Below are 72,089 nucleotides of genomic sequence, written 5' to 3' on the forward strand. Positions count from 1 at the left end.
AGACTTGATGAAGGAAAAAAAGAACAATTATTGCACTGCATACAGTTAGAGGAATTGTCTTGTAGAAGCGGCTCCATATGGAGGAAACATGGGGCTGTACATGGAGAACCTATGGCACTGTAATACAGACATATAGGTGAACCATCTCCTGTACTGGCTTCACATAGATTACCATGTGCATGAGGTCTTGGGCTGGGAACACACAACAATCTTCCCCAACGTACTTTCTTTTGCACACAAACCTAGTGGTCAGATGTTAAAGGGGTACTCCGGTGGAAAACATTTATTTATTTTAAATCAACTGGTGGCAGAAAGTTAGGCTGGGTTCACACTACGATTTTCTATACAGTTTTTGGCTACGTTTTTATTTTTATTTTTAAAAACCGTATGCAACCGTACAGAAAACAGTATGCACCATATTGCATACAGTTGTCTGTTTTTCACACCACACGGTTTTTAACTTTTTTTTTTTTCTGGCCAGAAAACCGTGGCCTACCACGGTTTTTGTTCCAGGTGAAAAACCGTATTGACCCGTAGACGTTTTTTATTTTTTTTTAACATGGGAGGCTATGGGAACCGTACAGACCTGTATGTGAGTACGGTCCCATCCAGTTTTTACCATACATTTTTTGACTTTGCACAGTTTTTTTTTCTTGGAATTTCAATCAAACAAGTGAAACTTTATTCATAATGGAGTGAAAAGTTCAAAACGTATACGGTTTTTTTCTTAAAAAAATGGATGCAACCGGACATCATTTTTCAACCGTATACAGATAAAACTTTGTACACACGTTTTGATACAGTATAGTCAGGTTTTGAGGAATCCGTTTTTTTTTTAAATCAAAAACCTGATAAAAAATTAAAATATAAAAAAAACTGTATAGAAACTCTTAGTGTGAACCCAGCTTTAAACAGATTTGTAAATTACTTCTTTAAAAAAAATCTTTATCCTTCCAGTATTTATTAGCAGCTATATACTACAGAGGAAATTCCTTTCTTTTTTAAATTATTTTTTGTCTTGTCCACAGTGCTCTCTGCTGACACCTGATGCTCGTATCAGGAACTGTCCAGAGCAGGAGAAAATCCCCATAGCAAACCTGATACGGACAGAGGTGTCAGCAGAGAGCACTGTGTACAAGACAAAAAAATAAAAAAGAAATTCAAAAAGAAAAGAATTTCCTCTGTAGCATATAGCTGCTAATTAGTACTGAAAGGATTAAGATTTTTAAATAGAAGTATTTTACAAATCTGTTCAACTTTCTGGCACTAGTTCATTTAAAAAAAATAAAATAAAATAAAAAGGTTTTCCACAGGAGTACCCTTTTAAGTATGAATAAGGAAAGATTTTTATGCAGTTTTGCCTTCGGCACCACTTTGTCCTTAGCGCTCACACTGGGCAGATATATTGCAATTAAATAAAATTAAATAGTGCCCTCTGTTAAGCCGCTTTTTTTTTTACAGATTGTTAATCTACAAGGCTATTTACAGGAGTATATTAAAATAAAAAAAAACTGCATATTTTCAAAAAGAACTAAATGCAGCGTGTGCTACTTTTACCCGTTTTATAGACGGAAAACGCCCAGCGAGGCCTATAAAGAGAAAAAAAATCCTATATGCAATGCATTTGTATTTCATCCGTATTGTCTAGAGCAGTGTTTCCCAACCAGGGTGCCTCCAGCTGTTGCAAAACTACAGCCCCCAGCGTGCCCGGACAGCCGAAGGCTGTCCGGGCACGCTGGGAGCTGTAGTTTTGAAACAGCTGGAGGCACCCTGGTTGGGAAACACTGCTCTATAGCAGTAATCCCCCAACCTGTGTTTCTCCAGCTGCTGCAAAATTACATTTCCCGTCATGCTGGGAGTTGTAGTTTAGGCACCCTGGCCTAGAGGACAATATTCACTGTGCAGAAATACGGATGTAATACTGAAGCAATACTGACTGTATTTCATCCAAAATACGTCCTTATTACGGACATTTACCAATACGCTTGTGTGAATGAGGCCCTAACCATTTTCGCAGCAGAATAAAGCACGCCATTGACCACACATTCCACCGTAAGCCCTAAGATCTGCACCCTAAGTGTGCATAGGATTTGGTGCTTTGAAATCTACAATTCACCTGACACTGTAGTTCAAGTGTTTCCCAACCAGGGTGCCTCCAGCTGTTGAGAAACTACAACTCCCAGCATGCCCGGACAGCCTTTGGCTGTCCGGGCATGCTGGGAGTTGTAGTTTTGCAACAGCTGGAGGCAACCTCGTTGGGAAACACTGCTGTAGTTTACTGAAGAACTTTGGTGCAGAATCCACGCTGCGTGAACATGGCCATAGGAGGCCTTGGTAAGACACAATTGTAAACCATGACAGTGCCAGATCCATTGTACAACAGATGTCATCCCATCACCTGACTTACGATCAATTCCGTCAGGTTTCCATTACGTTGGCTGGAAGAACAGCGTTGCAAAAAATAAAAATCTGAAAAATTCACTGTGTATGTTTGCCATGAAACGGCGGCCGAAACAATGTAAATAGACTGTCGCAACCTCAGTCTGGATTCTCCTGATCTGTTTTCAGTGAGATAACTGGAAACCGATGGGTCGAGAGATAATGTGTCCTGATTGTAAAAGGCGTAATTCCCCTTTAATCACAATGGAAGCTACGCTTTTCGATGTCATCGCTGAAAGGCACGTTGCAGAAAATTCCTTGAATGCCCCAAACTCCCACCTTTAGATTTGTATAAAAAGATAACAAATAGGAATCTCAATCCTCTATAAAAACACGTTATATGCACGCTATGGGGGGGGAAGAAGCAGAAGAAAGAGCAAAACGATTGTAAAGTTTTTCCCTGAAAGAACCAAAATGATTGTTATATCAAGGCACAAGTAGGTAAATATTCTCAGGCATAGAAGTATCACTGATACGGGGGATGGGGTTTACACAGTCCACTGAAAAGCAGGTTATATGCTCCCCAGTAAAAAGCAGCTAAACGTCATTTTCCTTCCTCTCCCAGTGAACAGTCCTGGTCTTAGTTCCCTCAGTCACTGCTGTCATCGTCCTCGTCGTCAGACATGTGACTCGCCATCCTGGGAGAACTGGAGAGAAAGTCTGAGCGGCCCGGCTGACAAGTGGGTAAATCCCCACTAGACAGACGTTCGTAGCAGAAATCACATACCCGTACAGCCTTAGATGACTGATTCGGCAAAAGGAACTTCTTCTCTGAACAGGGTCCGCAAACAACAAATCCACATTTCCGGCAGTGGTGCCTCCGGTTGACCGGAGTAAACTTCACTTTCTTACAGCGCATACAAGTGGTGGCTTCAGAATCGGGGATCCAGACGGCCGCGTGCTCACTATTGGGGGTCTTCCCGCCTTTGGATATTAGATCATACACGCACTTGTTGATGTGGTTCATCCATTCGGATTTTTCGGTGGCCGTGGCCGCGTACACGGCAAAGGACTTGGTGGGGGTTTTGATGAGCCATCCATTGCGCAGATCTCCCTCGTCCTGGATGGAGTCGATGGTAACGTTCTCTAGAGGGATTATGTGCTGTTTGTTGTACTTTTTCTTCTGAATGACAATATTTCCATAGACAAGAATGTCATTGAACAGGAAAAACTGCCTGGCTTTGGGTCTCTTTCTGCAGAGTTTTGTTAAGACGCCTTCTCCGATAAGAACCCTGCCCTCGATTGCCAGGGGCTGCCCGGCTGTCCCAAAGCAGCTCTCCACTACGTTTATACGCCTTGCGTTGGCTTCACTGTTTGCTAGACGATCCACCATCTTCTTCAGCAATCTAAAAAGATAAAAGACCAGCGAGTTATTATAAGCTATGATTTCAATCAAATGCATTATTATAATCCTACACGATTTACAGGGCTTTAGAAACAATTCCATATCCTTAAAGGGGTACTCCACTGGCCATAGGAACATTTAGTTCCGAACACTGTGCGTGTGCTGCGGGGGTGGGGAGATTTGGGGGTCTTCCACACCCCGCCGCCTCAATGCAAGTCTATGGGAGGGGGCGTGATGCCCCCTCCCATAGACTTGCATTGAGGGAGCGGGGCATGACATCACGAGGGGGCGTAGTCTACCCCTGCAGCGTGCGCACAGCGGTTGGCCAGTGGAATACCCCTTTAACCCCTTAAGGACTCAGCCCATTTTGGCCTTAAGGACAATTTAATTTTTACGTTTTCATTTTTTCCTCCTCGCCTTCTAAAAATCATAACTCTTTTATATTTTCATCGCCAGACTAGTATGAGGGCTTGTTTTTTGCGCGACCAGTTGTCCTTTGTAATGACATCACTCATTATATCATAAAATGTATGGCGCAACCAAAAAACACTATTTTTGTGGGGAAATTAAAACGAAAAACGCAATTTTGCTAATTTTGGAAGGTTTCGTTTTCACGCGGTACAATTTATGGTAAAAATGACGTGTGTTCTTTATTCTGAGGGTCAATACGATTAAAATGATACCCATTATTACATACTTTTATATTATTGTTGCGCTTAAAAAAAATCACAAACTTTTTAACCAAATTAGTACGTTTATAATCCCTTTATTTTGATGACCTATAACTTTTTTATTTTTCCGTATAAGCGGCGGTATGGGGGCTCATTTTTTGCGCCATGATCTGTACTTTTTTTTGATACCACATTTGCATATAAAAAACTTTTAATACATTTTTTATAATTTTTTTTTTAATAAAATGTATTAAAAAAGTAGGAATTTTGGACTTTTAAAAATTTTTTTCGTTCACGCCGTTCACCGTACGGGATCATTAACATTTTATTTTAATAGTTCAGACATTTACGCACGCGGCGATACCAAATATGTCTATAAAAAATGTTTTTTACGCTTTTTGGGGGTAAAATAGGAAAAAACGGACGTTTTACTTTTTTATTGGGGGAGGGGATTTTTCACTTTTTTTTTACTTTTACATTTTTTTTCATTTTTTTTTTTTACACTTGAATAGTCCCCATAGGGGACTATTCATAGCAATACCATGATTGCTAATACTGATCTGTTCTATATATAGGACATAGAACAGATCAGTATTATCGGTCATCTTCTGCTCTGGTCTGCTCGATCACAGACCAGAGCAGGAGACGCCGGGAGCCGCACGGAGGAAGGTGAGGGGACCTCCGTGCGGCGTTATGAATGATCGGATCCCCGCAGTAGCGCTGCGGGCGATCCGATCGTTCATTTTAATCGCGAACTGCCGCAGATGCCGGGATCTGTATTGATCCCGGCACCTGAGGGGTTAATGGCGGACGCCCGCGAGATCGCGGGCGTCGGCCATTGCCGGCGGGTCCCTGGCTGCGATCAGCAGCCGGGATCAGCCGCGCATGACACGGGCATCGCTCCGATGCCCGCGGTTATGCTTGGACGTAAATGTACGTCCTGGTGCGTTAAGTACCACCTCACCAGGACAAACATTTACGTCCGGCGTCCTTAAGGGGTTAAAGGGCTACTCCACTGGGGAAAAAAATATATATTTTTTTAAATCAACTGGTGCCAGAAAGTTAAACAGATTTGTAAATTACTACAAAAATCTTAATCCTTCCAGTACTTGGCTGCTTTTTGCTCCACGGGTAGTTCTTTTCTTTTTGAATATCTTTTCTCTCTGACCACAGTGCTCTCTACTGACACCTCTGTCCATTTTAGGAACTGTCCAGAGTAGGAGCAAACTTCCATAGCAAACCTATCCTGCTCTGGACAGTTCCTGACATGGACAGAGGTGTCAGCAGAGAGCACTGTGGTCAGACAAAGGAAATTCAAAAAGAAAAAAGAACTTCCTGTGGATTAGGGATCGTTTTTTTAGGGCCGATACTGATAATCGGTGGAGGTTAGGGCCAATAGGCGATAATTTAGACCGATATTCCGGTATAAGTTATCGGCTATTTATCCCCCCACGACACTGCTGTTGATCATTGATTTAAAGCGGCGCTTTAAATCAATGAACTGCAGTGGCTTTTGCGGTGCCATAGACCACCGCCGCCGCCACCCGCTTCTCTCCCGCCTGCCTGTCCGGGGGTCCTGAGTCCTATCACCGCCACCGCGCCGGCTCCTCACCGCTCCGCGCCACATCGCACCCCCCACATCCCTTGTTTTATAATTATCTGTTCCCGGGGTCCACTCTACATCTGGCTCCAGTGGCGTCCTCCTGAACTGTCACTGTGCGCACAGCGTAAGGCAGGAAGCAGCAGGAGCCAGAAGTAGCGTGGACCCGGGAACAGGTAATTATAAAACCGGGGATGGGGGAGGCAATGGGGCCGGGGCGGTGCGGGGGTCGGGGCATTATCGGCTTATCGGGAAGGTAATTGCCGATAACGCTGAAAATCGTGATTATCGGCCGATAATATCGGCCAAACCGATAATCGGTCGATCCCTACTGTGGATCATACAGCAGCTGATAAGTACTGAGTGGAAGGATTAAGATTTTTTTTATATACCGTATGTAACTTAGAAATCTGATTAACTTTCCGGCACCAGTTAAATAAAAAAAAATTATATATATTTATATTTATCAAGTCCAAAGCAAATCTAAGGTCACAGGCAGAAGACAAAGGTTACATCTCACAAATATGCAGGGGTTAAGACAATAGATGTGGAGAATTTACACTAACATGGGCCATAAATTGTCCCATTATGGGAACACAGACTGAATAGATAAGAATGAGAAAAAGGGGGAGGGAGCAGGGTATGTGTGTGTGTGTGTGTGTGTGTGTGTGTGTGTGTGTGTGTGTGTGTGTGTGTGTGTGTATATATATATATATATATATATAATTTTTTTTTTATTTTTTTTATTTTTTTTCCTTCCAGTGTAGTACCCCTTTAATGCTAATAGACTTCATTTAAAGGCTGTCTGGAAAAATATTTTCATATTTAACCTCTTCAGGACATAGGGCGTATGGATACGCCCTGCATCCCGAGTCCTTAAGGACCGAGGGCGTATCCATACGCCCGTGGGAATTCCGGCCCCCACCGCTAGCCGGTTGGGGACCGGAGCCGGATGCCTGCTGAAATCGTTCAGCAGGCATCCCGGCATATCGCCCAGGGGGGTCATTATGCCGGGTCAATCGGGTCTCCAGTGACCCGGAATTACAGGCTGTTCGGGGCCGTCTCCAACTGCCCCGAACAGCCAGAGCCTGCAGGGGTGAGGTGGCACTGGTGCCACCTCACGATCGCCCTGATTCGTCGGCCGGATTACCGGCCGACCAATCAGTGCGCCTGCTGCGGGTGTCACTCCCGCACCCGGTCCGCCCCTCTTCCGGAGGACGTGAGCGGGTGCGGGACGTGCACCCCGGGTGCTGGGGACCCCGATCCCCGGCGTCGATGTTGGGATCGGGGCCCCAGGAGCAGCGGCGGCGACGACGAGGGACTGACTCTCCGGCGTGGATCGTTGGAGGCGAGTGACAGCCTCCTGCTGTTGCTTAGCAACAGCTCCCAGCATGCAAAAAGGGCATGCTGGGAGCTATAGTTATGCAACAGCAGGAGGCAGACCACCACAACTCCCAGCATTCCCTATTGGGCATGCTGGGACTTATGGTTTTGCAACAGCTGGAGGCACATTTTTTCTATGGAAAAGTGTACCTTCAGCTGTTGTATAACTACAACTCCCAGCTTGCACAAACAGCTAAAGTGCATGCTGGGAGTTGTAGTGGTGCATCTGCTGGTTGCATAACTACAACTCCCAGCATGCCCGTTGGCTGTCGGTGACTGATGAGAGTTGTAGTTTTGCAACAGCTGAAGGCACACTGGTTGTGAAACACTGAGCAAGGTCACAAACTCAGTGATACATAACCAGTGTGCCTTCAGTTGTTGCAAAACTGCAACTCTCAGCAGTCACCGACAGCCAACGGGCATGCTGGGAGTTGTAGTTATGCAACAGCTGGATGCCCCCCCCCCAATGTGAACGTACAGGGTACACTCACATGGGCGGAGGATTACAGTAAGTATCCGGCTGCAAGTTTGAGCTGCGTCAAATTGTCTGCCGCAGCTCAAACTGCCAGCGAGAAACTACTGTGAACCCCCGCCCGTGCGACTGTACCCTAAAAACACTACACTACACTAACACAAAAAATAAAATAAAAGTAAAAAACACTACATATACACATACCTCTATACAACCCCCCTCCCCTCCCCAATAAAAATTAAAAACGTCTGGTACGCCACTGTTTCCAGAACGGAGCCTCCAGCTGTTGCAAAACAACTCCCAGTATTGTCGGACAGCCGTTGACTGTCCAGGCATGCTGGGAGTTTTGCAACAGCTGGAGGCACCCTGTTTGGGAATCAATGGCGTAGAATTCCCCTATGTCCACCCCTATGCAAGTCCCTAATTTAGGACTCAAATGCGCATGGCGCTCTCACTTTGGAGCCCCGTCGTATTTCAAGGCAACAGTTTAGGGTCACATATGGGGTATCGCCGTACTCGGGAGAAATTGTGTTACAAATTTTGGGGGGTATTTTCTGCTTTTACCCTTTTTAAAAATTTAAAATTTTGGGGGGAAAACAAGCATTTTACATATGCAAAAGTCGTGAAACACCTGTGGGGTATAAAGGTTCACTTAACCCCTTGTTACGTTCCCCGAGGGGTCTAGTTTCCAAAATGATATGCCATGTGGGTTTTTTTTTGCTGTCCTGGCACCATAGGGGCTTCCTAAATGCGGCATGCCCCCAGAGCAAAATTTGCTTTCAAAAAGCCAAATGTGACTCCTTCTCTTCCGAGACCTGTAGTGCGCCAGCAGAGCACTTCTCACCCCCATATGGGGTGTTTTCTGAATCGGGAGAAATTGGGCTTCAAATTTTTAGGGGTATTTTCTGCCATTACCCTTTTTAAAAATTAAACATTTTTTGGGAAAACAAGCATTTTAGGTAAACATTTATTTTATTTTTTTACATTTGCAAAAGTCGTGAAACACCTGTGGGGTATTAAGGTTCACTTTATGCCATGTTACATTCCCCGAGGGGTCTAGTTTCCAAAATGGTATCAATGTGGTTTTTTTTGCTGTTCTGGCACCATAAGGGCTTCCTAAAGGTGACATGCCCCCCAAAAACCATTTCAGAAAAACGTACTCTCCAAAATCCCCTTGTCGCTCCTTCCCTTCTGAGCCCTCTACTGCGCCCGCCGAACACTTTACATAGACATATGAGGTATGTGCTTACTCGAGAGAAATTGGGCTACAAATACAAGTAAAAATTTTGTCCTTTTACCCCTTGTAAAAATTAAAAATTGGGTCTACAAGAACATGTAAGTGTAAAAAATGAAGATTGTGAATTTTCTCCTTCACTTTGCTGCTATTCCTGTGAAACACCTAAAGGGTTAAAACACTTACTGAATGTCATTTTGAATACCTTGGGGGGTGCTTTTTTTTATAATGGGGTCTTTTGTGGGGTATTTCTAATATGAAGACCCTTCAAATCCACTTCAAACCTGAACTGGTCCCTGAAAAATACTGAGTTTGAAAATTTTGTGAAAAATCGGAAAATTGCTGCTGAACGTTGAAGCCCTCTGGTGTCTTCCAAAAGTAAAAACTCGTCAATTTTATGATGCAAACATAAAGTAGAAATATTGTATATGTGAACCAAAAAAACAAAAAAAAAAAAAAGGTATTCGTAATATCCATTTTCCTTACAAGCAGAGAGCTTCAAAGTTAGAAAAATGCAAAATTATCAAATTTACGGATTTTTCACCAAGAAAGGATGCAAGTATCGACAAAAATTTACCACTATGTTAAAGTAGAATATGTCACGAAAAAACAATCTTGGAATCAGAATGATAACTAAAAGCATTCCAGAGTTATTAATGTTTAAAGTGACAGCAGTCAGATGTGCAAAAAACACTCCGGTCCTTAAGGCCAAAATGGGCTCCGTCCTGAAGGGGTTAAAAGTGCTCAGGATGACAAAACAAAAACAAAAAAAACACATGTACTTCACCTGCTCTGCTGCAGGGCTTCTTGACACATAGGAAATACCCACTCAGCTAGAAGGTTCCCATCAAAGTATTTACCATTTCAGATTCATTTCAAGTTTATCCAGTTTAGAACTTGCAAAATATCAGAATCACATGAACGACATGTAGAAAAGAAAATAATAAAAAAGGAGCAGCAGGAAGCCGTCCGTCCCATATATCACATCCCATAAGAAAAAGAATTTGCACTAATATTGGGGCCAGCAGGCAAAAAGCTCCGTTCCCAGGAGACGGGTAGCTAAACCGCACACACACCTCTCAGCTGTTCCTGCACAGACATCACATTAGACAGAATGCCAGCAGTGACAGATGGAGATGTGGAGGAGCCAGGGCCGACAGGCCAAATGCTTAGGCCCAGTAATCATTTACCAGACGTGACCCTTATAAGCTCCTCTATAAAACAATACCAGGTTATCTACCAGGCAGAAAGAAACCTGCAGCAATAAAGTCTACAAAACTAGCGGACATGACACTGCAGCATGTATACAATGGCACGGGGTGAGTCAGGAGTTCCTTAACCCCTTAAGGACCCGGGCTTTTTCCGTTTTTTCATTTTCAATTTTTCCTCCTTAACTTTAAAAAATCATAACTTTTAAAAATTTTCACCTAAAATTATATATAATGGCTTAATTTTTGCGTCACTAATTCTACTTTGTAATGACATTAGTCATTTTACCCAAAAATCTACGGTGAAACGGGAAAAAAAAAATCAATGTGCGACAAAATTGATGAAAAAACACTATTTTGTAAGTTTTGGGGGCTTCTGTTTTTACACAGTACATTTTTTGTCAAAAATGATACCTTATCTTTATTCTGTAGGTCCATACGGTTAAAATGATCCCCTACTTATATAGGTTTGAATTTGTATCACTTCCGAAAAAAATCATGAATACATGCAGGAAAAATTTATACGTTTAAAATGGTCATCTTCTGACCCCTATAACTTTTTTATTTTTCTGTGTTCAGGGCGGTATGAGGGCTCATTTTTTGCGCCGTCATCTGAAGTTTTTAGCAGTACCATTTTTGTTCTGATCAGACTTTTTGATAACTTTTTATTCACTTTTTTGTGGTATAAAAAGTGATAAAAAAATGCGCTATTTTGGACTTTGGAATTTTTTTGCGCGTACGCCATTGAACGAGCGGTTTAAAAAGCGGTATATTTTTATAATTGGGACATTTCCGCATGCGGCGATACCACATATGTTTATTTTTATTATTATTTACATAATGTTTTTCTTATTTTTGGAAATGCCGGGTGAGTCAAACTTTTATTAGGGGAAGGGATAATTGAAAGGGTTAATGATTTTTTTTTACACTTTGTTAATGCAATATTATAGCTCCTATAGGGGGGGCTATAACATTGCATGTACTGATCTTTTACACTGATTGATCCATCTCCATAGGAATGCATCAATCAGTGTTTTCGGCGATTGGATGCTCAAGCCTGGATCTCAGGCTTGAAGCATTCATTCGGCGATCGGACTGCAGGAAGGAAGGTAAGAGACCTTCCTTCTGTGCTACAGCTGTTCGGGATGCTGCGATTATACCGCGGCGATCCCGAACAGCTCCCTGAGCTAGCCGGGCACTTTTACTTTCGTTTTTAGCCGTGATCAGTGCCGCGCGCTATTAGAGGCGGGTCCCGGCTTCACTATGACGCCGGGCCCGCCGCGATATAATGCGGGGTCACCGTGTGACCCCGCGTTATATCGCAGGACCGGGACTCATGACGTACGCATACGTCATGGGTCGTTAAGAGGTTAAAGGGGTACTCCCATGGGAAACTTATTTATTTATTTATTTTTTATCAACTGGTGCCAGAAAGTTAAACAGATTTGTAAATTACTTCTATTAAAAAATCTTAATCTTTCCAGTACTTATTAGCTGCTGAATACTACAGAGGAAATGGTTTTCTTTTTGGAACACAGAGCTCTCTGCTGACATCATGACTACAGTGCTCTCTGGACAGTTCCTAAAATGGACAGAGGTGTCAGCAGAGCAGCATATGTTATGGGGATTTTCTTCAGCTCTGGACAGTTCCTAAAATGGACAGAGATGTCAGCAGAGAGCACTGTTATGATGTCAGCAGAGAGCCCTGTGTTCCAAAAAGAAAACAATTTCCTCTGTAGTATTTAGCAGCTAATAAGTACTGGAAAGATTAAGATTTTTTAACAGAAGAAACTTACAAATCTGTTTAACCTTCTGGCACCAGTTGATTAATAAACACGTTTTTCCATGGTAGTACCCCTTTAAAGGGTACCTCTCATGATCTTGTTACATTATATAATCCTCCTAGTACACTGCCCCCATCCTGATAAACCACCCCCTGCCTTTATTTTTATTATTTGTCATTTTTGTACCTTGATATCGCTCTGTATTTTCTGCTCAGATTCACAGACTGGGAAGGGGCGTTCCCCAGAAGGCTGTGACATCATCTGAAGCCATACAGGGGAGAACTTCCTCCCTCACTCTGCTACACACAGCCAAGAGCAGTTCAGTGTGAGATGAGCTATGATTGGCTAAGACTGCACACCCCTCCCTCTATATTTCCTGATTTTGGACTTCTGCCAGGCCAGCAGGAGTCCAAAGTCCCAGCATGCTGAGAGTTGCAGTTATGCAACAGCTAGAGACACCCTGGGTGGGAAACACTGACATAAGGGATAAGTGTGCTGCAAAGGGTCACCACGCAATCCATGGTAGCATCGGAGATACCACAGGACAGCTAGTAAATGCTGGAGTACCCCTTTAAATGTTACAAAATTGATACATAAATCCCCAATGTTTTTTTTTTTTTTTTTTAATAAACATAACACAAGTGCAAAAAACATGGCTTTATTATGCTGGTGTGGATCTAACCTTAGACTATGTTTATGCTGCGTAAAATTTTGCCCACATTTTATTTTGTGGCGACATTTTTACCGATTACGGCCAAAAATGTGCATGTTAAGTTAAATTAAATATGCAGCCCAATTTTACACTGTATAAACATAGCCTAAGGCTGCATTCAAACCACGTTTTTGCAATACAGTTCCCGTATCAGTTTTTTGATGAAAAACGGATTCCTCAAAACCTGACTAAACTGTATCAAAACGTGTGTACAAATTTCAACCCGTATACAGTTTGAAAAAAAAATGGTGTCCGGTTGCATCTGTTTTTTTAAGAAAAAAATAAAAGGTATACGTTTTTAAACTTTTCACTCCATTTTGAATTCACTTGTTTGATTAAAATTCCAAGAAAAAAAAAAAAAAAAACTGTGCAAAGTAAAAACCGTATGGTGTAAATCGGATGGAACCGTACGCACACATGGTTCTCTACGGTTCCCATTGACCCCCATGTGTAAAACAAAAAAACACAGTTTAATACGGTTTTTCACCCGGACCAAGGTGAAAATAAAAATGGACAAAACCGTATAAGGCTGGGTTCACACCACGTTTTCTTAAATACGGTTCCCGTATACGGTTTGGAGGAGGGGGGCGGGGCTTAATTGCGGCGCCCGCACTCTGCTGTATTCGGGAATCGTATTTAATACAAGTCTATGAGCCGACCGCGTTTTTGCCTGCGGTCGGGAAACCGCATACGGCCGAAAACGAAGCCGACCGGAGGCTGCGGTTCACTCCGGTCGGCTCATAGACTTGCATTAAATACGGTTCTCGAATACGGCTGAGTGCGGGCGCTGCGATTAAGCCCCGCCCCCCTCCTCCAAACCGTAAACGGGCCCGGATTTAAGAAATCGTGGTGTGAACCCAGCCTAAGATGCAAAATGGAGTAAACCGGATGATGCGTTTGACATACGGTTTACAATGTTAAGTCAATGCATACGGTTTTCTATAAAGGTTCTGTACGGTTTTTAACTTGAAACCGTATACGGGAACTGTATAGCAAAAACGTGGTGTGCATGCACCCTTAGGCTGGTTTCACTATCATGTGATGGCCCAAACAGGCGCCTGTCAGTTTGGTATAATCCAGTGTTTCCCAACCAGAGTGCCTCCAGCTGTGGCCAAACTACAACTCCCAGCATGCCCGGACAGCCTTCGGCTGTCCAGGCATGCTGGGAGTTGTAGTTTGGCCACAGCTGGAGGCACCCTGGTTGGGAAACACTGGTATAATCAGACCCAGGGTCAGGGCTGGACTTACGGCCATAACAATGGGGAATAAAAACAAGAAAGGAAGGAAAGGTTTATGAGACTGACTGATCCTTCTGTGACGTAGGCTACGAGCGCCGAATGTGTGATTCCATGTACACGTGATGCAGCAGCTGTCACAGCAGACAATTCCATCTTCTCCGGGTTGCGACACACACACCTGTTGTGGAGGCCTTCAGGGGTTCACTGTGACAAACAGCTTAAAAAGGAGTAGTATACATAGTTCCACAGATAAAACATTATGCCCTGTTCGAAGGATAGGGGGATAAGTGTCAGATCGCAGGGGTCCGATGCAATGATAGGGGGATAAGTGTCAGATCGCAGGGGTCCGATGCAAGGATAGGGGGATAAGTGTCAGATCGCAGGGGTCCGATGCAAGGATAGGGGGATAAGTGTCAGATTGCAGGGGTCCGATGCAAGGATAGGGGGATAAGTGTCAGATCGCAGGGGTCCGATGCAAGGATAGGGGGATAAGTGTCAGATCGCAGGGGTCCGATGCAAGGATAGGGGGATAAGTGTCAGATCGCAGGGGTCCGATGCAAGGATAGGGGGATAAGTGTCAGATCGCAGGGGTCCGATGCAAGGATAGGGGGATAAGTGTCAGATCGCAGGGGTCCGATGCAAGGATAGGGGGATAAGTGTCAGATCGCAGGGGTCCGATGCAAGGATAGGGGGATAAGTGTCAGATCGCAGGGGTCCGATGCAAGGATAGGGGGATAAGTGTCAGATCGCAGGGGTCCGATGCAGGGACCCTCCACAATCTCCCACCTGGCTCTATGGATGAATGAAGTGTATGGCCAACTTAAGTTAAGAGGAGGGATCCGAAGTGGAGGAATGAATGCAAGAATAAGTTAGTTTGCCTTAGGAGTGAGAATGTAGTGCTAATCTTGCACAGGAATTGATTTAAACTGTTTTTTGTTACCATATGATTTTGTATTAAGGATTATGAAAATTGATAAAAGAAAATTTGCAAGAAGTGTATGGCCAACATGCACATCCCCCCCCATGCAAGAATGTTCGTGCATCTCTGGCTCTCCCATTATTAATTTTTTTTCCAGCGGAGTACCCCTTTAATTCAGACGGAGCTGGGGCACCAGGTGGGAGATCGCTGGGGACCGAGCAGATATAGATATATTTATTTATTTTAAAAGTGGTACTCCGCCTTAAGACCTCTTATCCCCTATCCCTTTGGATAGGGGAGAAGATGTCTTGAGGCGTAGTACCCTTTTAACTTTTTTATTTTTTTCGTCTTTACTTCTCATGGTTCCAGAACAGGCCTAAGGGCTCATCCACACTGCGGACAGTCCGCTTGGCTAGGTTTCCACTTGGTTCTTTGGTGCATTTTTTATTTTTATCTTTTTACCAGAAAAAAAATATATAATAATATAACAACACTACAAAAAACGGCCCTGTCACTTTGCACTCCCAAGATTTTGGTGCGATTTCTACCAAAAATAGCTATTTTTAAGTTTTCCCTATCGACTTTAAACCAGCATCTGGACACAGCGTTTTTGCCGTGAAGAAAACTTTTTTTTCTTCCCGATTTTGTCAAATTTAGTGGAAACTGTGGAAATTCTGATGCAGCATAGTCCTATTGATTTTAGTGGCACGGCAGAATTTCTGCGGCAGATGTTTTTGCTATGGAAATGCCAATTGCGGAGTGTTTCGGAATTGCATTGCCGTCTATGGAGACTGTGCATTTGTGAGAGGAATGTCTGCCCGACATTTCAGACATTTTCTGCCGTGTGAACATGGCCTTAGGGCAGCATTCTCCAAGCTATGGCTCTTAAAGGAGTAGTCCATTCCTAAGGATAGGGGATAAGTTTCAGATAGTGGTGGGTCCGACCGCTGGGACCCCCCCGCCATCTCTCTGTACGGGGCCCCGGCTCTCCAGCCGACATCCCCTCAATACATCGCTATGGCAGAGCCGGGGTTTGCCGAAGGAACGCTCGGGCTCTGCCATAGAGTTTTATTGAGGGGGCGTGTCAGCCGCCGCTTTGTGTGGTGGTGGACACGCCCCCTTCCCGCAGGCTGCCGGGGCCCTGTACGGGAGATCGCGGGGTTCCCTGCGGTCGGATCCCCCGCTATCTGAAACATATCCCCTTATCCTAAGTTTTTCAGGACTGGACTACTCCTGAAGCAAAACTACAACTCCCATAATGCGCGCCAGTTTTGCAACAGCTTAAGTAGCGTTTCCCAACCAGTGTGCCTCCAGCTGTTGCAGAACTACAACTCCCACAATTGTAGACATTCTCGTAGAACAATGTCTCCCAACCAAGGTGCCAGCAGCTGTTTCAAAACTACAACTCCGGGCATGCTGAGAGTTGTAGTTTTGCAACAGCTGTGGGCACCCTGGTCGGGCGACACTGTTCTTCGAGAAAGTCTACCAAGTGGCCTCTAAACTTTGTACCTCCAGCTGTTGCAAGACTATAACGCCCAGCATGCCCAGCCTGTGAGTTGTACTTTTGCCCACTCAGTAAAATTCAGCCAAAAAGATTAAATAAAAAAAGTGCTGAAACCCGTGTGGTAGTATTTGATGTAGATTTAACACCTGCAATTCCATGCAAAAAATTATGGACGCCATTTTTAAAAACTACACCTTTTTTTTTTGCGTTGTGTAGATATTTTCTACGTGAAAACGCACGGGATTGGATACACGGATTAGTGTAAACACCCTTATGTGCCGCAGATTTCAGACAGATTTCTGGAATTTTTTGGAATCACACTGTGGCCCCATTTACTCCGATCCAGAACGATTATTTTGGGGCCATATCACAACCAAAGTCAACGTGTAGCACTAGACATTTAACAAATGCTTGTAAATGAGTCATGTGATCATCGTTATGGGTGGACTACAACTCCCATACTCCCCACTATCCCTCGTAAACATGGCTGGACTACAACTCCCATACTCCCCACTATCCCTCGTAAGCATGGCTGGACTACAACTCCCATACTCCCCACTATCCCTCGTAAGCATGGCTGGACTACAACTCCCATACTCCCCACTATCCCTCGTAAGCATGGCTGGACTACAACTCCCATACTCCCCACTATCCCTCGTAAGCATGGCTGGACTACAACTCCCATACTCCCCACTATCCCTCGTAAGCATGGCTGGACTACAACTCCCATACTCCCCACTATCCCTCGTAAGCATGGCTGGACTACAACTCCCATACTCCCCACTATCCCTCGTAAGCATGGCTGGACTACAACTCCCATACTCCCCACTATCCCTCGTAAGCATGGCTGGACTACAACTCCCATACTCCCCACTATCCCTCGTAAGCATGGCTGGACTACAACTCCCATACTCCCCACTATCCCTCGTAAGCATGGCTGGACTACAACTCCCATACTCCCCACTATCCCTCGTAAGCATGGCTGGACTACAACTCCCATACTCCCCACTATCCCTCGTAAGCATGGCTGGACTACAACTCCCATACTCCCCACTATCCCTCGTAAGCATGGCTGGACTACAACTCCCATACTCCCCACTATCCCTCGCAAGCATGGCTGGACTACAACTCCCATAATCCCCACTATCCCTCGTAAACATGGCTGGACTACAACTCCCATACTCCCCACTATCCCTCGTAAACATGGCTGGACTACAACTCCCATACTCCCCACTATCCCTCGTAAGCATGGCTGGACTACAACTCCCATACTCCCCACTATCCCTCGTAAGCATGGCTGGACTACAACTCCCATACTCCCCACTATCCCTCGTAAGCATGGCTGGACTACAACTCCCATACTCCCCACTATCCCTCGTAAGCATGGCTGGACTACAACTCCCATACTCCCCACTATCCCTCGTAAGCATGGCTGGACTACAACTCCCATACTCCCCACTATCCCTCGTAAGCATGGCTGGACTACAACTCCCATACTCCCCACTATCCCTCGTAAGCATGGCTGGACTACAACTCCCATACTCCCCACTATCCCTCGTAAGCATGGCTGGACTACAACTCCCATACTCCCCACTATCCCTCGTAAGCATGGCTGGACTACAACTCCCATACTCCCCACTATCCCTCGTAAGCATGGCTGGACTACAACTCCCATACTCCCCACTATCCCTCGTAAGCATGGCTGGACTACAACTCCCATACTCCCCACTATCCCTCGTAAGCATGGCTGGACTACAACTCCCATACTCCCCACTATCCCTCGTAAGCATGGCTGGACTACAACTCCCATACTCCCCACTATCCCTCGCAAGCATGGCTGGACTACAACTCCCATAATCCCCACTATCACTCGTAAGCATGGCTGGACTACAACTCCCATAATCCCCAATATCCCTCGTAAACATGGCTGGACTACAACTCCCATAATACCCAATATCACTACCACAAAAGTTAAGGGACTCAATGCTGTCTACTAGGGGACCACCTGTCACCCCAGAGCCTGATGGGAAGCGAAGTTGTGTTTATCACGATAATCGCACGACAGACACGGAAGCCGCAGCTGACCTGTCACAGCACACGACATGACGACAACACGAACATGGCCGCTACTGAAGGAAACACAAGGAAAAGTTTCCCGGCTCTGGCAATGGCCGCCGGTCACCTCACAACTTACCGGGGGACGATGAGGAGGCGGATGAAGCAGACACCGGAGCCCGTCCCGTCCCGCCGGATCCGCCTGTGTACGGGCAGCGTCCCGACTAAACACACAGCAGCCGCCGAGCACTCCCGGGAGCCGCCCCGCCCTCGTCACGTGAGGCCCCGCCCCGCGCGGGGGGGGGATCGACTATAGCGGGTGGACTGGGCGCCGTCCACACTGAGAGACGTTACCGCACGGCCCGGGCCTGTACTGAAGCCTCGGCCAGTGTGCGGTGTCCTGGCGGGGACTGTGCGGCCAGGGAAAGGAGGAGGAGGCGCGGAGTGCGGTTAAATAACAGCGTCTGACGAGGCGGCGCCATATTGAGGGCGGGGAAGGGTGAAGGCGGCCGGGTGGTCCGGGCTGTGAGGCGGCGGGCGGGCTCTGTAGGTTTTGGGGTAACTAGATAACTGTAATAAAGTAATGTGTGGGACACGTGTTGTGTTTATGGGACAGACAAATGACTAATGGGGCGTCCCTATTGGCTATATGTATGTCCTATGTACAGGACACGCCCACAATTCATGGAATTTGAACCATAACAGTCAAATAATCAGACCCCCACATCAGAGGCCTAAAGAAATACAGACCCCCCCCCACATCAGAGGCCTAAAGAAATACAGACCCCCCCCCCCCCATCAGAGGCCTAAAGAAATACAGACCCCCCCACATCAGAGGCTTAAAGAAGGCTTAAAGAAATACAGACCCCCACATCAGAGGCCTAAAGAAATACAGATCCCCCCCCATCAGAGGCCTAAAGAAATACAGACCCCCACATCAGAGGTCTAAAGAAATACAGACCCCCACATCAGAGGCCTAAAGAAATACAGATCCCCCCCCATCAGAGGCCTAAAGAAATACAGACCCCCACATCAGAGGTCTAAAGAAATACAGACCCCCACATCAGAGGCCTAAAGAAATACAGACCCCCACATCAGAGGCCTAAAGAAATACAGACCCCCACATCAGAGGCCTAAAGAAATACAGACCCCCACATCAGAGGTCTAAAGAAATACAGACCCCCACATCAGAGGCCTAAAGAAATACAGACCCCCCACATCAGAGGCCTAAAGAAATACAGACCCCCACATCAGAGGTCTAAAGAAATACAGACCCCCACATCAGAGGTCTAAAGAAATACAGACCCCCACATCAGAGGCCTAAAGAAATACAGACCCCCCCCCCACATCAGAGGCCTAAAGAAATACAGACCCCCCCACATCAGAGGCCTAAAGAAATACAGACCCCCCCCCCCCACATCAGAGGCCTAAAGAAATACAGCCCCCCCCCCCACATCAGAAGCCTAAAGAAATACAGACCCCCCCACATCAGAGGCCTAAAGAAATACAGACCCCCCCCCCACATCAAAGGCCTAAAGAAATACAGACCCCCCCACATCAGAGGCCTAAAGAAATACAGACCCCCCCCCCACATCAGAGGCCTAAAGAAATACAGACCCCCCCCCCCCAACATCAGAGGCCTAAAGAAATACAGACCCCCTAAACTAGTACCGAATCGGACTGCCTAAAGAAACAGACCCCCACATCAGAGGCCTAAAGAAACAGACCCCCCACATCAGAGGCCTAAAGAAATACAGACCCCCACATCAGAGGCCTAAAGAAATACAGACCCCCTAAACTAGTACAGAACCGGACTGCATAAAGAAATACAGACCCCCCACATCAGAGGCCTAAAGAAATACAGACCCCCTAAACTAGTACAGAACCGGACTGCCTAAAGAAATACAGGCCACCCACATCAGAGGCCTAAAGAAATACAGACCCCCTAAACTAGTACAAAACCGGACTGCCTAAAGAAATACAGACCCCCCCACATCAGAGGCCTAAAGAAATACAGACCCCCTAAACTAGTACAGAACTGGACTGCCTAAAGAAATACAGACCCCCCCCCCCCCACATCAGAGGCCTAAAGAAATACAGACCCCCACATCAGAGGCCTAAAGAAATACAGACCCCCTAAACCAGTACAGAACCGGACTGCCTAAAGAAATACAGATCCCCCACATCAGAGGCCTAAAGAAATACAGACCCCCTAAACTAGTGCAAAACCGGACTGCCTAAAGAAATACAGACCCCCACATCAGAGGCCTAAAGAAATACAGACCCCCTAAACTAGTGCAAAACCGGACTGCCTAAAGAAAAACAGATCCCACATCAGAGGCCTAAAGAAGTACAGACCCCCTAAACTAGTACAATACCGGACTGCCTAAAGAAATACAGACCCCCCCCACCCCAAACTAGTACAGAACCGGACTGCCTAAAGAAATACAGACCCCCCCCACATCAGAAGCCTAAAGAAATACAGACCCCTTACATCAGAGGCCTAAAGAAATACAGACCCCCCACATCAGAGGCCTAAAGAAACAGACCCCCACATCAGAGGCCTAAAGAAACAGACCCCCACATCAGAGGCCTAAAGAAACAGACCCCCACATCAGAGGCCTAAAGAAATACAGACCCCCTAAACTAGTGCAAAACCGGACTGCCTAAAGAAATACAGACCCCCACATCAGAGGCCTAAAGAAATACAGACCCCCTAAACTAGTACAAAACCGGACTGCCTAAAGAAATACAGACCCCCCACATCAGAGGCCTAAAAAAATACAGACCCCCTAAACTAGTACAGAACCAGACTGCCTAAAGAAATACAGACCCCCCACATCAGAGGCCTAAAGAAATACAGACCCCCACATCAGAGGCCTAAAGAAATACAGACCCCCACATCAGAGGCCTAAAGAAATACAGACCCCCACATCAGAGGCCTAAAGAAATACAGACCCCCTAAACCAGTACAGAACCGGACTGCCTAAAGAAATACAGATCCCCCACATCAGAGGCCTAAAGAAATACAGACCCCCTAAACTAGTGCAAAACCGGACTGCCTAAAGAAATACAGACCCCCCACCTCAGAGGCCTAAAGAAATACAGACCCCCTAAACTAGTGCAAAACCGGACTGCCTAAAGAAAAACAGATCCCACATCAGAGGCCTAAAGAAGTACAGACCCCCTAAACTAGTACAATACCGGACTGCCTAAAGAAATACAGACCCCCCCCCCCCAAACTAGTACAGAACCGGACTGCCTAAAGAAATACAGACCCCCCCACATCAGAAGCCTAAAGAAATACAGACCCCCTCACATCAGAGGCCTAAAGAAATACAGACCCCCCACATCAGAGGCCTAAAGAAACAGACCCCCACATCAGAGGCCTAAAGAAACAGACCCCCACATCAGAGGCCTAAAGAAACAGACCCCCACATCAGAGGCCTAAAGAAATACAGACCCCCTAAACTAGTGCAAAACCGGACTTCCTAAAGAAATACAGACCCCCACATCAGAGGCCTAAAGAAATACAGACCCCCTAAACTAGTACAAAACCGGACTGCCTAAAGAAATACAGACCCCCCACATCAGAGGCCTAAAAAAATACAGACCCCCTAAACTAGTACAGAACCAGACTGCCTAAAGAAATACAGACCCCCCACATCAGAGGCCTAAAGAAATACAGACCCCCACATCAGAGGCCTAAAGAAATACAGACCCCCACATCAGAGGCCTAAAGAAATACAGACCCCCTAAACTAGTACAAAACCGGACTGCCTAAAGAAATACAGACCCCCCACATCAGAGGCCTAAAGAAATACAGACCCCCTAAACTAGTACAGAACCGGACTGCCTAAAGAAATACAGACCCCCCACATCAGAGGCCTAAAGAAATACAGACCCCCTAAACTAGTGCAAAACCGGACTGCCTAAAGAAATACAGACCCCCACATCAGAGGCCTAAAGAAATACAGACCCCCTAAACTAGTGCAAAACCGGACTGCCTAAAGAAATACAGACCCCCACATCAGAGGCCTAAAGAAGTACAGACCCCCTAAACTAGTACAATACCGGACTGCCTAAAGAAATACAGACCCCCCCCCCCTAAACTAGTACAGAACCGGACTGCCTAAAGAAATACAGACCCCCCCCTATACTAGTACAGAACCGGACTGCCTAAAGAAATACAGACCCCCCACATCAGAAGCCTAAAGAAATACAGACCCCTCACATCAGAGGCCTAAAGAAATACAGACCCCCCACATCAGAGGCCTAAAGAAATGCAGACGCCTTAAACTAGTACAGAACCAGACTGCCTAAAGAGATACAGACCCCCTAAACTAGTACAGAACCGGACTGCCTAAAGAAATACAGACCCCCCCCCCCCTAAACTAGTACTGAATCGGACTGCCTGAAGAAATACTGACCCCCCCACATCAGAGGCCTAAAGAAATACAGACCCCTAAACTAGTACAAAACCGGACTGCCTAAAGAAATACAGACCCCCCGAAACGAGTAGAAAACCAGACTGCCTAAAGAAATACAGACCCCCCTAAACTAGTACAAAACTGGACTGCCTAAAGAAATACAGACCCCCCGAAACGAGTAGAAAACCAGACTGCCTAAAGAAATACAGACCCCCCTAAACTACTACAAAACCGGACTGCCTAAAGAAATACAGACCCCCCCGAAACGAGTAGAAAACCAGACTGCCTAAAGAAATACAGACCCCCCTAAACTAGTACAAAACTGGACTGCCTAAAGAAATACAGACCCCCTAAACTAGTACAAAACCAGACTGCCTAAAGAAATACAGACCCCTAAACCAACACAGAACCAAACAGTTTATGCTAGGTGCGGAGTACCCCTTTAAGGTGTTATTTACATACAATTATTGGACTGCAAACACTTTTCAATGCTACTGCTCTAGCCTGCAGGCTGGAGGTATCATCTGGCCGTCTTGTAAGCTGATCGGGATCCTGCCATTACCTTGCGGTGGTCCCGATCAGCAACACCCACCAACCATTCACAAACAGTCACCAGCGTTAGGTTCTGGGATCAGCTTTGATTTAAAAGAGTAACATCTGCTGCAGGCTATTAGCTGAGGCCTCTGGCTGACGATTTCAGCCAGGGGACACACGGTACGGAGTGGGATGATGTCACAATCCAATCTTGTATGGCAGTGTTTCCAAAACGGAGCCTCCAGCTGTTGACAAACAGCAACTCCAAGTATTGCCGGAGAGCCACTGACTGTCAAAGCATGCTGGGAGTTTTGCAACAGCTGGAGACACCCTGTTTGGGAAACACTGCTGTAAGGTATTTCTCTATCGGCTCCATTGGGGGACACAGACCGTGGGTGTCTATGCTGCTTTCTCTAGGAGGTGACACTATGGCAACAAGAAAGTCAGCTCCTCCCAGCAGGATATACCCGCCTCCAGGCCCTGAGCTAATCAGTTTAAGCTTAGTGTCTTGCAGGAGGTGGACATGGTCTGGATTTCTCCAGACCAGGTCTTCTGATTCTTTATTTTCCTAGTAAAGGGACGTGTTAGTTTTTTATTCCTTATTCTTTTCTGTTTTCAGGTGGGGACTCAGGGACTCTCGTTCCCTGTTTCCCCATTGCGAGTAAGGGGGCACAGTCATTGCGTATATGTGCTGTTCACCCCCCCTCGCCAACGGTCAGCACCTGGGTTGGTACCTCATGGGTCCAGGTCCCCCTATTTCCCTGCTCGCCTCGTTCGCACATAGCAGCCAGGCGTGATGCAGGTAACTAAAGCTGACTGAAGACTTCACTGAAGACTCCATTAAGTTCTTCTGACTGAGGTAAGTACTACCTCCCTTTTCTCCATAGGTACGGACTTGCAAACTTTGGAGACCCCCTGTTTTTGGCCCACCTTTTAGGTTATGGGGCTGGCTTATACAGGGGCTGGACTTTTATTCGGGGGGAGCAGTGGCATCTTTGGGGGCATGGACTTGCAACATCTGGAGACCCTCATTTTGTGGCCCACTTTTCAGGGACCAAAGGGCTGGCCTGTGTTAGGGGCTCTATTTTTTATTCTAAAAAAGGGGGAGCAATGGCAGAATGTATGGGTTACTTTATTATGCACATGTGTGTGTTCTACTATGCGGCTTACAGCCGCGGCGCTTATTATGCGGCTGACAGCCGCGGCGCTCGTACTTTCGGGCGCATGTAGCGCCGACTTGCTTTCACTTTCGGCAGCAGACGGCTGCCGGCGGATATGTGTATCGCCCGCTCACTTCCCCGCGGGCGCATATACGGCTAACATATGCGCTCGGGGCAAGGGGCGGGCGCAATTACTGTGTTTCTTCCCGGCGGCCGGGGAGCATACTGGAGGCGCGAACCGCCCTCCAATCAGCGCTGCGCGATTCAGGTGGCAGGGACCAATCAAAGACAGTGCCCCTGCTCCAGGAACGCCCCTCTCAGGCTATTGGCTAGCTCCTCTCTGTCTGCATAGAGTGGTGTCTCCTCTCAGCAGGGACAGAGTGTTACAGTGTTGAGGTTAAAATCTTTCAGCTCTCACGCTGAATTACTGTCACAGGGGACACAAATCTGTTCCTCCCTCTAAACTGACAACTAGACTACTAGTCTTCTGTTTTGTCTGTATGACATATTATTCCAAAAATGCGTGGTTCTGCTGAGCCCACTGGCTCTGCCTGCTCCACTGCTCCCCCAGACCCCCTAGCTTCCACGGATGTTACAGTTTCCGGTGGATTCTCTCCAGCCTGGGTTCCTTCCTATCCCAGTGTATGGCTGACTTGACTCAAGTCTCCCTTTCGGTGGCTGAGGCCTCCTGTGACATGGTGTCTACCTTGAAGGGGTCTATCCTGCGCCGGCCCTCTAGTGGGTCCCGCTCCTCTTTTCCACAAGCCTCACGCTCTCGCAAGCGTACTAAGGGTGCTTTTTCTGACTCTTACATTGAGTCTTCTGGTAGACGTGGGTGTCCCCCCGTGGGTCCCGCCCCCCCCCGTGTCATCTGATCACAGACGTCGCTCCTCCAGAGGACGTTCCTAGAATTGCCGCTCTGCCTCGCCAGAGCCGCGTACCCGGTCAGGGTGGCCCCCCTCCAGGGCTGCCTCCACTCGTTCACATTCTCCTGGTGAACTAGCGGATGGGGCTTCCGAATCGCCATCTGACTCAGAGGACCACTCGGATACAGTTGAAACGGTGAACTCATTGGTTGCGGCCATAAGAGACACCTTTCACTTAGAGGACCCAGGATCTTCGGACGTGACTCCTGAAGTATCATTTCATCGTGTTCAACCAGCACCTCAAGGGTTCAGCTCTCACGCTGAATTTCTCATCCTTCTGGAATCTGCATGGAAACATCCGGACAAGAGGTTCTCGGGAATGAAGAGGGTTCAAATGCATTACTCATTCGCCAAGTACCTTGCCTCTAAGGTGGTTTCCCCTCTCTCGGTGGATCCACCAATTTCCCGCCTCTCTAGGCTGCTACACTGCCGCTAGCAGCGGCTGCCTTCAAGGACTCGACAGACAAGTTGGTGGAGTCCTTAGCGAAGTTTGCCTCTAAAGCAGCAGGCTCTTCTCTGCTTCCCACCTTCGCCTCTGCATGGGGGTCCAAGGCCCTTTTGGTGTGGTGCTCAAATCTTTTTTGCTTTGGTTCTCCAATGCTCTAAAGCTGGGGGCTTTCTGTGCTCAGCTACCATGCAGTCAGTCCGTTGTGCTGCCTTTGCTGTGGGTCTCCTAGCGGCCCTCCGCCTCTCCATGTGACTTAGGGCGCGGGATGCGGATGCCACCTCCAAAAGGTCTCTTTCCGAGTTTACTTTTACCCGTCTTTTTGACGGGCGCCTTGACGAGATTATCTTTGAGGCGACGGGGGGTAAGAGTTACTTGTTGCCTCAAAATAAGGCTCGCTTTTCTTCCCAGGGGAGGTCCTCTTCCTTTCGGTCCTTTCGGACCTTTGGCCCCAATAAGGGGTCTGGGCAGGCGCCTTCGTGGGACAAGAGGTCTCCCTCATTCCGGAAGCGTCCGTCTTGGAAGTCGGACACCAACCGTTCCGGACGTTTTGCGGCCAAATCAGGTAACCGCAATCCCACTTCCGCATGGAGTGAAGCCACCACCCGCAGGTTTTTCTCGGGTGGGAGGTCGTCTCTTACTTTTTCGAGACAGCTGGACCACACACATTCAGGAAGTCCCGAGCTCCCCGCTCTCCTTCTTTGGCGAAGCAGTTTCGGGAGGCCCTCCAGTCCCTGCCCAGGGAGTCATTGTCCCCGTTTCTCTGGGGGAATGTTTTCGGGGGTTTTTATTCCAATTCTTTTTGTGGTCCCCAAGGAAGGCATTTCTGTGCGACCGATTCTGGACCTCAAGCGTCTCACCGTCATCTTCTCCGCCACTTCTGAATGGAATCTCTCCGTTCGGTTGTGGCATCCATGGAACAAGGGGAGTTTCTTTCTTCATTGGTCATCAAGGATGCCTACCTCCATGTTCCAATATTTCCCGGCCATCAGCAGTACCTCCGCTTTGCGGTTCCGGAGGGGCATTTTCAATTCATAGCCCTCCCTTTTGATCTGGCCTCGGCTCCTTGAGTCTTTACAAGATCCTTGCGCCAGTAATAGCCCTGTTGCGGTCGAGAGGAGTCTCAATGATCCCTTTCCTGGATGACCTTCTCATCTAGGTTCCCACCAGAGTCCAGACTCTGGAGAATGTGGATCTCACTCTCTAGATCCTGAATCGTTTCGAGTGGATGGTCAACCGGGACAAGTCTGTCCTCTCTCCCGCCCAGTCTCTGATTTTTCTTTGGACTTCAATTCAACTCGGCCCCTGCCTGGACTTGCCTTCTGCCGGACAAACGTCTGACGCTCCTGTCAGGAGTCCGCTCTCTTCGGGCCCAGGCCCCAGTTTCCATCCACAATTACATGGAAGTCTTCGGTCGGATGGTAGCGGCCATGGAAGCCGTACCCTTTGCCCAGTTTTGTTACCATCCCCTTCAACTGGCGATTCTCTCTCGATGGGACAGATCTCCTCTGTCTCTCGATCGCAAGATTACTCTCTCTCGTCGGATCCGTCAGTCTCTGCTCTGGTGGCTCCGCTCCCCCCTTCTTCTTCAAGGACGATCATTTCTTCCCCTCCACTGGCAGGTGGTGACAACGGATGCCAGTCTGTCAGGCAGGGGCGGTGTGTTCAGGGTCTGGACGGTTCAAGGCCTCTGGTCTCCCCGGGAAGCCCTTCTTCTGATAAACATCTTGGGAATGAAGGCAATTCTTTGTCTTCTTCTTTGGGAGTCCCTGCTTCAGTTCCGCCCTGTCCGCGTCTAGTCGGACAACGCCACGGCCGTAGCGTACATAAATCGGCAAGGTGGCACTCGCTGCTCGGCAGCCATGGCCGAGGGGACAAAGGTTCTTCTGGGCGGAAAACAAGGTTCCAGACATTTGGCGATTCACATTCCGGGTGTGCTCTTCTGGGAAGCGGATTTCCTTAGCCTGTCCTCAGTCAACCCCGGAGAGTGGTCCCTGCATCCAGAGGTCTTCGCGCAGATCTGCGATCTCTGGGGCATTCCAGACGTGGACCTCTTCACATCGGCACAATCGGAAGATTCTTCCATTTTGTCAATGTTCCGGGACCCCCTGGCTCTAGCCGTGGACGCCCTAGTGATTCCTTGGACGGGATTTGCTCTTTCTGTTCACTCCCCTTCCGCTCCTTCCCGGGGTTCTGAGGAAGCCCAAGGCGGAGGACGTTCCTGCCATACTAGTAGTTCCAGTTTGGCCCCATAGGTGGTGGTACGCTGACGTGGTCAGGCTCCTGGACGACACTCCACTGCGCCTTCCACTTTGTTTGGACTTGCTGTCTCAGGGTCCTCTTTACCACCCCATTTTACAGTCGGCGTGTCGGTTGAGAACCTGTGGTTCTCTTCCCAAGTCATTCGCACCATGTTCAGGGCTCGCAAGATTTCCTCGGCGAAAATTTATTGGTGTGAAGCTCAGGTTTTGTCTCCTGTTACCTTTTCTGTTCCCCGTCTTCTTGCAGTCGGGATTGGGACTGGGGTTGTCTTTCAGTTCCCTTAAGGGTCAGGTTTCGGCCTTTCCTATTCCTTTCCAGCATCCTCTGGCTTCTAATTCTCATGTCCGGACCTTCCTTCAAGGAGTGACGCATGCTGCCCCTCCTTATCGGTCACCTCCCCCTTGGGACTTGAATCTGGTTCTGGGTGTCCTCCAAGGTGAGCCTTTTGAACCCCTTAGGGAAGATGGCCCTGCGCCTCTTTTCTTGGAAAGTGGCGTTTCTTGTTGCTATCACCTCCATTCGCAGGGTGTCTGATTTGGCAGCTCTCTTCTGCCGTTCACCAGGACAAGGTTGTCTTCCGACCAGATCCTTCCTTTTTGTCTAAGGTTGTTTCGGCCTTCATCTCAATGAGGACATTGTTCTTCCGTCCTTTTGTCCCGCTCCTTCTCATCCTAAGGAGCATTTACTCCACAAACTGGATGTGGTTTGGGCTGTTAGGTATTACCTCTCTATCTCCTCTTCGTTTCGTCAGTGCGATTCCTTTTTCGTCCTTACGGAAGGTCGTTGTAAGGGACAGCCTGCTTCCAAGGCCACCACTTCTCTGTGGATCCGGTCTGCCATTTTGGAAGCCTATCGCTGTAGAGGGAAGATTCCTCCCTTCAGGGTTGTGGCTCATTCTACCCACTTCTGTTGGGGCATCCTGGGCTCTCCAGAACAAAGCCTCGGCCTCGCAGATTGCAAGGCGGCTACTTGGTCGTCTTTGCACACTTTCTCGAGGTTCTACCGGGTTTATACCTTCGCATTGGTTGATGCTAGTCTGGGCCGTAAACTGCTGCAGGCGGCAGTGGAACAGCCGTCTGCCTGACTGATTATCTGCCCACCCAAGGGACGGCTTTGGTACGTCCCACGGTCTGTGTCCCCCAATGGAGCTGATAGAGAAAAGGAGATTTTTTAACACTTACCGTAAAATCTCTTTCTTGAAGGATCCATTGCGGGACACAGCTCCCGCCCTTTTGGGTTTCTCTTTGGTTCTCTATGCGAGGGTGTGTTCAGTTATATATTTTCTTCTGTTCTCGGACAGTTCGTGTTTTTTCCTTGACCTGTCGGTCCTCTCCTATTGCTCTAGTACTTAAACTGATTACCTCAGGGCCTGGAGGCGGGTATATCCTGCTGGGAGGAGCCGACTTTCTTGTTGCCATAGTGTCACCTCCTAGAGACAGCAGCATACACCCACAGTCTGTGTCCCCCAATGGATCCTTCGAGAAAGAGATTTTACGCTAAGTGTTAAAAAATCTCCTTTTTGGTGGCAGATGCAAATACCCAATTTAGGCCTCAAATGCAAATTATTTTCACTAAAATGCTGGTATGTTTTATCTAGCCAACTTGGTTGATCGCATCACTCGAAAGCTTTTAACTCCTCAATCTCTTGGTGACAAATTTCACATGACAAGGGAGTCCTTATCTCACTACCACACCATTCAGGAACATTTAGGGATTCACCCATCCGATCCCCCCCTTCCCCCCTCCAACTCCCTTTGAATTTATTTGTGAATGAGACACCACCACTAGAGGGCTGATCTCAAGAATTTATGATATTCTAATATCTCCAGAGGACACGTCCCATTTACAACACCCATATATGACAAAGTGGGAATCTTATATAGGGAAACCCCTCACCTTCGCACAATGGCAGGTTATCTGGTCACAGCAGCTAAGTCCTCAACTTGTATCACACATAAGGAGAACCAGTACAAAATGTTACTACATTGGTATCACATGCCTGAGATACTGCACCGCATCTTCCCACAACTTTCACCCTCTTGTTAGAGGTGTAATAGAGATATTGGTTCTATACCAAACATATTTGAGGACTTCCCAATTCACTTTGCTGGAGGTGCAATCACTAGTTAGGAGGGTTATAGGGTCCCACATTCCACTGTTAGCAGAAACATATCTTCTAAAGATCCCACTCAGCGGAATTAGTGACATTCAATCTAAGCTCTTTTTTTACATATACAGTGGTCCCTCAACATACGATGGTAATCCGTTCCAAATGGACCATCGTTTGTTGAAACCATCGTATGTTGAGGGATCCGTGAAATGTAAAGTATAGGACAGTGGTTTACAACCTGCGGACCTCCAGATGTTGCAAAACTACAACACCCATCATGTTGGCTGTCCGGGCAGGCTGGTAGTTGTAGTTTTGCAACATCTGGAAGTCCGCAGGTTGAAGACCACTGGTATTGGAGGTAACACTCACGTGTCCTAGCTGCTCTGGTCCGTCACCGCTGCCCTAAATGTCGCCTTCCATCGCTGTCGCCGTGTCCCCGGGGTGTCCCCGACGCTCCGGCAAGGCCTCTGCTTCCCCGGCATCCTTGCTCTCACGTCGCCGCCAGCACGTCGCTCTTATTGGATGACGGGACGGCGTGCGCAGCGACGTGATGATGACGATGGAGAGCGCCAACGATGCAGGGGATCCCGAAGAGGACGCGCCGGAGGCCCGAGGACAGGTAAGTGATCGTCAGCGGACCACACGGGGCACCGTAAAAGGCTATCCGGCGGCAGCTGAAGCAGTCTGCGCTGCCGTATAGCCGTTTATGCGATGGCACCGACATACAAAAGCATCGTATGTTGATGCTGCCTTCAACATGCAATGGCCTCTGAGAGGCCATCGTATGTTGAAATGATCGTGTGTCGGGGCCATCGTAGGTCGGGGGGTCACTGTGCTCACTGTGGCCAAGTGTTTTGTGGCTCAATGGTGGAGGAAAACTTAAAGCCCCCCATTCCAGATGCTACTAGATAAAATCGCAGATGTACAGAGAATGAAAAATATGTCCGCTATGGTGGAAAACAGACTGGATGCTTTCCAGACATTGTGGCGCCAGTTGGATGAAAATGTGGAATCCCTGAGAGTGGTCTGAGGCGGTGAACGGACCTCGATCAGCTGGAGCCGAGCAGATACTTCATCTTCGTTCTCTTTATCTTCCCTACTTACCTGTCTCTTTCTCTATATAACTTTCCCCCTTTCTACGTCTTAGGCTGCTTTCACACTATAAAAATACCTCCGTTATAAACGCCTGTTATAAAAACCCTGGAAATCGACCGTTAGAAAATCCCATTATAATCTATGGAATTTTTCCAATAGCCGTTTTAACCGGTTATCACCCGATATTAATAACGGGTTAAAACGGCTATTGGAAAAATCCCATAGACTATAATGGGATTTTCTAAAGTCCGTTTAATGGCCGATTTCCAGGGTTTTTATAATGGGCATTTATAACAGATGTATTTTTGTAGTGTGAAAGCAGCCTTACAAACCTACGTCCTGATTTTTATGTACATTATTTTATATCTTCTTCATTGCATTTTACCTGGATTTTTGACCATCAGCTGAGGTGTAATAGATCCGAATTGTGAGGAACTCTAGAGAAATTACTAGTACCCACTAATATATCACCGAAAAAATATTTCTACCAGATAAGTAGAAACTGAGGTGCATAAAAACCACTGTATAGTTATTGGGCAAACCACGAGTCAATCAAGTGTGCTAATGTTTCTATTGGCGGAAGGTGCATATATAAAGGGGACCCAGACCTTAGGTTAACCACACCCCCTGTGAATTTCCAGTGTTATTTCCATCTTGTTTTCTGTGCTCTCTCCTTACCTATACCTTGTATCTGACTGGTGCTGTGCTTTTTTGCTCTATGTATGTTTTTATATAATTTTTTGTTGTTATTTGCTTAAATAAAGATTGTTTATATTTTGTGTATATTCTAGTTTCTGGTGCATTTTTTGTAGGTGTAGTAGTACCCACTAATACCACATAAAATCCTAGCTTCATTATTTACCACATAACGGCTTCTATCTATGATCAATGTCCCTGACGTGGGGCCTTCCCAGGACACTCACAGAGCCGACCTGAGAAAATCTGGACTTTACTACATCTCTACAGCTGATCTGGGCAAATTACCATATTGTAACCTGGTCTTGTTAATATGTAATGACCTTTTTTTTTTAATATTCTACGTACTTATATTTTCTTTACTGTCAAATATCTGTTTTAAAGAAAAAAAATGTCATAAAAAAAAACTGTTGAAAAAAAAAGTAAAATGCTAGTGTTTCCCTACATTGTTCATTTTCACAAGGGAAAAAAGCCCCTAAAATGTGTAGCCCATTTCTTCTGAATATGGAAATACCCCATATGTGGATGCAAAGTGCTCTGCGGGCGAACTACAGGGCTCAGAAGAGAAGGAGCTCCATTGGGCTTTTGGAGAGAGAATGTGTCTGAAATTGAAGGCCATGTGTGTTTACAAAGCCCCATAGTGCCAGAACAATGGACCCCCCCCCCCACATGTGACCCCATTTATGAAACTGCACCCCTCACAGAATGTAACAAGGGGTGCAGTGAGCATTTACACCTCATAGGTGTCTGACAGATTTTTGGAACAGTGGTCCGTGAAAAAGAAAAATATAATTTTTCATTTGCACAGCCCACTGTTCCAAAGATCTGTCAGACACCAGTGGGGGGTAAATGCTCACTGCACCCCTTGTTACATTCTGTGATGGGTGTAGTTTGTAGATTGGCACTCGTTTACATGGCCTATTGGCCCATCACATAGGGCTCTAAAACATTGTGTCATCAGAAACTACTTTCAGAATAAGGCAGCTATGTCAATCGGCTACCTCCTCCAGATTAATTAAAACTTTGACATGTCTGTGTGACAACTACATTTTTTTTTTATTACAGGAACACTTTTAGTATCTGGAGTGTTAGTGTTTCTAGGTTCAATTACGGTCTTAAAAGGGAACTTTCGTGTTGCATGAACCACAAGTTATTGCGGTGGTCCCTGGTGGTTTCTCCCCACCCCATCGGCCTTGATTGATTTCTTCCTATATTTAAACAGGGAGAGAGATTCATCAATAAAGGCTGGTGGCTTAAAGGAGTTCTCCAACTGAAATCTTTTATCCCCCACTGTGCCCGGGCTGTAAAACTATACATATTAAACTTTCACTTACCTGCCTACGATCCCCCGTTGCTCCGATATCGCCGCCCGTGCTCCGGTCCCTGTCAGCTTCCTCTTCCTGCGGGTCGGTGACTTCACTCTGCGCTCAGCCTATCAGCGACCGCGACGGGACATTGCTGCGGCCGCTGATAGGCTGAGTGCAGAGTGAAGTCACCGACCCGCAGTAAGTGGAAGAGACCGGGATCGGAGAACGGGACGGCGATATCGGAACAACCGGGGATCGTAGGCAGGTAAGTGAAAGTTTATTATGTATAGTTTTACAGCCCGGGCACAGCGGTATCCCCGGCCGTATATGGTCCCGTATCTTAAGAAACGTAGTGTGCATGCACCCTAAGACTGTCTTATCTTTATGATAGGTCATCAATAAATTTAGCCCCCAAAACAGTAATGTTTGTGTGTAGAGAAACTCTTCTCCATGGTAGGCCACATATGTGGTTCACAAGTTTCTGGTTGGAGACTTCTGCTACCTTGTGTTTTGTATAGTATTGCATGTCAAACCACTTGTGGTCAATGAGTAAAGACAACATGACTTGTCAGCTACGGAGCATGCAGCACTAGCAGGAACAAGATTGTTTCTACTTTCAGAGCATTTTGTTCTGTTTCAAATGATGTATAATTTGTTGATTACATTTACAGTTGTCAAATATAATACTGTTATACTGTACAGACACTGTACAGTGGTCCCTCAAGTTACAATATTAATTGGTTCCAGGACGACCATTGTATGTTGAAACCATTGTATGTTGATGCCTGGTAATTGGTTCTCAATCCCCCAAAATGTCATCCAAAAATAGGAAAAAGTAATGATTATAGAAAAATAAGTAGTCCGGGCATGCTGGGAGTTGTAGTTTTGCAACAGCTGGAGGCACCCTGGTTGGGAAACAATGGTTTATATAAAGGACAGGAGCTTCTTCAGGGTCCTATACAGTACACACAGTGTCCCAAATGGAGCCACCCTTACTTGGTGTCCAAAAGGAGCAACTAACCCTGGCACAGGTAAGGAGTAGTACAGAACTTGTAGTTCCTCCCTGTACTGTAGGGGGCGCTGCCAGTCAGCGCATGCACTTCAGTAATAGAGGTGATTTACCAGTGAATGCCCATTCTGATTGGTCATTTCCTCCAATTGTGACACGTTTCACAGATCTGTTGAGTCTGGTTTCAAGTTACGATGGTCCAGAAAAGACCATTGTATGTTGAAACTATTGTATGTTGAGGCCATTGTAAGTTGAGGGATCACTGTATTTGGTTTCAGGTTAGTGACTTTTACTACCGTCTAGAACAGGCCTGCACAACTTGGTAGTAGATGGGGGCCAAAATTAAAATAGGCCAACTAATAAATTAAAATAGACCCAACTAATAGGGCCACACATAGATTTTTAGCGGAGTATTCCAATCCTAATTCATGTAGTTGTTCAATGTTTTTGCAAATATATTAATGTAGGAAACTTGCCTCCTCCTCCTGGTATTCCCTACCGCTCCTTTCCTCCCCTTGTTGGCAGCTTATTGTAACCAAGTCCTGCGGTAGGATCTTCCTTGACATCGAGGGTGGGGATAGCCAACGTTAGCTGCGTTACCCACGCCTCACTGCACCGCCTCAGCAAAGTGACCCTGTATACTTTAATGTCATGGAAGGCCCTACCTAGTCTAGTCACTAGACTAGGACCTTCCTTCATATCACTCAACTATGATTGCGGACCTTAAGGAATCCTTTGGCAGGCGGCATGTGTGCAGGCTTGGTCTAGAATCACAATCGGCTGACCACTGGAGTTTACAAGCCCTTCAACATTCAAAATACATTAAATTGCATAAATCTCTGCAGCAATCCAAACTCTAACAGCATGTAGAAAATAAAGTGTTCGTCATATTCTACGTGCCTCAGAGCGCAGATACTTTTCCTTTATGGTGTTAGTCCTGATTACTTTCTCTAATACCAGCAATACATTTATTTTCTTAAACCAAGACTTGTTGACCTTGGCAAGGAGTGTTCTTATTGCCTTCTGGTTCTCCTCATTTGGGTTACCCTATATAAAATCTTGTGTTGATCCCTCAACTGGACTCACCTGCCTCTATTCCCTCGGTTCCCCTGGTATCACTGTGCCAGTCCTCTGGTGCTGTCTTCTTCCTGGTGGCAGTGGTCAATGCATTTGCAGGTTTCTTAATTCTCTTAGGGTTGTTCTGGGCTTGTTCTGTACTGTGTTAAAGGGGTACTACCGTGCTGACAACTTATCCCCTATCTAAAGGATAGGGGATAAGTTGCCTGATAGCATGGGGTCCCGCCGCTGGGGACCCCCGCGATCTCGCACACAGCACCACGCTCTCATCAGGCCCCGAACAAACATCCGCTCCGGGTCTGATGATGGGGCCGGTGATCGTGACGTATCAGCTCCGCTCCTGTGTGATGTCACACTCCGCCCCTCAATGCAAGTCTATGTCTCGCCCCCTGCTATAGAGTTACATTGATGAGCGGAGCGTGACGTCACGATACTCCGGCCCCATGATCGGCAGTCATCAGACCCGGAGCGATGTTCGCTCCGGGGCCTGAGGAGAGCGGGGTGCTGCGTGCGAGATCGCGCGGGGGTCCCCAGCGGCGGGACCACGCGCGATCTGGCAACTTATCCCCTATCCTTTAGATAGGGGATAAGGTGTCAGCATGGTAGTACCCCTTTAAAGGGGTTCTCCGGTGCTTAAACATCTTATCCCCTATCCAAAGGATAGGGGATAAGATGCCTGATCGCGGGAGTCCCACCGCTGGGGACCCCAGGGATCACGCACGCGGCACCCCGTTTGTAATCAGACCCCGGAGCGTGTTCGCTCCAGGTCTGATTACGGGCGACTACAGGGCAGGCAGCGTGTGACGTCACGCCTGCGCCGGCGTGTGACGTCACGCCTGCGCCGGCGTGTGACGTCACGCTCCGCCCCGCAATGATAGCTATCACTCCTCCTCCCGTAGGCTTGCATTGGGGGGCGGAGCGTGACGTCACACGCCGGCGCAGGCGTGACGTCACACGCCGCCCGTCCTGTAGTCGCCGGTAGCCAGTCCCGGAGCGAACACGAACGGGGTGCTGCATGCATGATCCCGGGGGTCCCCAGCGTCGGGACTCCCGCGATCAGGCATCTTATCCCCTATCCTTTGGATAGGGGATAAAATGTTTAAGCACCGGAGAACCCCTTTAACACTTCTGACAACCTTATTTCTGCCTTACTTTTCTTAGGCACCCATGAAGTTTTGGCCAGTCTGACGTCCAGAACACTCTGGATCAGGTTTTCATTAATATCTCTTTTCTCTATTCAGCTTTCCCTCAACCCTGACCAGTCTTTCTGTCCCAGCTGCTGAATAACACCCCACAGCATTATGCTGCCACCACCATGCTTTACGATATGGATGATATTGGGCAGGCAATGAGTAGTGCCTGGTTTTCACCAAACATGACACCTAGAATTGGGGCCAATTGGTTTAATCATATGAGATAATCTGGTTTTTCATAGTATGATAGTGCCTTTTGGTGCTTTTTTTTTTTTTTTGCAAACTCCAGATAGGAAGTTTCTCCCACCCTGAATCTCAGTTAGGGTGACCATTGGATTCTTAGTCACCTCTCTTACCAAGGCCCCTCTCTCCTGATTACTTAGTTTGGTTGGGCAGCCAGCTCTAGAAAGAGATAAGGAAGTAAGCGCTCCATAGAATAATATTGTTTAAAACCCAAAGAGTGAGATAGGCATATAAATTATCTGCTCACCCTGGGTGGTTGTGTAGTCACATACACAACAATGGAAAAGGTATATAAAATAGGTCGTCGCTGCCCTCTGGAACATGTACGGCAATGGATATTTGGCTTCGGGAGAATCCGGCTCACGGCGCTGATCGACCAGACAAGTAGGTTGACTAAGAGAGGATTTATTGACCAGAATGCAACGCGTTTCGCTGCGCATGCGCAGCGAAACGCGTTGCATTCTGGTCAATAAATCCTCTTAGTCAACCTACCTGTCTGGTCTATCAGTGCCGTGAGCCAGATTCTCCCGAAGCCAAATATCCATAGCTCTAGAAAAAGTCATGGTTGTTCAAAACTTCTTCCATTTAAGAATTATGGAGACCACTGTGCTCCTGGGGACATTTGGTGTAGCTGAAATGTTTTTGTACTCTTCTCTAGATCTTTGCCTCCACACAATCCTGTCTCTGAGCTTTGCAGGCAGTTCTTTCCTTCTCAGGCCAGCAGGGCGGGGAACCCAGACACACACGTACAACTTCAATAATTGTTGGCTAAAGAAATGTTATTGATGGTGTATGGGCACCTTTACAGGCTGCTGTGTGTACACAACAGAGGAAGAAGCAGAGGAAGCAATGCACTCATGAATATGACAGATACATAACCATGGAGTCTGCCGTATTCTTTTAGGGCTTCTATTAGTCTACTAGAATTGCCGACCTGTAGCTGTAATATGGCGCCCTTACATAATACAGTAAATTCAGCTGACAGATCCACTTTAAGCTCATATGTGAGATTCCACATTCTTATAACAATGTTCAAACATTATATTTCTATAAGCCCATCCCAAAATGTTTTTTTTTTAATGCATTCAACTCTGATTTACTTTGCAGAATAAAAAAGAAACTAGAAGCAAAGCAGAGGATTACAAAAATAGAAAGTGAAGCTTAATAATGAATCATATCAGAAATGTTTTAACCAATGAATATCCATGTGAGCTGATACCTACTTTAAGGTGTTGGTAACATCTTAATCCTTACAAGCCATTCAAGGAAGGTAAAACCAAATAGAGGGTAGGTTCGCACTGCATAAAAAGTCGTATTTAATTTATGACCATCTTTTCAAACTGTATTTGTCGTAATTAATAAAAATACAGCTGATTTTTTACAGCAGACAGTCACTGGCTGTAGCTACGACCCACCAGGCACCGCTAAGACAGCAGGCGATAGGGAAGGTAAGTATAAAGGATTTTTTTGTTTTGTTTTTGTGATGCCAGACAACCTCATTATCCACAACATTTTTCGTACAGTAAAATTAAACCAAACAAAAACTCAAAATTCAAAAACATCTCTCATAGCCACTGGTAAGGGCAGACACTATCCCCAACACCAATGTAAATCTAAATAAGAACATTAAAGGAGATTTGTAATGCTCTGAACTTTATCCCCTATCCTTTGGATAGGGGATAAGTTTTAGATCACGGAGGGGTCCGAGCGCTGGGGCCCCCCCCCGCGATCTCCTGTATGGGACCGCCGCAATGTACAGGAAAGGGGGCGTTCCGTCCCCGCATTACGCAGCAGCCGGCACGCCCTTCCATAAATCCCATAGAGATTCATAGAGGGGCGTGCCGGATGCTGCGTCACGCAGGGACGGTACGCCCCCTTTCCTGTACATTGCGGCGGCCCCGTACAGGAGATCGCGGGGGGGCCCCAGCGCTCGGACACCTCTGCGATCTAAAACTTATCCCCTATCCTTTGGATAGGGGATAAAGTTCAGAGCACTACAGATCTCCTTTAAGGGGCGCAAACACTGATGCCCATAATGCAAGCATTATTTAAAAATGAAGAAAAAAAACCATGCGATTTTGGTGATGGACTTTTGTTTCTAAATGTTATAAATAATTTCACATTTTATTTTATGCATATGTCTAGATTATATAATAAAACAATTATGTGCACTCAGTACGAAAAAAAAAGAATAATTGTAAGCAAAAAGCTTCAGAATGACATTAATATCTTTCAATTATTGTATTTGTTGTATTATTTCTGTCTTCTATTATAGGTTAGTACTGACTTTTATTTTGCTTCTCTACTACTCTTTCTGCCGCCGATAATTCATGTCAAACCCGACCTTTGCTTTATTTAATTTTTTTTACAGAATACTTCTTTGTCTGCGTTGTGAAGTTTGTCCGGTCTGATCACCACTATGTTAACTATCCTGTGACCTCTGTCTTCATATCCTGAATACTATATTTATACAAATATGATTTTTACAGGACCTGTGATATTTACAAGGGAAGAGGTACGGTTATAGACAGAACACTGCTGAGATGTCACAAAATCCCTGGAGACTCAACCATTTTGTTTGGTTGTTTTGTTGACATTTGTTACCACTATAACTATAAATGAGCACGGTCAGATCCCAACATTTTTTATATGTTGTTACTGATGAAAATTAAAAACCTTTTGTAATATGGTTGTTTAAAAATGTTTGAATATTTAATAAAGGAAACGGCTCCTAAAAATCCCACCACTTGGGGTCCCCATACCTACTGGGACACTAACCAGTCCTGCAGCAGCATCAGGCTTGTCCATGAGTCATGGACAATAGATGACTATAGAAAAGGCTGCATGACACACCAATCACCACCCACCACCACAAGGTGGGACACGCCCCTCCCAGCAATCACCTCCCACAACCAAAAGGAGGGACGCGCCCCTCCCACCAATTATCTCCCACCATCACAAGGGAGGACATGTCCCCTTCCTCTGAGAGGATTTCTAACACAGTGAGCTAATGAAAAGAGATTTTTATTATAAATATAGGTGATAGAGGCATAAAAATTAGATGCTATGCTATTTCTGGCTAGAAAATTGGTACCGTATATACTCGAGTATAAGCCGACCCGAGTATAAGCCGAGACCCCTAATTTCAACCCAAAATCCCAGGAAAAGTTATTGACTCGAGTATAAGCCTAGGGTGGGAAATACCTCATCCCCCCCTGTCATCATCCAGACCCGTCATTAACATCCTCATCATCATCCCCTTGTCATCATCCCACACATCCCCCCTTCATCATCCTCTTATCATCCCACACATCCCCCCTTCATCATCCCCTTATCATCCCACACATCCCCCCTTCATCATCCCCTTGTCATCATCCCACACATCCCCCCTTCATCATCCCCTTATCATCCCGCACATCCCCCCTTCATCATCCCCTTATCATCCCACACATCCCCCCTTCATCATCCCCTTGTCATCATCCCACACATCCCCCCTTCATCATCCCCTTATCATCCCACACCCCCCCTTCATCATCCCCACCCCCTTCATCATCCCCACACCCCCCCTTCATCATCCTCTTCTCATCATTCGCCCTCAGTGGTCTTCAACCTGCGGACCTCCAGAGGTTTCAAAACTACAACTCCCAGCAAGCCCGGGCAGCCATCGGCTGTCCGGGCTTGCTGGGAGTTGTAGTTTTGAAACCTCCGGAGGTCCGCAGGTTGAAGACCACTGCGGCCTTCAACATCATCCAGCCCCCTCTCACCCCCTTTAGTTCTGAGTACTCACCTCCGCTCGGCGCTGGTCCGGTCCTGCAGGGCTGTCCGGTGAGGAGGTGGTCCGGTGGGATAGTGGTTCCGGGCTGCTATCTTCACCGGGGGCGCCTCTTCTCCGCGCTTCCGGCCCGGAATAGAGGCGTTGCCTTGACAATGACGCAGAATTACGTTGGCAATGAACGCACCTCTGCGTCGTTGTCACGGCAACGTGACTATTCTGAGGCCGGGCCCGAAGCGCTTAGAAGAGGCCTCCCCGGTGAAGATAGCAGCCCGGAACACTATCCCACCGGACCACCTCCTCACCGGACAGTCCTGCAGGACCGGACCAGCGCCGAGCGGAGGTGAGTACTCAGAACTAAAGGGGGTGAGAGGGGGCTGGATGATGTTGAAGGCCGCAGTGGTCTTCAACCTGCGGACCTCCGGAGGTTTCAAAACTACAACTCCCAGCAAGCCCGGACAGCCGATGGCTGCCCGGGCTTGCTGGGAGTTGTAGTTTTGAAACCTCTGGAGGTCCGCAGGTTGAAGACCACTGCGGGTGGGGGAGTTCACTCGAGTACAAGCCGAGGGGGGTGTTTTCAGCACGAAAAATCGTGCTGAAAAACTCGGCCTATACTCGAGTATATACGGTAACTAGTTTGAGACTGTGACCTGGGGATGCAGTAAAGTCTATGGTGGACATGTATCATTGTTTGCTTTGGTAAGCAATTTCTGAAGTCTTTTTTTCTTTCTTTAGTTTTGCTTATGTGCTTTATATTTATCATACTATCACAGGGGGTTAATACATTTGGAGCACATAAACAAAGCAAAAAAAGTCACAGCTGAGCATTTTGTGAGACTTTTTTGCGACTTTTCAATTTTGCTCACGTAAAGGGTGTTTTGTACTCCTGGTCAGACCTGGAGCAGACTTGCGACTTTTTGTAAGGGGGTTGGCGACTTATTTTTTTGCCTACGTGCGACTTTCGCACATCATAAATTTGTGACCACTGCAAAGTGAAAACTGAAATTTGCTCTCGCAAGGCTGTTTGTAACTTTTTGCGTACCCACAAAAGTCGTACAAAAAAGTGCTTAGGTGCACGTGCTACTTTTTGTGCTCCAGGAGTAAGCAAAAAAAAAAAAAAAAAGGCTCTAAATACCTTGATAAATGTCCCCTATATCTCCTATGGTAATAACCAAGATATCCCTCAGACTCGCCTGCATAAAACTTGCTCATTTTTCAGCGGTTACTGGACCTTTGAAAAAATAGAAATGGCAGCAAATGTAATAAAATAACAGAAGAAACTTCACTCTCCTCTGTAATCTCCCACCAATCCAGTGCACAAGCTTTGGCAGACACTCTACTCTTTGTTTACAAGCAGCTAGCACAGGACCACTGTAAGTCAATGGTCACCACCACTGAGCAATGGGAGCCATGCTGTCAATAGTACAGTACATGACCGATATTTTCACCATTTGGCTGTACAGGGAAGTAGGACCTTCCACACTGGATCTGTGGGAGATTGGAGAGGTACCGTATATACTCGAGTATAAGCCGACCCGAATATAAGCCGAGGCCCCTAATTTTACCCCAAAAACCCAGGAAAAGTTATTGACTCGACTATAAGCCTAGGGTGGGAAATACATCATCCCCCCCATGTAATCATTCAGACCCCCATCATCCAGACCACCGTCATCATCCCTCCCTTCATCATCACCGCCTGTCAATCCCTTCATCAGTGGTCTTCAACCTGCGGTCCTCCAGATGTTGCAAAACTACAACTCCCATCATGTCCCTGGGTGTTGTAGTTTTGAAACCTCTGGAGGTCCGCAGGTTGAAGACCACTGCGGCCTTCGTCATCATCCATCATCCCCCCCTTTTGTTTTGTACTCACCTCCCCTCGGCGGGAAGTTAGGGTGAGCTGGTCCGGGCCATCTATCCTGCAAGGACCATCTGGTGGGGAGGGTTAGTCGTTGCGGGCTGTCTATTTTCCCCAGGTGGGGGCTCTTCTCCGCTCCGGGCCCCGGACTAGTGACGTTGCCTTGACGACGACGCACAAGGGCGTTACGCATGAACGTCCCTGTGCGTCGTCGTCAAGGCAACGTCACTAGTCCGGGGTCGGGCCCGAAGCGCGGAGGAGAGGCCCCCCCCCCCCCCGTGAAAATGGACAGCCCGCAACGACTAATCCTCCCCTGCAGCATAGATGGCCCGAACCAGCTCACCCTAACTTCCCGCCGAGAGGGGGTGAGTACAAAACAAAAGGCGATAATGACGAAGGCCGCAGTGGTCTTCAACCTGCGGACCTCTAGAGGTTTCAAAACTACAACACCCAGCATGCCCGGACAGCCGATGGCTGTCCGGGCTTGCTGGGAGTTGTAGTTTTGCAACATCTGGAGGTCCGCAGGTTGAAGACCACTGATGAAGGGATTGACAGGCGGAGAGTTCACTCGAGTATAAGCCAAGGGGGGCGTTTTCAGCACGAAAAATCGTGCTGAAAAACTCGGCTTATACTCGAGTATATACGGTAAGTAGGGTTTTTTTGTGTGTGTTTTATCTGCAGTTATTATTATGCAAACTCCTATGAGGAAATAAACAATGTTGTGCCTGTATGTTCACTGACAGAATTTACAAACTGTAGTTCCTTATTCTCTTTTATTTTTCCTCCAGCAATACTATTATTACTCTAAACATGGTGGTGTCACGTGAGTTTTTCCTTATTTTCAGATACAGTCTTGTTATACATTAAACATGGTGTCTGTCATTATATGGGCTCCTAAAACTACCAGATATAAGTAATAACAGCATAGATCATACTGTTTATATCACAATGCGTATTAGCACTTCGTGAAGAATAAATGGTCATTCACAACTCTTTGTCCAAGGACCAGAGCCCACAGCACTGAAAGTTCATTGACTGCAGCGGCAAAATGTTATACAGTGATCACTCAACCTACAATGGAATCAACATACAATAGTTTCAACATACAAAGGTCATTTCTGGACCATTGTAAGTTGAAACCAGACTCAACATACAATGTACAGACAGTCCAGATCTGTGAAACATGTCAATGGCTGGAAGAACCGACCAATCAGAATGGGCAATTTACTGGTAAAACACCTGTATTACTGAAGCGTATGCACTGACTGATGTCTGGTAGCGCCCCCTACAGTATAGGGAGATATTACATGTTCTGTACACTTTACCTGTACCAGGGTTACCTGCTCCTTTGGACACCAGTTAAGGGCGACTCCATGTTACTTTTTTAGGACATTGCGTGTACTGTACAGGACCCTGAAGAAGCTCCTGTCCTCTACATAGACCAGTGTTTCCCAAGCAGGTTGCCCCCAGCTGTTGCAAAACTACAACTCCCAGCATGCCCGGACAGCCTTTGGCTGTCCGGGCATGCTGGGAGTTGTAGTTTTGCAACAGCTGGATGCTCCCTGCTTGGGAAACACTAGCATAGTCAGTGATTACAGCTCCCAGCAGATATTTCTTACTTTTATATGTAAGGATTTGCTTTATCTATATTAGTTATCTACTTATTTTTCTTTAATCCTCACTTTTTCCTATTTTTGAATGACATTTTGTGGCTTCAGAAACAATTACCAGGTTTCCATAGAGTTCTGGTCTCAACATACAATGGATTCAACATACAATGGTCGTCCTGGAACCAATTAATATTGTAACTTGAGGGACCACTGTATATTGTATATATAACATTTCATGCACACATTTAGGGTATGATTCAATTATATTTTTTAACATAGGGAATTTGGTTATGTTTGTTAACATGCAGCCATGTACAGGAGAGCTGCATAGACAGACAGGGCATTGTAAGCAAGAGCAGCCAAGTCCTCAGTCATGGTACAGTACAGATTCGCTTACTGGAACCAAATTTAGAGGTTTTACCCTGAAGAACCTAAGATTCGGAAGACAGCAATGTGTGACTGTATGTGATCTTGCAAAGAAGGTTGCAGAAAGATGACAGAAAGATACATAATTGTAAAGTACAAATAAAGATATGCTATTAACCTCTTCAGGACGCCGGGCGTATTCATACGCCTGGCATCCCGAGTCCTTAAGGACATGGGGCGTATGCATACGCCCGTGGGAATTCCGTTCCCCGCCGCTAGCCCGTTGGGGACCGGACCGGGATGCCTGCTGAAATCATTCAGCAGGCATGCCGGCACATCGCCGAGGGGGGTCCTGAGATCCCATTATGTCAATTCAGACATGCGATTTTCTGCTATTCTGGGCTGATCGGGTCTCTGGTGACCGATCACCCAGAAAATAGGGATGATCGGAGCTGTCAGTGACAGCCCCGATCATCCTGAGGGCTAGGAGCGAGGTCGCAGTGCTGCGATCTCCTCCTATCCCCTGCCGTTGGTCAGAACTGATTCTGACCAATGGCAGCGCAGGACAGTGGGTTGCTATGGCAACCCCCCACTCTGCCCACCCCTGGATGTCGTGGGGAACGTGGGGAGAAGATGGAGGCTGGTACCTGGAGGAGAAGAAACCTGAGGACCCCCGATCGTCGCTGGAGACAGGCACAGGTAGGGAAACCATGTTGGGGGGGAAAATAAAAGTGAAAGTAAAGTGATATGGCCACTAGGAAGGCCAAACTGCAACTTCCAGCATGCCCAGACAGCCAAAGGCTGGGAGTTGTAGTTCTGTAACATCTGTCCCTTCAGATTTTGCAATTTTCATGACATTTTTGAAAATTACTGCTCTACTTTGAAGCCCTCTAATTTTTTCAAAAAGCTAAAATATGTCCATTTTATGATGCCAACATAAAGTAGACATATTGTATTTGTGAATAAATTTTTTTTATTGGGAATATTCATTTTCCTTACAAGTAGAGAAGTTAGAAAAATGCAACATTTTCAAAATTTTCATGAAATTTTGGGATTTTTCACCAAGAATTTACCACCAAAATAAAGTAGAATATGTCATGAAAAAACAATCTCAGAATCAGAATATTCAGTAAAAGCGTTTTCGAGTTACTAATTCGTAAAGCGACGGTGGTCAGAATTGCGAAAAAGGGCTCAGTCCTTAAGGTGTAAAAGGGCTGCGTCTTTAAGGGGTTAAAATACATGTATTAGGAGAAACACAGACATAAAAAAGACAATATCACCTGATCTTCACGTAAGGATATATACCCCACTGTATAGGCACAGGAATATTTTACCCATAAGATTTTATAATTTAAAAAAAAAAAATTTTTTTTAGGGTGCTTTCACATGTGCGTATTTTCTGCTGCAGATCTGTTGCCGATTTGCTGCTGCAGCTTTTGCTTCCGATTGACTTCAATGGTTATTAAAATCTACTATAGCAAATCTACAGCAAAAATTTGCATGTGTGATCGTACCCTAAGCCATTATTATAGTGCATAATTTGTAAGTGTCTAGCACCTATATTTCTCTCACAAATACTTTCTATCTGTTGCTCATTTGATTTTTTATTCCATGCTTTGGAGGGGGCTTGTCCTCACTCTGCATTACTCATCTGTCTCCCTGAGTGCTGGGTCTCTTCAGCCAATCACTTAGTAAGGAATAAGCACAGAGGAGTGTGCTAACCCTGCGCTTACTTGCTGGAATTTGTCTCAGCCTGTGCTTCAGCTGGGTCAAAGATGATGCTGTGGTCAGACAGGATTATGTTCTGCATGGTATGGGGACCTCTAGTGGTCTTTTTTTTATAAGCCGTGATTTCTATTTTTTTCATTTTTTTTTACAAAGTATGTTAGAAAGCTTAAAGGGTACCTTTCATCAAAAAAACTTTTGATATATTATAGATTAATGTATGCAGAATAACTTTCCAATAGCATGTTATTAAAAAATATGCTTCTTTCTATTTAATTTTCCACTTTAAAAAAAATGACCACTAGGGGTCTCCCTACCAGTCCTGGCCGCAAGCCTTTTTTTTCATACCGTCAAACTTTAACTTACCTTCGTCCTCCGTTCCCTTGTTGCTAAGGAACCGGCCTCACTGTCCTCCGCTGTTATCGCTGCGGTCCTGGGGATGGGGACGTCACAGAGTCTTCAGCCTATCACCGGCCGCAGCGATGTCCCGCCTCGGCCGATGATAGGCTGAGCCCACTGTGATGTAAGAAGCCGGCTTCTTACATGTCAGTGGGCCCAGCCTATCACCGGCCGAGGCGGAACATCGCTGCGGCCGGTGATAGGCTGAAGGCTCTGTGACGTCCCAACACCAGGAAGCAGCAAGAACAGCTGAGGGACCATGAGGCCAGTGCCTTAGCAACAGGGGAACGGAGGACGAAGGTAACTTAAAGTTTGTTTTTTAATATTTGCAGCCCGAGCACAGGAATACAAAGCGCAGCGGCTGATAATTATTTGGCAGGGGGGGAGAGAAGCTGCGCTCGCGAAAGACAAACGATTAGTACCCCGATGTGGGGTGCAGCGCTGGGCTGATAAACCGGCGGGGGGGGGGGGGGGGAGGGACGTTGGGGGGCAGAGCTGCACCCATCACATGATGATAATGGGGGGGGGTGTAAATACCGTGAAACCGCCATGTTGTTCAATGTACATACGGTACCGTAAATAAATAAGCCCTACCCTGAAAATAAGCCCTAGTGTGTTTTTTTTATGACTACAATTAATATAAGACCAGGTCTTATTTTCGGAGAAACACGGTAGATTTCAGACTCATGCTGGAGTCCTAAATCTCAGACTGCAGCCAGGACACAGACAAGCTCAGCACTGCTCCCTAGCAGGGAGCAGTGCTGAGCTTGTCTGTGTCCCGATTGCAATCGAAGTCTGAAATCTATAAAAAAAAATTAAAAAGGTTTGCGGCCAGGACTGTTGGGAGACCCCTAGTGGTCATTTTTTCAAAGTGAAAAATTAAATAGAAAGAAGCATATTTTTTAATAACATTCTATTGGAAAGTTATTCTGCATACATTAATCTATAATATATCAAAAGTTTTTTTTGATGAAAGGTACCGTTTAACCCCTTAAGGACTTAGCCCTTTTTCACCTTAAGGTCTCGGCCATTTTTTGCAATTCTGACCACTGTCACTTTAAACATTAATAACTCTGGAATGCTTTTAGTTATCATTCTGATTCCGAGAGGTTTTTTCATGACATATTCTACTTTAACATAGTGGTAAATTTTTGTGGTAACTTGCATCCTTTCTTGGTGAAAAATCCCAAAATTTTATGAAAAAATTGAAAAGTTAGCATTTTTCTAACTTTTAAATTTTTTTTTTGGTTCACATATACAATATGTCTACTTTATGTTTGCATCATAAAATTTATGAGTTTTTACTTTTGGAAGACACCAAAGGGCTTCAAAGTTCAGCAGCAATTTTACAATTTTTCACAAAATTTTCAAACTCACTATTTTTCAATGACCAGTTCAGTTTTGAAGTGGATTCATATTAGAAATACCCCACAAATGACCCCATTATAAAAACTGCACCCCCAAAAGTATTCAAAATGACATTCAGTCAGCATTTTAACCCTTTAGGTATTTCACATGAATAGCAGCAATGTGAAGGAGAAAATTCACAATCTTCATTTTTTTACACTCGCATGTTCTTGTAGACCCAGTTTTTTAATTTTTGCAAGGGGTAAAAAGGAGAAAATTTTTACTTGTATTTGAAACCCAATTTTTCTCGAGTGAGCATATACCTGATAAGTCCATGTAAAGTGTTCGGCAGGCACAGTAGAGGGCTCAGAAGGGAAGGAGCGACAAATGGTTTTTGGGGGGCATGTCACCTTTAGGAAGCCCATATGGGGGTGAAAAGTGCTCTGCTGGTGCACTACATGTCTCAGAAGAGAAGGAGTCACATTTGGCTTTTTGAAAGCAAATTTTGCTCTGGGGGCATGCCGCATTTAGGAAGCCCCTATGGTGCCAGAACAGCAAAAAAAAAAAAACACATTGCATGCTATTTTGGAAACTAGACCCCTCGGGGAACATAACAAGGGGTAAAGTGAACCTTAATACCCCACAGGTGTTTCACGACTTTTGCATATGTAAAAAAAAAAATTTTCCTAAAATGCTTGTTTTCCCCAAAAAAAAAATTTTTTTAAAAAGGGTAATAGCAGAAAATACCCCCAAAATTTGAAGCCCAATTTCTCCCGATTCAGAAAACACCCCATATGGGGGTGAAAAGTGCTCTGCTGGCGCACTACAGGTCTCAGAAGAGAAGGAGTTGTGGTGGTCTGCTTCCTGCTGTTGCATAACTACAGCTACCAACATGCCTTTTTTGCATGCTGGGAGCTGTTGCTAAGCAACAGCATGAGGCTCTCACTCACCTCCTACTGCTGCAAGCCGCCGCTTCAGGTCAGTCCCTCGCCGCCGCCGCCGCTCCTGGGGCCCCGATCCCAACAGGGACGCCGGGGATCGGGGTCCCCAGCTGCCGGGGTCCACTTCCCGCACCCGCTCATGTCCTCCGGAAGAGGGGCGGAGCGGGTTGCGGGAGTGACACCCGCAGCAGGTGCCCTGAATCAGGGCGTTCGTGAGGTGGCACCAGTGCCATCTCACCCCTGCTGGCTATGGCTGTTCGGGGCCGTCAGAGAACAGCCTGTAATTCTGGGTCACCGGGTCACTGGAGAGCAGATCACTGGGCTGTATTTTCCAGCGATCTGTGGCCATCGCCGACATGGGGAGTCATCATGACCCCCCTGGGCGATATGCCGCAATGCCTGCTGAACGATTTCAGCAGGCATCCGGCTCCGGTCCCCAACCGGCTAGCGGTGGGGACCAGATTTCCCACGGGCGTATACATACGCCCTCAGTCCTTAAGGACTCGGGATGCAGGGCGTATGCATACGCCCTGAATCCTTAAGAGGTTAATATTTTGCCAAGATGTACAACATATCAAAAGTTTTTGATTCTGCCAGTACCCATTTAAAGGAGATGTCCGGCGCAGACTTTTTCTATTCTATCCTGCCCGGGATGCAAAAAAAGACAAAACAAACTTTCACTTACCTCCATATGTTCTCCCGGAGCTCTGCAACAGCTGATCGGTCAGCCAGGCTGTCTGCTTCCTACTTCCTTTAGCCCGGTACGTCACATGGCGCTTCAGCCTATCACCTGCCGCAGCGATGTCCCGATGCCGGCCGGTGATAGGCTGAAGCGCCGTGTGACGTACCCGGCTAAAGGAAGTAGGAAGTAAACAGCCCAGCCGACTGATCAGCTGTTGCGGAGCTCCGGGGGAACATATGGAGGTAAGTGAAAGTTTGTTTTGTCTTTTTTTGCAGCCCGGGCAGGACAGAATAGAAAAGTCTGCGCCGGACATCTCCTTTAAGTGCAATGCTGGCTCAGACCAGGTGCATGGCTATACATTTCCTGCTGTAAAGGACCTATTTCATAGGTGCTTATTTTCAGAAATCAGCACTTATTTACAGAGCCTTTACAAGGCTGGACTATCATGACTTCTATTTGTCAGCTGATAATCGCCCCACGTAATATGGCCCTAACCGTCAGAATCAGAGTAACCTCCAATCATGGACATTTAGCCTTTGATCACAGAGGTCAAGAATGACTGCCGCAGAATCAAAGGGCGCTACACTTCAAAGAGTCCCAAGTTTTCAGGTGATTGGGGATCTAGAGAGGATCAGAAAACTGTCTGAACTGCTGCCGTTTGTCCTCCTCACCTTCTTATAGCCATAACACTTTAAATTTTCCACCCCTATTTGGGCTTGTTTTTTGCCCCACGATTGTACTTTGCAAATCTATGGTAAAACAAACAAACAAAAAAAATATTTGTGGGCCAAAATTGAAAAACAACAACACCTTTTTAGAGAGAATTGCACATTATCTTTATTCTGTATGTTCATACCAGTACGACAATACTCAGTTTGTATAAGTTTGGTTTTATTCTACTACTAAAATTATAACTTTTTGTACAAAAATCAGTAATTGTCTTTTTCTGACCCTTTTAACTTTTTTATTTATTTTTCCATGTAAGGGTATATATGAGGGCTAATATTTTGCGCCGTGATGTGTAGTCTTTATCAATACCATTTTTGTCATGATAGGACTTTTTGATTGCTTTTTATTCATTTTAATTTGGTATATGAAATGACCAAACATCAACAATTCTGGACAGATTATACAGATACAGATTTGTAAATTACTTCTTTTTAAAAATCTTAATCCTACCAATTCTTATCAGCTGCTGTATACTACAGAGGAAGTTGTGTAGTTCTTTCCAGTATGACCAAAGTGCTCTCTGCTGACACCTCTGTCCATGTCAGCAATTGTCCAGAGCAAGAGAGGTTTGCTATGGGGATTTGGTCCTGCTCTGGACAGTTCTTGACACGGACAGAGGTGTCAGCAGAGAGCACTGTGGTCAGACTGGAAAGAACTACACAAATTCCTCTGGAGCATACAGCAGCTGATAAGTACTGGAAGGATTACGATTGTTAAATAGAAGTAATTTACAAATCTGTTTAACTTTCTGGCACCAGTTGATTTGATAGCACTTGTTTTTCACCAGAGAAACCCTTTAACCGGAACGTCAATGAACAGGAAAATCTGCTTTGCTTTTGGTTTCTTTCTGCAAGGTCTATCTTAAGAAATGTATTCGATATCACAGGAGATATTTGAGTCCACAAGAGGTTATTGCAGTAACATTATTATTAGTTGAGTTTGAGATATAATAAGTCAGTGTTTCCCAACCAGTGCTCCTCCAGCTGTTGCAAAACTATAAATCCCAGCATGCTGGGAGTTTTAGTCTTACAACAGCTGGAATCACACTGTCCTAGATCAACTCTCTGTGTTGTCTTAAGTTAAACACTAATGTGTGTCTATGGCTGTCTTATGTCAAACTGTGGATAACTGTGAGTCTGGGACCCCCACCAATCACGAGAATGGAGGTCAAATGGCCTTTTTGTAAATGACATGGCAGCACACATGCCTAACCGCTACTCCACCCTCTATGGAAGCTTCTCAAAATGTTCAAAAGTCCCATAGAGAGTAAATGGAGCGGTGGCCAAGCATGCACACTCTATTCACATGTTGGACATTTGACTTTTGTTCTCTATCAATCGGACCCCCGCCACTCAGCTAGTCCCCTTAAACCCTAAAAACTAAAAGTTTGGAAAGGAATTTTATCTCAGATGCTGAAGATTTTACTGAAGCCATACTGTGCCAAACAGTCTCCGAGCAGTCACTGAAGACATCAACGTAAAGTATATTTGCAATTTTTTAGAATATCCTTGTTGAGGTTGAATTCGTTTTTTTCTTACACGTTTCAGAATCTCTTTTAAGAATAAGAGTTATGAGATTAAGTAAGATGGATCATGGAGTTTACTGCATACTATGTTATTATTGAGGTCAATTTGCAAATGTATGCAGTAAACTCCTAAACTCCTCCTAGTGGCAGCTGCTGACAGATACAATTTTATCATTTGAAGAGTACCTGTCATCTCCCACAAAAAACATTATGGCCCTGATTTATAAGAGTGGAGTGTAGGTTTCTTTGTGGGTTTTAATTCCCTACAATATTTTCCCCCACGGTATTTACTAAGATAGACCTTGCAGAAAGAAAGCAAAGCAGATTTTCCTGTTCATTGACGTTCCGGTTAAAGGGTTTCTCTGGTGAAAAACAAGTGCTTTCAAATCAACTGGTGGCAGAAAGTTAAACAGATTTGTAAATTACTTCTATTTCACAATCATAATCCTTCCAGTACTTATCAGCTGCTGTATGCTCCAGAGTAATTTGTGTATACTACTAGTAATTTGTGTATTTTACTACTAAAATTATAACTTTTTGTACAAAAATCAGTAATTGTCTTTTTCTGACCCTTTTAACTTTTTTATTTATTTTTCCATGTAAGGGTATATATGAGGGCTAATATTTTGCGCCGTGATGTGTCGTTTTTATCAATACCATTTTTGTTATGATAGGACTTTTTGATTGCTTTTTATTAATTTTAATTTGGTATATGAAATGACCAAACATCAACAATTCTGGACAGATTATACAGATACAGATTTGTAAATTACTTATTTTTAAAAATCTTAATCCTACCAATACTTATCAGCTGCTGTATACTACAGGAAGAGGAAGTTGTGTAGTTCTTTCCAGTCTGACCACAGTGCTCTTTGCTGACACCTCTGTCCGTGTCATGAACTGTCCAGAGCAGGACCAAATCCCCATAGCAAACCTATCCTGCTCTGGACAATTGCTGACATGGACAGAGGTGTCAGCAGAGAGCACTGTGGTCATACTGGAAAGAACTACACAACTTCCTCTGTAGTATACAGCAGCTGATAAGTAGGATTAAGACTTTTAAAAAGAAGTAATTTACAAATCTGTATCTGTATAATCTGTCCAGAATTGTTGAGGTTCATTTTTTTACACATGCTCTGATCTGTAAAGTTTTCCTCAGCTCCAATCCACCACATTGGCCCTCATTTACTTAGAAAATCGGGTTGTAAGTCTATCTTGCTTTCTTACCCGACTGCTTTTTTCCCCTGGTATTTATTATTATGTCGCATCCTGTTTGTCGCACGTGGGTTTTGTTGGTTTTGGTTTCCAACTCCTCTGAGTTGTCGGGAAAAAATCCACAACAATTCAACATATTCGGGTTGGAAACCTTTATTAATACGTGGGAAAGCTCAGAAATGTCGGGTTACGCCCCTTTTTCGGGTTTGGGAGAATCCACATTGGGTCCGTCGGGAAAAAACGTTGCATCGTGTCGCAGATTGGCGCACGATGTCTGCGACATGTCGCAGACAAAGATGCACCAAAAAAACCCGACAAAACAAGTCGGGTTTAAAATAGTAAATGAGGGCCATTTTCTGTGGAAACCTTAATAAACATGTAGGGTTTTTGTGAAAATGTCACGAACACGCCCCTTTTATGTGACCATGCCCCATTTCCAGACAGACACGCCCCTTTTTTGGGTTTTCTCAGTAAAATGGAGAGTTGGTCTGGTTTTTCATTTCTGGCGCAGACAGAATTCTGCCGCAGACAGAATTCTGTCGCAATGAGACAATTCTGGCACACATTCTGGCACAGACAGTCTGCTGTGCTGTGCTGTGTCTCTTCATCCAATCACTGCAGGCTGCTCTGTAATCCCCTCCTTTCTGTTTTCATATTGCAGTCTAAAAGGACAGGAGTGAGCACAGAAGACTGCTAGTCCTGCCCATACTTTCTGGGCTTTGTCCCTGCCTGTGCTTTATTTGGGAGAAAGATGATGCTGCAGCCAGACAGAATTATGTTCTGGATGGTATGGGGACCCTTAGTGGTCTCTCTGATAAGCCATGATTTCTATAAAAAGTAAATACCATTTTCTTAAGAAGTATATTACAAAGGTTGATGTTTTGTCAAGATGTACAATAGGGATGAGCGAATCGAATCTGACGAATCTGAATTCGTTACAAATTAATGGAAAAATTTGATTTGCAAGGAATGCGAATATCGCCATGATTCGATTGCGCGAAGCGCTTCATTAAACTCCATTTAGTGCGGCCCAGGCACCAGGGCATCTAAAATGGCGGATCCACATGTGAGGACATGGGACAAGGAATCCTTGGAAGGCGGGAACAAGGGTAGGCGGGATGACCCTGAATCACATGCAGCATGCAACCTATCAGCAGCCAGCCACCCCTGTGATGTCACAGCCCTATATAATTGGCAGCCATCTTGCGGCCAGTCACTTCAGCCTTTTATTGCAGAGAGAGAGAGAGAGGGACAGACAGCAGTGTGTCTTGCACAGAAAAGCATTTTTTCAGCAGTGATTCACCTCCCAGTCACATCAGCATTCTATTACAGATAGGGACAGAGAGCAGTGTGTGTTGCACAGAAAAGCTTTTTTACAGCAGCGATTCACCTCAAGCCCAAATCCAGCAAAGAAGCACTGATAGGGAAGGGAGTGAGATTGAGAGAGAAAGTGCAATTTTGAGTTTAGTACACAGCGACTGTGTGCTGCAGCACTGGTGTGTACTGCTGGTGGTGTACACAAATGCTGCTTTAAGCGTACTGGAGTGCCTTGTCCTCCCCTCATAAGTGCATACCACATACCTACATCTAAGTGGTATACCATTTTGTTCCAGTTAAAGTCTTAAAGTCTTAAGGGTCTAGATACTGTGAAAGGCCAGCCAAAAGTACACACCTGCTGGCGTTGTAGACAAATACTGTATTAAGCGTAGTTGAGTGTATTGTCCTCCCCTCATATACGCACTGTCAGGCATGAGAAGTGCGTATGTCAGTGAGTATGTCAGGCAGAGAAGTGAGTATGTCAGGCAGAGAAGTGCCAGGACGTGCACAGAGGAGTGTCAGAGACCTAAATTCATCAGGCAGAGGTCCCAGCAGACTAGGGGCGAGTGGCAGCAGGAGTCGCAGCGAGAGGCCTGACCTCCCGGTATCAGCTAGCAGTCGTGTCTCGACCAGCAACCCATCTGCCGTCATTGATTGGTTAACACGGTCATCCACTTCATCACAAGTGACACCCCCAGTCAACAGTCGGTAGGTTCCTCAGACACAACCCTCAGTTGGCATGGCCCAGTAGCAGTCCCTGTCCTCCCATTGTCTCACGCCTATGCTGTTCCCTTCCCCACAGAAGTATCTTATGCTGTGAGTTCAGCTCCACTATTTAGTGAGGATGATCTACTAGAGGACAGTCAGCAGCTACTGCCTAGCCAAGAAGTGGAGGAGACATCCACCGCTTCCTCCGCTAAGCGGGCAAGAAGTGATGAGGAGAGTGGCGTGGGAGGTGGTGTTGCGAGCGTTCAGGCTCCTGAAGCAGACACTGTTGAGGAACCTGAGGCGGACATCAGTGATGTGCAAACACAACTCGATAATGATGAAGCTGATCGCACTTGGGAGCCAGGTGCAGAAGGGGCTTCATCATCATCAGGAGAAGAGAGTTGCAGGTTGCCCATGAGGCAGCAGCTGAGCCAGCAAGGTGGTAGTATGGTTGGCAGTCAGCATGGTGGCAGAAGTGGAAAGTCTGTAGCCAAACTTGCCCAGGGTAAACCACCTGCTTCACAGCAGCCTACCTTCCCGGGAGGTAGTTGAACAGTCAGCGGCAGTAGCAGTCAATCAGTACGGACTGTTGGTGCGAAAATCAGATGCTCGGCGGTGTGTCAGTTCTTCATCAAGCATCCGGAGGATGTTAACCTGGCCACATGCAAGATGTGTCGGAAGAAGGTGAAGCGTGGCCAGGGTCCCAATGTTGGCACCATGGCCCTGCGTCAACATATGCAGCGTCACCATAAAGCGGCCTGGGAGAACTGTGGCTCGATGTGGTGGTCCAGCCTGCTGCATCACCCAGTGGCACGCCGCTCCCTGTTTCAGCCAGCCAAGGCTCCACCACCTCAGCTGAAGGGAGCTGTGTGTCATACCCATCTTATGTCGCTCCAGATGCTCCTGCTCCTCCTACTTCGAGTCAGTCATTCCGCTGGCAATCCATCGACGAAGCCATGTCCAAGAGACAACAGTATGCGCCCACTCATCCAACGGCGCAGAAGCTGAATGTGCTCCTGTCCAAGTTGCTGGTGCTGCAGTCCCTCCCTTTTCAAGTGGTGGACTCTGCACCTTTCAGTGAACTGATGGCTTGTGCCGAGCCAAGGTGGAAAGTCCCAAGCCATCATTTCTTTGCAAAAAAGGCAGTACCAGCCTTGCACAATTTTGTGGAACAGAAGGTGGGCCAGTCCTGGAGCCTGTCGGTGTGAACCAAAGTGCACGGCATCGCCGATTTCTGGAGCTGTAACTTTGGTCAGGGACAATACATGTCCTTTACGGCCCACTGGGTGAATGTGGTTCCTGCACAGCCACAACAGCAACTTAGACAGGTCACACTGCTTCCCCTCCACATTCTCAGGCTGTTGGTCCTGTGACAGTGTGCGACTCTGCCTCCTCATCCTCCACGTGTCCTCAGCCTCCACTGCCCAGACAAGTCTCAGTGGCCCTTCAGCATACCATGTGTGCAGGGCATGGCGATGGCACACTATTCTTCACATGGTTTGCCTTGGCGAACGGAGTCACACAGGGGAGGAACTTCTAAAAGTCATTCATGAAAACTGGAAATGGGAAACATGGTGATCGACAACGGGAACAACATCTTGTCTGCACTGCAACAACGAAGTCTGAGACATGCGCCCTGCATTGCACACGTGTTCAATCTGGTTGTCAAGCGGTTCCTGAAGTGTTCCCCCATCTGCAACACATCCTAACAATGGGAAGGAAACTTTGCATGCACTTCAGCCAATCGTACAATGCAAAGCACAACCTCCTTGAGCTACAGCCACAGAACGTCATCCCCCAAAAAAGTTTAATTTGTGGCGTTTACACACGTTGGAATTCCACCCTCCATATGTTGGACCGATTATATGAACAGAGAAAAGCCATCACCGATTTCTGGATGATCCAAGTGGATAGGAGCTGTATGGCAGCTCATACATGACACCTGCCATTTGCTCAGGCCCTTTGAGGAAGCCACATTATTAGTAAGTCGCCAGGATTACGGGATGAACAAAGTCATTCCACTGCTTCATCTACTACATGTGTTGGAAACTATGGCTGTTCAGGGCGACATGGTGCCTACATCTCATGGCCACATGAGTCGCAGGAGCACTTGACGGACATGAAGGCGATGTTCCTCAAGGTTGGAGGAAAAAGTGAGGATGTCATCAAGATAGACCACCACACAGGAGTACAGCATGTCCCGAAAAATCTCATTAACAAAGTCCTGGAAGACTGCTGGGGCATTGCATAGACCAAAGGGCATGACTAGATATTCAAAGTGACCATCTCTGGTATTGAAGGCGATTTTCCATTCATCACCTGCTCGAATACGGATGAGGTTATATGCGCCCCTTAGATAAAGTTTGGTGAAAATCTTAGCTCCACGCAGTCGGTAGAAGAGTTCGGAGATGAGAGGCAGAGGATAGCGATTTTTTACAGTAATTTTATTAAGACCGCGGTAGTCAATACAGGGGCGTAGAGATCCATCTTTTTTAGCAACAAAGAAAAATCAAGCTCCAGCTGGAGAAGATTTCCGGATAAAACCTCTTTTGAGGTTTTCCTGTATGTACTCTGACATAGCTTGTGTTTTCGGGGCAGAAAGTGGGTAAATCTTACCACGGGGCGGTGTGGTACCAGGGAGCAGGTCAATAGGGCAGTCATAGGGTCTATGTGAAGGTAAGACCTCTGCTTGCTTTTTACAAAAGACGTCCGAAAAGTCCTGATAGGCCTTAGGAAGACCTGGCAATGGAGTAGCCATGGAGACCTGCCAGGAAGAAACTGGGTGGAGACATCACTTGTGGCAAGAAGTTCTTAATGTCCCCGGTGACCCAGTCGAGGCTAGGCGAATGACGTTGGAGCCAGGGCAAGCCCAGAAGAATTTCAGAAGTGCAGTTGGGTAGCACAAAAAATTCAATATGTTCATGATGGTGAACTCCAAAACTCATGAGTAGCGGTTGAGTGCGATAACACACGGTGCAGACCAGTCTCTCTCCATTGACGGATGAAATGAAGAGAGGTTTGACAAGACGGGTAACTGGAATATTTAATCTGTTGATTAGGGAGGCTTCATTGAAACTTCCTGCTGAACCCGAGTCCAAGAAGGCCGGCAACAGCGGGGAAGGAAGTATTAGTATTAGCGGGTATGACAATCCGCACAGGTATAGTCAGTCGTGGAGAGGAAGAATTCACACCTAGCAACGCCTCTCCTACGTTAACTAGGTACGAGCGTTTCCCTGATGCGGAGGACGAATGGGACAGTCCTTTAGGAAATGCTCAGTACTAGCACAGTACAGGCACAGGTTTTCATTCCTACGGCGAGTCCTCTCTTGTTGGGTCAGGCGAGACCGATCCACTTGCATAGCCTCCTAGGCGGATGGCACAGGAACAGATTGCAAAGGACACTGGAAGAGAGGTGCCAGGGGAGGAAACCGCCTGGTGCGAACAAGATCCTTTTCCTGACGAAGCTCCTGGCGTCTTTCAGTGAAACGCATGTCGATGCGGGTGGCCAAATGGATGAGTTCAGACAGGGTAGCAGGAATTTCTCGTGCGGCCAGAACATCTGTGATGTGACTGGATAAGACTTTTTTGAAGGTCGCGCACAGGGCCTCATTATTCCAGGATAGCTCAGAGGCAAGGGTGCGGAACTGAATGGCGTATTCGCCCACTGAAGAACTCCCTTGGGCTAGATTCAATAGGGCTGTCTCGGCTGAGGAAGCCCGGGCTGGCTCCTCAAAGACACTGCGTACTTCTGAGAAGAAGGACTGGACAGTAGCAGTGGCAGGATCGTTGCGGTCCCAAAGCGGTGTGGCCCAGAACAAGGCCTTTCCAGACAGCAGGCTGACCATGAAAGCCACCTTAGACCGTTCTGTAGGAAATTGGTCTGACATCATCTCCAGGTGTAGGGAACACTGGGACAGGAATCCACGGCACAGTTTAGAGTCCCCATCAAACTTGTCTGGTAAAGACAGGCGGAATCTGGGAGCGGCCACTCGCTGCGGAGGTGATGCAGGAGCTGGCGGAGGAGATGGTTGCTGTTGTTGAGGCAGAAGCTGTTGCAGCATAGCGATCAACTGAGTCAGCTGTTGTCCTTGTAGCGCGATCTGCTGTGATTGCTGGGCGACCACGGAGGTTAGATCAGCGACACTGGGCAGCGGGACCTCAGCGGGATCCATGGCCGGATCTACTGTCAGGATCCGGAGTGGTATGCAGGATAGACACAGGTAGTGGATCCTCTATGTCAGTGAGGAGATGGCGTGGGCCGTACCAGGGGAACGGAGTCTAAGGGGTTACTGGTTTTCACCAGAGCCCGCCGCAAAGCGGGATGGACTTGCTGCGGCAGGTAACCCCCAGGTCGTTCCACCCAATAGCGACTCAACCTCACTGACTACTGAGTCAGGCGCGGTACAGAAGGACTAGGCAAAAGGCAAGGTCAGACGTAGCAGAAGGTCAGGGCAGGCAGCAACGGTTCGTAGTCAAGGGCAACGGCAAGGGTCTGGATACACAGGCAAAGGACACACAGGAACGCTTTCACTGGCACAAGGCAACAAGATCCGCCAGGGACAGGAAGGGGGATCCGCCAGGGACAGGAAGGGGAAGTGGGTTAATATAGTGTTTGGAGGTGATTGCACTTATTGGGCCACATTGACACATTCAGCCACTATATGTTCTCCCCATGCTGCCGCAAACTCCAGGCTGTGTCATTCAGCCACTGTATGCTGCCACTATGTCCAGGCTGTGTCATTCAGCCACTATGTGGTCTCCTCATGCTGCCGCCAACTCCAGGCTGTGTCATTCAGCAACTATATGCTGCCGCCAACTCCAGGCCGTGTCATTCAGCCACTATGTGGCCTCCTCATACTGCCGCCAACTCCTGGTTGTGTCATTCAACCACTATATGTTCTCCTCATGCTGCCGCCACCTTCACACTGTGTCATTCAGCCACTATATGGTGTCCTCATGCTGCCGCCAACTCCAGGCTTTGTCATTCAGCCACCATGTGGCCTCCTCATGCTGCCGCCAACTCCAGACTGTCTCATTAAGCCACTATATGTTCTCCTCATGCTGCTGCCACCTCCACTCTGTCTCATTCAGCCACTATTTGGTCTTGTTATGTTGCCGCCAACTCCAGGCTGTGTCATTCAGCCACTATATGGTCTCCTCATGCTGCCGCCAACTCCAGGCTGTGTCATTCAGCCACTATATGTTCTTCTCATGCTGCTGCAAACTCCAGGCTGTGTCATTCAGCCACCATGTGGCCTCCTCATGCTGCCGCCAACTCCAGACTGTCTCATTAAGCCACTATATGTTCTCCTCATGCTGCTGCCACCTCCACTCTGTGTCATTCAGCCACTATTTGGTCTTGTTATGTTGCCGCCAACTCCAGGCTGTGTCATTCAGCCACTATATGGTCTCCTCATGCTGCCGCCAACTCCAGGCTGTGTCATTCAGCCACTATATGTTCTTCTCATGCTGCTGCAAACTCCAGGCTGTGTCATTCAGCCACTATATGGTCTCCTCATGCTGCCGCCAACTCCAGGCTGTGTAATTCAGCCACTATATGTTCTCATGCTACCGCCACCTCTAGGCTGTGTCATTAAGCCACTATATGGTCTCCTGATGCTGCTGCCACCTCCATGCTGTGTCATTCATCCACTACTTGTTCTCATGCTGCCGCCAACTCCAGGCTGTGTCATACAGCCACTATGTGGTCTCCTCATGCTGCCGCCAACTCCAAGCTGTGTCATTCAGCCACTATATGTTCTCCTCATGCTGCCGCCACCTCCGTGCTCTGTCATTCAGCCACTATATGGTCTCTTCATCTCTTCATGCTGCTGCCACCTGCATGCTGTGTTATTCAGCCACTATATGGTCTCCTCATACTGTTGCCACCTCCAGGCTCTGTCATTGTGCCGCACTGCGACAGTGATTCTAATAGCAACGCCCCTGATTTGCATGTCATAATGAATAACAGTATTATTTCACTAACCCAGCACACGTGCGATGCGTGTTACAGCAAGGCAAAGTGTTCTACACCCCTATTGAGGCTTTGGAAAATTTGGCGATTCGGCCGAATCAAACTTTTTTAAAGAATTCGCTAATGTACAACATATAAAAAGTTTCTGAATCTGACAGTGCCCATTTAAAGGTATTTTCCACAATTTTCCCTAATGGTTGTGGCTGTAGCAAAAAAAAAAAAGCCCAAAACGTTACTCACCCCTGAACTAATTGCCATTCCAGCACCAACAGACAGCGTGTTGGACACTAATGGTAAGGACTGATTCAGCTGTAAAAGCAATTAGTGCTGGTGCTCTAGATGAAGCTTTATGTTAGACAGCATGCGGCCTCTATCTCTTGTGGAATATTATGTCATTCTACTGTGTATATAAGGAACATAAAGGTGTACTCCATCTCTAGACATCTTATCTCCTATCTAAAGGCTAGGGGATAAGATGTCTGATCGAGGGGGACCAACCTCTGGGACCCCCCCATAGACATAAATGGAGGGAACGTGTCATGACATCAAGAACACAGCCGCCCGAAGCCAGCATTCTGATCATAAATGAGGCCGGACGGATCTCCTGCAATCAGACATCTTATCCCCTATCCTTAGAATAGGGGGATAAGATGTCTAGGGATGGAATACCCCTTTAATGACCAGCAACTAGCATAAAGGAACAACCTGCTCTGTTGGCTTGGGATGTGATTCCAGAGCGATATGTACTGACGTTCCTGGTATCAGTGCAATCTCAAAACTAGTACAATTACAAGATTCTGACAAACAAATTGAAAATTTCTTACATAATAATAATTAAAAAAAAAATCTATATAGCTATGATTCCTTTATTAGCAAGAAAATAATGGGGTCAACAAATCTTCATTTAAGCTGCCTCTACATCTAATGCAGTTTTCTATGAGGAAATAAAAGTGTATGCACAAATTCCCGGTATATGCAGGGACAAGAATCTTCAGAATGTCGAGTGTAGTTCCTCATTCTTTGAATGATGCAGCTAAATTAAAACTAACTCTATATATGTCACATTCTTGGGAAGTTTTCCTTTTTTTTTTTTACAGTTACAGCATGAAAAAATTTGAAATGTCCCTAGCTTTCTATACCGACTGTAGAATTCCTATTTTTTTCCTGCACTTTATTTACTTTTCTCTTTTTCAGAGGTTTATTGGACTTTTCTTTAATTCAAAGTAAGCATTTTTATAACTGAGATCATCTCTGTTCGGTAATATTGACTATACACAGCATTAAAGGGGTACTCTGCACATTTTGTTCCGAACGCTGGGTGTGGGCAGCGGGGGGTGGAGACGTCACGGCCTTGCTCCTCATGATGTCATGCCACGCCCCCTCAATGCAAGTCTATGGGAGGGGGCATGGTGGCCACGCCCCTTCCCATAGACTTGCATTGAGGAGGCGTGGCATGATGTCACGTGGAGCGTGGTCGTGAAGTCACAACCCCCCGCTGCCCACACCCAGCGTTCTAATCAAACGCCGGGTGCTGCAGAGATTGCGAGGGTCCCAGCTGGATAGGGGATAAGATGTCTAGTGGCGGAGTATCCCTTTAATCTAAAAGCCCTATAAACATGCATGTTCTGTCTCTGCTTATAAGCCTGTCTGCTATGACTCCCATATAAACTTGCAGTAACATATTAGTATATAGTGCAGCATAGGCTATTAGAGAATAACCTAGATTTTTTTTGTCTGCCTTGTGCTTACATGATTTAGCTAATGTCGCAAGCATGGGTTTTCAGCCATATTGATTCCTATTTCATCACTGAAATTATTTTCAGAGCATGTTCTGCACTAATGCCCCCTACAAACATGCCCTATTACATGGCTCGGTATAGGGCAGGCAGGGCCGCTTGAATAGTCACATGCAGCCCTTTACTTTTATAATTCGTTGACTATACATGCCCTATTACACAGGCATTGCAAGAGGCAAATATTATTTTTATTTATACATTTTTCATTACAAATATTGTATTTTAGCATAGGGATTGCTAATCTAATGACACTTCCCTATCCACAAGCATAGTCAAAATTGTATTAGTGTGCAAACTTATATTCATATTGACTGCCACAAAGATGCAATACATACAATTTTTTTTCAATTTCACCCAACATATAATTTGTTTTTGTTTCAAAATACATTATATTGTAAAAATAAAGGGTTCTAAGAAAAGTATTATGGCTATTCAGAACGTGAGTTAAAAGTTATGACATTTCTTAGCACAGAGGCCTCACAAAGGGCTTATGTATTTCTTGCACCACTTGGTTCACCACAGTGTTCCTGCGTAGGACCATTGATGTTGGGGTGGTTCTGCGCCCATTTACACCTCTGACCACATGAAGGTTACAGGTTATGGCGCAAAGCTGGCTTCCTGTTTATCTGTTTGGGACTTCCTTGCAAAATTAACTTCTAGAAAAAATATTTAGTATTGCAATTTGTAAGTTTTACGCATGCAGAAGGAAAAGTATTTATTACTTGTCAGGGGGAGCTGTGAGGGTTTTTTTTTTTATCAAGGTATAATTATTTATTAATTATCTATACTAGATAGGGGATGTCTAAGGGTGGAAAATGTATAGCTGGCCATATACGTAACAGAGCTCTTGGCCAACACTTGTGTGGCCAACAGCTTACTTTCCCAGTTACCCTATACATATGCATGCTCAGCTTGGCCGATGTTATACATGTGATCTGAGGGTTAGAGTAGCGTGGCACCAACTCCATCACCAGACCCCCACCACATCAGCTAACAGTGGGGATAATTTATCACTCAATAGAAGTGAAGGCCCAGAGGGTGTCCAACACTGGTAGGGAGACACTTGTCAGCTTATTAGCCGTGTCACAATGCTGGATGGAGGAGCTGTATGAGTAGATATTTACTGGCAACGAGCAGAGAGGTCATGGGGGGGGGGGGGGGGGGGGAGTAGGCATGTGGAGATGGTGCAAAGCCAATCAATTGCCATTGTGCCATTGGGGGCTAATAACATAAGGAATACCTTGATTGGTTGTCAAGTACATCCTGTGCAGTGTCATGGGAGAAGATGATGAACTGACCAGTTGTGTTTGGTTTAGGATTAAAGAGTCTTAGCAGCAGAGGAGGGTCATGTGGATTGCTTCCTTCTGTAGTACCGTATTTTTCGCCGTATAAGACGCACTTTTTCTTCCCCAAAACTGATTGGAAAAAGTCGGTGCGTCTTATACGGCGAATACACCCCTATCGCGGCGGTCCCTGCGGCCATCAACTGCCGGGCCCCGCGGCTAATACAGGACATCACGGATCGCGGTGATGCCCTGTATTAACCCTTCAGATGCGGCGATCAAAGCTGACCGCCGCGTCTGAAGGGAAAGTGACACTAACCCGGCTGTTCAGTCGGGCTGTTCGGGACCGCCGCGATTTCACCGCGGCGGTCCGGAAAAGCCCGACTGAATAGCCGGGTTAGTGCTTACAAGACACCGGGGGGGACCTTACCTGCCTCCTCGGTGTCTTCTCCGTTCAGGGATCCCCTGTATGCCGGCGCTCTCCTTCCTCGTCATCAGGTCGTCGTGTACGTGCGTTGGCGTGCGTAACGACGTGATGGCGGCGACGGAGAACGAGGATGGCCGGCCGGCAGAAGAGACGTTCCAGAGCGATGGAGCGACATACAGGGCAGCGGTGACGGGTCCGGAGCGGCGGGGACACGTGAGTATTACCTCCTATGCAGTGGTCTTCAAACTGCGGACCTCCAGATGTTGCAAAACTACAACTCCCAGCATGCCCGGACAGCCAACGGCTGTCCGGGCATGCTGGGAGTTGTAGTTTTGCAACATCTGGAGGTCCGCAGGTTGAAGACCACTATTGGGTTCAAAATCTTTATTTTTTTAGATTTTGCCCCTAAAAATTGGGCGCGTCTTATACGCCGGTGCGTCATATAGGGCGAAAAATACGGTAAGTTCAGTGGGAGAGGCTAACCATATTGTTCTATGAAGGAAGTCAGTTTGGCAGGGTATCTGTTAGAAGTGTACCAAGGCTGGTTTGCTGGAAACTATGTCCAAACGATTGTTGGGACCTAGATATGCTGGTGGTTTGTTGAGTATGGAGGTGGGCGTCCTATGGCCTGAGTGTACCTGCTTGGTTGATATGTGTAAACATGAGTCAAGTGATATTTTCAAAGGGGAGTAGAGTGCGTAGAAGTAGATACAAGGTAGACCTGTGATGGGTATTGATCCTCATTCTGTTGGGTTAGGCTGGGTTCACACTACGTTTTCTCCCATACGGGAGCGCATACGGCAGGGGGGAGCTAAAACCTCGCGCTCCCGTATGCCTTCGTATGCGCTCCCGTATGTCATTCATTTCAATGAGCCGGCCGGAGTGAAACGTTCGGTCCGGTCGGCTCATTTTTGCGCCGTATGCGCTTTTCCCCCGGACCTAAAACTGTGGTCAACCACGGTTTGAGGTCCGGTCATAAAAGCGCATACGGCGCAAAAATGAGCCGACCGGACTGAACATTTCACTCCGGCCGGCTCATTGAAATAAATGACATACTGGAGCGCATACGAAGGGTGGGTTCACACTGCGTTTTCTCCCATACAGGAGCGCATACGGCAGGGGGGAGCTTAAAGCTCGCGCTCCTGTATGGGAGAAAACGTAGTGTGAACCCACCCTTAGTCTGAATCTGAGTTCATATTACCATGGTCAGTTTTTTTTTTTTTTTTTTTGTGATGTATTAGTATTTAGTGTTGTTCATAATACACTTTGTTTATGTTATAGCACCACCTAGTGTGTAGTATCCTCCAAGCTTTGCTCCCTGTGTGTAAATAAAAATCACGAAGCTTACCGTAACAATTGTTGCAACAAGCCAAAGAAATGAATTTGCTCACAAACTTACAGATAAATGTATCACTACTTTCTTCATAAATTAGTGTTTTATTCTTTTACTTTAAAGAAAATTTGGAAACAGTTTCCCTACCTATTTTCTAGATGTAGACCTGCTGTTGGCTACTGGATCTTAAAGGGGTTATCACAGTGCTGCAAAGAAAGGAAAAAAAAAAACAAGCTATACTTTCCTCTCACTTGGCCTTTGTTGCCTCTGGTATTGTTGTTACCAGCTCCGCCGTCCTCCATGCTGGGACACAATACATCAGAGTGCCGAAGCAGCTGTACCAGAAGCTATGGGGATTGAGTTAGAAAGTTTTTTTTTTTTTTTTTTACTGGATAGCCCCTTTAACAATTCGGTTAAGAATCAGGTGACCTCATGTGTATTCTGGGACAGCCGCACTTGCATGTAACTTTCATAAAAGAAGACTGTGCTGAGAACTTCATTCTCCTTATCAGATGGATGTGGTTATATTTCAACAGCCGCATTTTATGATCAAGACGGGGATAATGTAATCTGGTGAAGAGGAAGCAACTTCACACTAGGTGGTGCTTCTCCCACGGAAGGGGGGGGGGGGGTTTATCTGATGGCTCTTAATTCTGAACCCTCCCCAGATATGCTGAATGCAATAAACAACCTGTGTAAAGCCATTGATCAGCCGATGATTGATATCTTTGTGATTTATATGGGTTCTCCCTCAAAGCCTCTGGTACAAGCACACAAAAACTGAAGCAATATAATCCTATTCGTAAAGTAATTTTTAAATATCTTTTATCACCCCTTTATTATATCTTTTCAGCTAATTCATGTCTATCATCTGTAGCTCAAATGTGGGCAGACAGCGGGTCTGTGACCCGCTCTCTCCGAACTCTAATCATTAATCCAGTACAGTGCTGTCTACCTCACCCTGAAGAGCATACAAAGTAATGTATCCACCTACATAGTTCATGAGAGCTGTGGTGTACTCAGAGCCTATTTCTTATCTTTTCTGCTTGCCATTACATCTGCTCAGCATCTCCTCTGACAAGCAGAGAAGATCCTGAAGACTTTGTTAGGCTTATTAGGCTCCAATGGACTCCATTGGACCCCCAAGTGACAGTGTCAGTTCTGACACCCTCTGTACTAACGGAGCTCCATAATGCTAATGTGAACCCAGCCTTATATGTAAGATAACCCTTTAAAGTAAATCAGTTGGTACAGGTGTGTAGTGTGCGTGACACTGATTTTAATGATACTTACCTATCCCGATCTGTGGTCCTGTTTGTCTGTTATCTTCCTTATTCCGAAGCCTGTTCACAGCTGGACCCAGTGGAGAAGCAGCAGTGGTGACGTCAGCGTGCTCCTTCCCTTCACCGAGCCTGCTGCCAGAATAAAGAAGATAGACAAGTATCGATATCATCAGTGTCACCCGCACTATATGCCTGTGCCAACAGGTTAGCGATGACAGTTTCGTTATCGAGACAGACTCCATTGACTTACATTGAGAGTGAGTCTCAATCAGGTGACACAGAGTCGATAGAGAATGTGGCGAGCATGGACTTCTCCTTGCTTGTACTCCTGATCGATGGAGGTTATAAATATTTTTTTAAATTTTTGTTGATGCTTTACCTAATTTTCCATATTACTTTCTACAGTGGTCCCTCATCTTACAATGACCTAAGGTTACCATATTTCCAACCTACAATGTTTTTTTCTGGACTAATGCAAATTGAACCAGACTCAACATACAATGCTACAGACAGTCGAGATCTGTGAAATGTGTCAATGGCTGGAAGAACCGACCAATCAGAATGGGAATTTACTGGTAAAACCCCTGTATTACTGAAGTGTATGCACTGACTGGTTATCTGGTAGCGCCTCCCTACAGTACAGGGTGGTACTACATGTTCTGTACTACTCTTTACCTGTGCCAGGGTTAGCTGCTCCTTTGGACACCAGGAGAGGGTGGCTCCATATTTACTTTTTTAGGACATTGCGTGTACTGTACAGGACCCTGAAAAGCTCCTGTCCTCTGCATAGACAGTGATTTACAGCTCACAGCAGATCTTTCTCACTTTTACATGTAAGGACTTGCTTTATCTGTATTAGTGCAACACTCACGTTTCTGAAGACAGGAGGAATGAGGCAACTCATAGTCTGGATAGCAGAAGGTCAGGGCAGGTGGCACAGTAGCGTAGTCAGGATGTAGCAGGAGTTCAGTAGGCAGGTGGCAGAGGAGCAAGGTCAAGTCACAAAAGCAGGAGATCTGGTACACGGCAAGGCAATACAATGGAATGCTTTCTCTAGGGCACAAGGCAACAAAGATCCGGCAGAGAACTGAGGAGGGTGGAGGAATTTATAAACAAGCCACAGGTGGATTACACTAATGAGTGTACTGGCCCTTTAAATCTTAAAGCTCCGGTGCGCGTACCCCCTACGGGACAGGGACACGCGCGCCAGAGCAGAGAGGCAGAGGCAGGAGAAACACCCGGAGAGTGACGGACTGGGGCTCGCATGCGGGCGCGTCCCGCGATGCGAGTCGCAGCCCCGTCGGCAGTAGAAGGTAAGGGGACCATGCGCTCACAGCCATCGTATGTGGCCGGAGCGCATAGCATAACAATTAGTTATCTACTTATTTTTCTTCAGTCCTCACTTTTTCCTATTTTTCGATTACGTTTTGGGCTTGAGAACCAGCTACCAGGTTTCCATAAAGTTCTGGTTTCAACATACAATGGTCATTCTGGAACCAATTAATATTGTACCTTGAGGAACCACTGTATATTCTAAAATCTTGCAATTTTCATTTAAGCAAGTAGGCCTAAAATTAAGCTGAGGCTTCCTGTTCTGTTTGAGATGATAAGGAGGAGGCTGCTAGAAAGTGATCTGTACAGCATTACAGTGAAAGATGACACCAGTAGATAGATAAGACGCCATTCGCATTAGCTGAAGCTCAGAGTCCTCCTCCCTTTGGAATAACCTTGGCAAAGAATGTCACAGAGAATGTCCAGTTGTCTATGTCCATGTGGCTTGCTGTAAAGCATATCTTTAAATGCTGTTAACAACAGTTCAGACAAAATGGCTGCCCCATAATTACCGTATTTTTCGCCGTATAAGACGCACTTTTTCTTCCCCAGGGGGGGGGAAAGCCGGTGCGTCTTATACGGCGAATACACCCCTATCGCGGCGGTCCCTGCGGCCATCAACGGCCGGGACCCGCTGCTAATACAGGACATCACCGATCGCGGTGATGCCCTGTATTAACCCTTCAGACGCGGCAATCAAAGCTGACTGCCGCATCTGAAGGGAAAGTGACACTAACCCGGCTGTTCAGTCGGGCTGTTCGGGACCGCCGCGGTGAAATTGCGGCGGTCCCGAACAGCCCGACTGAATAGCCGGGTTAGTGCTTACAGGACACCGGGAGGGACCTTACCTGCCTCCTCTGTGTCTTCTCCGTTCAGGGATCCCCTGTATGGCCGGCGCTCTCCTTCCTTGTCATCACGTCGTCGCGTACGTGCGTCGGCGTGCGTAACGACGTGATGACGGCGACGGAGAGCGAGGATACCCGGCCGGCAGCAGAGATGTTCCAGAGCGACGGGGACACGGCGACAGCGATGGAGCGACATCTAGGGCAGCGGTGACGGGTCCGGAGCGGCGGGGACACGTGAGTATTACCTCCTATGCAGTGGTCTTCAATCTGCGGACCTCCAGATGTTGCAAAACTACAACTCACAGCATGCCCGGACAGCCAACGGCTGTCCGGGCATGCTGGGAGTTGTAGTTTTGCAACATCTGGAGGTCCGCAGGTTGAAAACTACTATTGGGTTCAAAATCTTAAATTTTTTAGATTTTGCACCTAAAAATAGGTTGCGTCTTATACGCCGATGCGTCCTATAGGGCGAAAAATACGGTATGTATAAAAAATTTCATAGAAAAATTACAATCAGAAAATAGAAACATCAGAAAAAAATTCATATTTCAGTATCTGACTCTAAACAGTAAATAAAATCTAGGTGACACATTCACTTTAAAAGAATTGAACATGTGCAGGAGTGCGGAGGAGGAGAGGTTGGGGAATCAATACAATGTTTTAGAAATCTAGCAGAACTCTGACTGTTCTCGTTGACAGAGCCATATGGGGCTTATTTCTCTCTGAATATCTTGGACATTTTAATGGCATCCTTCATTATACAGTACAATGGAAAACTAAAAAGAAAATATTTTTGGGGGATTTTTTGTAGGCACTTGTTTTCTTCTGAGGTCACCATGCCGTAAAAGTCACGTTAACTTTATTTTGTAGGATATTTTTTTACGCAGAAATATAGAATTCTTACCCACTTCATTCACCCGTACCCCTTTCTTCACTTTCTTGGTTGAACTTGATGGACATGTGTCTTTGTTCAACCTTACTAACTATTGTAGCTCTTTATTGGGATAGATGAGACTTTTTGATCGTGTTTATTCCTTTTTGTTTTTGATGGGAAAAGACCCCCCAAAAAAGGAAATTCTATGATTTTTTATTTATCAATCTACCATTCACCTTGCAGAGTAAATATTTAAGATTTTTGCATTTAAACAAAAAACAAAGGAAGGTGATTACATTTTTTCATGGGACATATATAATATACCGGTGAAACTCAAAAAATTAGAATATTGTACAAAAGTTCATTGTATTTCATTAATGCCACTTAAAAGGAAAGGAAGCATGAAGTGCTCCAAAATCTCCTGGTTGGAAAATACATTGACCCTGGACTTAAAGGAGTACTATGGTGCAGAGTATTCCTGCTCCGTCCTGCCCGGGCTGCAAAATAAATGAAAATGATCCATCACTCACCTCCCTGGGTTCCCGCGGAGCGCCACTACAGCTGATCGGTCCTCCGGTGCATCTCCTTCATACTTCCGGGTGTAACGAAGCGTCACATGGCGCTCAGCCTATCGCCGGCCGAGGCTGAACATCGCGGCGGCCGGCGATAGGCTGAGCGCCATGTGACGCTTCGTTACACCCGGAACTATGAAGAGGATGGACCGGAGGACCGATCAGCTGTAGTGGCGCTCCGCGGGAACCCAGGGAGGTGAGAGATGGTTCATTTTAATTTATTTTGCAGCCCGGGCAGGACGGAGCAGGAATACTCTGCACTAGAGTACTCCTTTAATGAAGCACAGTGACCAACACCAGCAGATGACATGGCTCCCCAAATCATAGTAATTGGGGGGGGGGGGGTGCTTTGGGGTTTTCATGAGCTGCAAGCCATAATCATCACAATTATGACAAATCACGACTTCAACTATCTTGCTTTGCACTTAATGAGTCTCTCTCATATATTAGTTTCACCTTTGCATTACTGAAATAAATGAACTTGCACGATATAAAAATGTTTTGAGTTTCACCTGTATATAATTATATTCGCTTTCTTCCAAATTTTTAGGTCCCCCTAGGGGACTTGTTTAAACAATAGTTTAATTGTATACTATTGCAGTATAGTTCCAGCAAGTAAGTGTAAGTCCAGCTCACTCCCCGGCCTGTAGCGCACGGACTGGCGTGGCGTGGGCAACGCCTATAGTGCAATATGGAAAAGAGGAGAATGTCCAGCGCAAATAGGTCAAGCGAATACTTTATTTATTTATTCAAGCTTCAGCACATGGAGGACATGCAGGGTGACGTGTTTCGGCCCAGACTTGGGGCCTTAGTCATACTAAGTATGACTAAGGCCCCAAGTCTGGGCCGAAACGCGTCACCCTGCATGTCCTCCATGTGCTGAAGCTTGAATAAATAAAGAAAGTATTCGCTTGACCTATTTGCGCTGGACATTCTCCTCTTCTCCATATTGCACTATTGCAGTATACTTGCAATTAAATTATCTCCTATCATACCCTACCTACACCCTCTTGCAGGGTTTAATAAGGAGTTTTATCATGGCAGCAATAGAAGCCTTTGGAAAGCCCCTGGCTGCCTAGACAGCTGATCAGCACCCAACAATTGCTTTGGATAGTGAGCAATCAGAGG

The 72,089-nt window shown here is 46.3% G+C and overlaps 1 protein-coding gene across 1 annotated transcript; it reads right to left on the reverse strand.

Moving 5' to 3' along the window:
- Positions 1-1,794: 1,794 nt before the first annotated feature.
- PLEKHF2 (pleckstrin homology and FYVE domain containing 2) lies at positions 1,795-19,160 on the reverse strand. The gene is made up of 2 exons (XM_056518620.1): positions 18,704-19,160; positions 1,795-3,785 (listed from the first exon to the last, which is right to left on the reverse strand). The coding sequence occupies exon 2, from the start codon at positions 3,770-3,772 to the stop codon at positions 3,029-3,031; it is 744 nt and encodes a 247-aa protein (XP_056374595.1). The 5' UTR covers positions 3,773-3,785; positions 18,704-19,160; the 3' UTR covers positions 1,795-3,028.
- Between the last annotated feature and the right edge of the window lie 52,929 nt (positions 19,161-72,089).

The sequence above is a fragment of the Hyla sarda genome, chromosome 5 (assembly GCF_029499605.1).
Source record: "Hyla sarda isolate aHylSar1 chromosome 5, aHylSar1.hap1, whole genome shotgun sequence".
Lineage (NCBI taxonomy): Eukaryota > Metazoa > Chordata > Amphibia > Anura > Hylidae > Hyla > Hyla sarda.

Bases quoted from the DNA above. Each gene is read 5' to 3' on its own strand.
- PLEKHF2 (XM_056518620.1), bottom strand. From the start codon at position 3,772: ATGGTGGATCGTCTAGCAAACAGTGAAGCCAACGCAAGGCGTATAAAC.